This window comes from Molossus molossus, unplaced genomic scaffold, assembly GCF_014108415.1.
Source record: "Molossus molossus isolate mMolMol1 unplaced genomic scaffold, mMolMol1.p scaffold_m16_p_4, whole genome shotgun sequence".
In the NCBI taxonomy this organism is placed as follows: Eukaryota; Metazoa; Chordata; class Mammalia; order Chiroptera; family Molossidae; genus Molossus; species Molossus molossus.
The window spans coordinates 73,500,467-73,553,096 of record NW_023425377.1 but is presented as its reverse complement, the minus strand read 5'-3'; the positions used below and the strand labels follow the sequence as shown (position 1 = coordinate 73,553,096).

Here is a 52,630-nt window from a genome sequence, read left to right as displayed (position 1 = left end):
TGTGATCATATAAAACAAATCTCTGGAACTAAATCCTGAAGCTTGTTACACTTTATTGTATGTAAGTTATATCTCAATTAAAAAGTAATAAAAATAGGCACTTCTCACACCAATCACTCTTCTTCATGTTATGAATTTGGTTATCCAAAATCATCTTGCCGACTTGTTTCCTGTCTGTCTCCCCACTGGAGGAACCTCCTGGGGGAGTGGGATCTTTGTCTTGTTTCTTTTTTCTTTCATATATGTGTGTGTATGTGTATATGAGAGAGCGGAAAGGGGAGAGAGAGAGAAACATCAATGCGAGAGAGAAACATAGATTAGCTGCCTCTTGCACACCACCCACCGGGGACCAAATCCGAAGCCCAGGCATGTGCCCTGACTGGGAATCACACGGGGACTGCTCAGTCCATGGGACAACACTCAATCCACTGAGCCGCCCCAGGTGGGCTCTTTGTCTTGTTTCTGCCGTGTTCTCAGCACCTAGAATATTCCTGAAGCAGAATAGAAAGGTTCGTTGGATGAGGAATAAATAGGAGGAAAGGGAGACCCAGAAAGCAAAAGTAATTTGTACAAGGTCACAGAACTGCATTCATCGAGATAGAGTGCTGAGTCTTCCCACTTCCGGCCAGACTTCCCATTCCCCTGAAGCTTTCCAGGGTCTTCCAGATCATTCCAGATATTTCAAAACCATCCAGGAAACTCAGCACCTGGGAGCAGCCTGCAAGCCATGCATTTCACATGGGCATATTTCACAAACAATGACAAGGTGAGGACCCTTAGTGACTGCACTTTTCATTTCAGGGTTTATGTGGATTAATAACCAGCCCGAGAGTTAAATATAAAGTATAACTGAAGACATGTGAATTTTCCCCTTTCCTGCTTTTCCTGCCTCCCCTCAACTCCTGCCCAGGCCTCCTGTCACTTTCCCTTCCTGTTCCCATGACCTAATAATGAGTCATCTGCCCAATTTACTACTTTGATCCTGTCATTCCCAGTCTTGATGGCCTCAAAGGCTTCTCACTTCCCCTAAAATAGTTTCCTTCAGGCAAGGGGCATGCCAAGGCTGCTGGCGTCTATCCCAATTTTATTTCCACCTCCTACCATTCCACACACACACCCCAGCCTTCAGCTCTCCCCGCCTCCACCTCAGCATCTCTCCTGCCTGCTAAAATCCTGTCCATTGATGGCCTGATTTGAAAACTGCCTTCTCCTCATCCAGAACATTCTTTAGGAGACATTATGCAGCGAAGCAGACAGTGCAGAGCAGTGTGCACAGGCGCTACACTTTCCAGAGGGGAAAAAAGGAGGGGACTGTGACATGTTTACTTCTTTGTATATGCTTAAAATATTTCTAGAAGGATACGCTCAAAACTATAGAAGTCTCAATGGTCAGAGGAGAGGGGAACTGGGGGCCTGGAGTGGGAAGAGATATTTTATTATGTTCACCTTTGGGACTTTTTAACTTAATTTTTTTTTTTTTAATCCTCACCCGAGGACATTTTTTCCATTTTTTGTTCAGATAGAGTAGGAGGGAGGGAAAGAGAGAGAAACATCGACATGAAAGGGACACATCGAGTGGTCACCACCCGCACGACCCAACCAGGGCCAGGGACAAACTGCAACTGAGGAACATACCCTTAGCGGGAACCAAACCCTGGTCTCTCGGGACCACAGGCCGATGCTCTAACTGCTGAGCCAAACCAGCCAGGGCTAACTTAATTTTTTTTTTTTTTTTTTAATCCTCAACCGAGGACATTTTTCCATTTTTTGTTCAGATTGGGAGGGAGAGAGAGGAAGAGAGAGAGAGAGAAACATCGATGTGAAGGGACACATCGAGTGGCTGCCACCCGCACGACCAACCAGGGCCGGGGACAAACTGCAACCGAGGTACGTGCCCTTAGCGGGAACCGAACCCGGGTCTCTCTGGACCGCAGGCCGACGCTCCAACCGCTGAGCCAAACCGGCCAGGGCGCTAACTTAATTTTTAAAAATTTATTTGGGCCCTGGCCGGTTTGGCTCAGCGGTTAGAGCATCAGCCTGCGGTCCAGAGAGACCCGGGTTCGGTCCCTCTAAGGGCACGTACCTTGGTTGCAGTTTGTTTCCGGCCCTGGTTGGGTTGTGTGAGTGGCAGCCACTCAATGTGTCCCTTTCATGTCGATGTTTCTCTCTCTTCCTCTCCCTCCCTCCTACTCTATCTGAATAGAAATTGATGAGAGAGAGAGAGAGAGAGAGAGAGAGAGAGAGAGAGAGAGAGAAAGAAACATCAATTTGTTGTCCCACTTATTTATGCATCCTATGGTTGATTCTTATATGTACCCTAAGGTTCGAACCCACAACCTTGGCATATTGAGACAATGCTCTAACTGAGCCAGGGTTTCTTCCAGATCTTACACCTTCTGGCCTGATCTCCCCATGTCCCTCAGGTTGTTGTCCCTAGAGTGGCCAGAGGGAACCTATTAAGAATATGCCCCTCTGCCTAGCTGGCGTGGCTCAGTGGTTGGACATCGACCTATGCACCAAAAGGTCGCTGGTTCTATTCCCGGTCAGGGAACATGCCTAGGTTGTGGGCCCGATCCCAGAGGGGGGCATGCAGGAGGAGAACAATTGATGTTCTCTCTCATCAAGGTTTCTATCTCTCTCTCCTCCCTTTCTCTCTCTAAAATCAATAAAGAAAAAAAAAAAGCCCTGGCCGGTTTGGCTCAGCGGTTAGAGCATCGGCCTGCGGTACAGAGAGACCCGGGTTCGGTTCCCGCTAAGGGCATGTACCTCGGTTGCAGTTTGTCCCCGGCCCTGGTTGGTCGTGCGGGTGGCAGCCACTCGATGTGTCCCTTCACATCGATGTTTCTCTCTCTCTCTCTTCCTCTCTCTCCCTCCTGCTCTATCTGAACAAAAAATGGAAAAATGTCCTTGGGTGAGGATACAAAAAAAAAAAAAAAGAATATGCCCCTCCTCTGCTCAGAATATGCCATGGCTCCCAGCTCTGTCAGTGTGAAAACTTAAGTCCTCATTCCCATCCAGAAGGCCCTGTGTGATCTTCTTACCCACCTCTCACCCCATCACTTGCCTTCCCTTACCTCCTCCTACTCCTCCCTTACTTGTGAAAGTTTAAAGAGATAGTGGCCAAGAGGGGGAAAATAGGGACATCTATAATAGTGTCAACAACAACAACAACAACAACAAATCCCTGGTTTGTGTGGCTCGGTTGGTTGGAGCATCGTCCTGTGCACCAAAAGGTGGCAGGTTGGATTCCTGGTCAGGGCACATACCTAGGTTGTGGATTTGATCCCAGGTCAGGGCATGTGCAGAAGGCAATCAATGGATGTTATCTCTCACATCGATGCTTCTCTCTCTCTCTCTCTCTCTGCCTTTCTCTCTCTAAAAATCGTTTTAAAAAAATTAAACAATAAAATAAAATAAAGAAGCCCTGGCCTGTAGCTCAGTTAGAGCACCGTCCCAGTAGGCCAACATTGCTGGTTCAATCCCCAGTCAGGGCATATACAAGGGTCAACCAGCGAATGCATAAATAAATGGAACAACAAATTGATGTCTCTGTCTCTCTCTTTCTCTCTGTCTCTCTTTCTCTCTTTCTCTCTCTCTCTCCTCCCTCTCTCTCTAATATCAATAAGTTAAAAAAAATTACTTGACCATACATGCAAGACTTTATTTCTGAGCTCTCTATTCTATTCCACTGGTTTATGTTTTTTAAAGATGTTTTTAATTTTTTTACAGAGAGAGGAAGGAAGAGAGAGAGATAGTACATCAATGTGAGAGAGAAACATTGATCAGCTGCCTCCAGCATGCCCCCACATTGGGGATCAAGCCTGAAACCCAGGCATGTGCCCTGACTGGGAATCGAACCAGGACTTCTCAGTCCATGAGGCAATGCTCAAATCCACTGAGCCACACTGGTCAGGTGGTTTATGTCTGTCTTTATGCCAGAACCACACTGTTTCGGGTACCATAGCTCTGTTGTAAGTTTTGAAATAAGAAAGTATGAGACCTCCAAATTTGTTCTTTTCAGGATCATTTTGGCTTTTCAGGGTCTGGTCTGTTGAGATTCCAGATGAATTTTAGTGTGGATTTATTTATTTTTTCTGCAAAAGACATCATAGGGATTTTTTTTTTTTATCCTCACCTGAGGACATTTTTCCATTCTTTGTTCAGATAGAGCGGGAGGAAGAGAGAGAGAGAGAGAAACATCGATGTGAAGGGACACATCGAGTGGCTGCCACCCGCACGACCAACCAGGGCTGGGGACAAACTGCAACCGAGGTACGTGCCCTTAGCGGGAACCGAACCCGGGTCTCTCTGTACTGCAGGCCGACGCTCCAACTGCTGAGCCAAACCGGCTGGGGCGGGATTTTTGTTTTTAAATCCTCACTAGAGGATATTTTTCCATTGATTTTTAGAGAGAGTGAAAGGGGGTGGAGAGAGAGAGAGAAACATGGATGTGAGAAAGACACATCGATCGGTTGCCTCCCACACGTGCCCTGTCCAGGACTGGTGATCAGATCTGCAAACCAGATATGTGCCCTTGGTCGGGAATTGAACCCACAACCCTTTGGACTGTGGGCTGATGCTCTAACCACTGAACTACACTGGCTAGGGAAGGATTTTACTGGAGATTGCATGGAATCTTTAGATTGCTTTGGGTAATGCTGACATCTTAACAATATTAATTCTTTCAATCCATGAACTCACGATGTCTTTCCATTTATTTGTGTCGTCTTTAATTTCTTTCTGCAACATATTTTAGTTTTTAGTATACAAGTCTTTTACCTTCTTGGTTAAATTTATTCCTAAGATTTTTTTCCCTTTTGGTGCTATAGTAATTGAAATTGTTTTCTTAATTTCTTTTTTGGATTGTTTTTTGCTAATGTTTTTGTGTGTGTATTGTTTTACATTCTACAACTTTGCTGAATTTATGTTTTAGTTCTATTTATTTATTTATTTATTTATTTATTTATTTATTTATTTATTTTTATCCTCACCCGAGGACATTTTTTGCATTTATCTTCAGATAGAGCAGGAGGGAGAGAGAGAAAGAGAGAGAAGAGAGAGAGAGAAACATCGATGTGAGAGAGACACATCAACTGGTTGCCACCCACACGACCTCAACCGGGGCCGGGGACAAACTGCAACCGAGGTACGTGCCCTTAGCAGGAACCGAACTCGGGTCTCTCTGGTCCACAGACCAACGTTCTAACCACTGAGCAACCGGCCAGGGCTATGTTTTAGTTCTAACAGTTGTGTGTGTGTGTGTGTGTGTGTGTGTGTGTGTATTCTCAGGGTTTTCTACACATAAAACATCTGCTATTTTCTACCTCTCCCTTTTATTTATTGGATGCCTTGTATTTATTTTTCTTACCTAATTATGCTGTCTAGACCTTCCAATACTATGTTGGTGAATAGAAGTGATGAAAGTGGGCATCCTTGTCTTTTTCCTGATCTTAACAAAAATCTTTTTACTTTTGAACCATGGGAATGTTTTCAACTATTTGAACTAAATACAAATATACTTTTTTACCGTACTAGAAGTGGCCTTTGTGTTCTCAGGCACCGTACAGCCCCTTGTTTATAGACACGTCCTGCCTTGTTCTCTCCTGAAGTCCTTGAGGACAAGGTGGTATCTTGATCAGTTTTGAATCTCCCCCGACCACCAATTCAGGGCTCTCTTCATGTTCTCAATACAGGCTTGTTTTTGAGTCTGGTGTTCTATTTGAAAGGAATGACTGACAGCCCAGGACAAAATTTGAATTTGAATTGTCAAAATCCCAAGAAGAGTGGAATTCAGAAACAGCACATCTCTGATGTTGCAATCATGCCCATGATACTTTCTCTTATTTTCACTACTTAACCCTTACTACAGGCAGATGCTGGAGATACGAGCCATGGTTTCTGCCCTCATGTGGCTAATGGGTATTTTATTTTATTTTATTTTTATCCTCACCTGAGGACATTTTTTTTATATTTTGTTCAGATAGAGTGGGAGGGAGACAGAGAGAGAGAGAAACATCAACGTGAAAGGGACACATCGAGTTGTTGCCACCCACACGACCCAACCAGGGCCAAGGACAAACTGCAACCGAGGTACGTGCCCTCAGCGGGAACCAAACCTGGGTCTCTCCAGACCGCAGGCCAACGCTCTAACCGCTGAACAAAACCGGCCAGGGCTAATGGGTATTTTAATGAGAAAATTGATGGCAACCGAATCAAAGCAGATCCCTAATTGCACCTACTGAAAAGCACCAAGGCACCCCTGGTTGGTTGGTTACTCATCCTTTCTCTGCTGACTGCTGGGCCAAAGGCCAGACTGTATCTTTACCAGGGCTCACCTCTGCCAACAGGCCCGACTGACTTCCTCAGGTGGAGACTACTGTAGTCTGAGCTACCTGGTGAAGGCAGACTATCCATTAGAATGAGGAAACAGCCTAGCCTCCTGGGTTGTCTTAGATTACTTTAAAAACCCAGGAATTTTCTTTTATTTTTTTCTTTATTGATTTTTAGAGAGAGGAAGCTAGAAAGAGAGAGAGATAGAAACATCAATGAGAGAGAACATCGATTGGCCGCCTTGTGCATGCCCCCCACTGGGGTGGAGCCCACAACCTGGACATGTGCCCTGACCTGGAACCAAACTGGCGACCTCCTGGTGCCTGAGTCGACGCTCAACCACTGAGCCACACTAGCCTAGCAAGCCCATGATTTTTCAAATGAAGTGGATCCACGGAAACATTACTTTTAAGTGCCTAGGAGAAAGAAAGTCTTCCCTAAAGAGAAGAAAAAAGATACAGTTGCAGCCCTGGCCAGTTTGGCTTAGCAGTTAGAATGTCGGCCCATGGACCAATGAGTCTTGGGTTCGATTCTGGGCAAAGGTAGGCACCTTGATTGCAGTTTGTCCTGGACCTGTCTGGATGTTTCTCTCTGTCTCCCTTCCTCCCACTCTATCAGGTGAGGGGGGAAAATAAATGATACAGTTGCAACACAAGACAATAAAAAAAAAACAAAAAAACCCATATATGATGTTTATTATGCCAAGTATATATAAATTTACCTAATACAACCTTCTGAGCTAGTTGCAGAAGAGCAATAGAGGCTCCAAGAGGTAGAAGAAAGAGAAATCAATCAATGTGACTCTGTCCTCAAGGCAATATATGTCCATGTGTGGTGTTAGGAACAGATGGGGCCTTGTGATTTCTGCAGGCAGGTCAAAGGGAGATGCTTAGGCCTTGGCACCCCAGGAATGTTATTTTCAGAGCTTTTGTGGCCCTTTTCCAGGTCTTCCCTCACATCTACATAGGACTAGCTCTGGAAACATAGTAAGCTAAGTTTCTTTCTTGAAAAAAGCCTCTTCCTGGTCACTCTTTCCAGGCCTGTTGAGGAGAAAGGGTCTCCCACCTTCAGATGGTTAAGAGAAAGCTGGGCTCACCACAGAAACAGAGCATGTTATGTCTTGTAATTTTTCTGAAGGGAAATCAAACCTATGATCCTAATTGATTAAAAAAGAAATATAGAGTCCAACCGGTGTGGCTCAGTGGATTGAGTGTCCTCCCAGGGACTGAGTGGTCTTGGTTTGATTCCTGGCCAGGGCACATGCCCAGGTTGTAGGCTCGATCCCCAGTAGGGGGCGCACACAGGCAGCTGATTAATGGTTCGTTCTCACATCAATGTTTCTCTTTCTCTCCCTTCCTCTCTCTCTCAAAATTAATAAAAGTATATATATACACACACACATATATAAATTATATGGTATAAGGAATGGAATTTAACTGTGGCACATTCATAAATGTTTCAATAACTTGCAGAACTTGCCCATCCTTGTAAATTTGCTGAGATGATCCTGACACTGAACCTGCCAAGTAAGGGAAGACAGTATTATTTTTCTCCCCTTTCCAGGTTGTGAAAGCTAATTTACTCACCCAAGGTCTGTCTGATTCTGGAGTTGGGACTCTTAACTACCACTCTGCTTATAAATCTCTTCCTCTGTATTAATCACTGTTTTTCTTTCTGAGAGTTCAATTGTCCCCTTCTGCCTCTTTTTTTCTTTCTTTACTTTTTCTTTACTGATTTGAGAGAGAGAGAAGAAGGAAATACAGAGAGAGAGAGAGAGAGAAAGAGAGAGGGAGAGAGAGAGAGAGAAACATTAGTGAGAGAGAACATCTACTGGCCACCTCTTATATGCCCTCCACTGGGGATCTGGCCCACAACCTGGGCATGTACCCTGACCGGGAATCAAACTGGTGACCTCCTGGTGCATGGGTCGATGCTCAACCACTGACCCAAACCAGCAGGGCCATTGGTTGATTCTTGTATGTGCCCTGACCAAGATCGAATCTTCAACCTTGGCGTACCGGGAAGATGCTCTAACCAACTGAGCCACTCAGCCAGGGCTCTGGCTCTTTTCTGCCTTCTCTCATGGGTTTCCTCATCAGCATGCTGACAGCTTAGTGCGCCCTGCCAAGCTCAGTTTGTAAACCCCAGAGAACTCCACTCATTCTTGGGGGAACCCTCCAAGACTGCCAGATGCTTGTGTGAGCCTTTTGGCCAGGGGCCACTGGCAACTGTACAAATCCCAAAAGAGACTTATGATTCTTAAAAGCTGCTCTCCATCAGTCCTCTGTGGTTTGGGCAGTCAGGTTCAACTCTGAAAGCCTGGCATTGTTTTGATCTTTCTCTGGGGAGAGGAAGCGGCCTCCTGTTCATTCATCTCCTCCTTGAAGGATAAATCAATATTCATGTCCAGACTCCAGGTTTTGGGTCAGTTGATTTTAGAGATGTTTTTGCTCACAACTCATCCAAGTGCTGGATCCCACAAGACAAAATCAGTTTTTGGTTATACTTCAGTAAGGAGTTTATTTAAATGCCTCACCGATAACCGTTTCTACTGTGCTTTGGAAGAAACATCTAAAAACTATAAAGGACTAAACTCAGTTAAAATCTACCTACAAATCCTAGACAGGAAAAAGCAAGTAGAGAAAGGAGGGGGGAAATTTTCCTACATCTAGGTTTTCCTTTTGAGGCTGAGGGGAGATTGTCCCTAGCCAATTAGACGTTTTCGAAGGACAGACAGTTAATCTTTGGATACCAAACAGAAACGCAACAATGAGTAGTTGAGGGAAATTTAAAGGCGATCTTTCAGGAGATGCATTTCCAGTTTGGGGAGGCTCAGCTCTTCACCGGCTACCTCAATTCGACAAAGCAAGGATCCTGCCCTGGAACGGCACTGGAATCTCAGTCAGGTCGTCATGGGTTAAGGGGCCCATGTCACACCAGCCGTTCGAAACTCCTCCTCTCGCCGCGAGGTGAAGATATTTGAAAATCACCCCACTGCAAACTCCTCCCCCTATGAGAAACCTCACATTGAAATGCTGCAAATGACTGGGGCCCCGCGTGCAGTCGCTGCCCGGCTGCGCGAAGCCCGGGGTTCCAGCACGGACAGTGCGAACAGGAACAGCAGTTTGGGCCAGGACATTGCTGAAAGCATGAGGCTGTGTTGGTTCCTCGCCGCGCTCCTCGCCGTGGTGGGGGCTGCAGGTAAGGCTCGCTCCAGGCGCCCGCGCGGGGTCGGGGTGAGCCCCCCTAATTCCCGCAGCCGGTTGGTAATTGGGGGGGGGAGGGGTCAACGAAAAATCACTCTAACCTTGAGAGACGTGGGGAAATCGCACAAAGTCCTCTCAAACTGCTGGAGAGAACGCTAAGGGGCGCGAGGGTTTGGGGAGTCCGAGGAAACGGGATGCAGCTTTTCCCACAAGTTCGGTCGAATGGGGATTCCCCTTGTCTCCCTCAGACCCAGGAACGGAATGTCCAGCATTAAGGATGGGGACCCGCTCTCCCAGAGTTATTCTCGGGGCGAGGGTGACCCGGACCTCGGCTTCCCCGCGCCCGTTCGCGGGCAGGAGTTACTGAGGCTGCCAAGTCGGCTTTGTGCTGCCCGAGGTTCTCCGCTGGCTCTCAGAGCCGACGAAGAGCAAGCTACCAGCTACTGCTGGCGCGCTTCTGCGCAAGGCCAACACCCCCATCCCGCCCCCGGCTAGCCCTCGAGCTCTCATTGGGCGATATTCAAACAGGCGAGCCTCTAGTTTCTCCCCTTGACCAATGGAAGGAGCGCGCGGCGCGGGGCGGGGCTGGCGCGGGGCGGGGCTGGCGCAGGGTTCGCGCCGCACCTTGTTCTGGAAGAGGCAGCCGGCGGAGATCCGATCTCTCCTGTCAGCCCTGGGCTCCTATCACAAAGGAGACAACACTCCCCGGACCCCTGCAGCCACCTCCGCGCGAGCATGGACGAGGCGCCGACCGAGCCCCTGGTTTCCTTGGGCAAAGGCCGCGGTTTCCTCCGCGATCTGGGCCCAGGCCTTCATTCCCACTTTGTCTTCGAGGCCGCCCCTCGCTTCGCCCGCCCAGACCTATCACATACGTCTCCCCGGCCCGTTCAGGGCCTCGGTTCCTTCCGAGACTGAAACGTTGCTTCAGAACCGCCCGCCCCTCCTCGGCCAGACGGGAACGGCCATTTGGGGCTGGACAGGGACTGGGAGGGTGCGACACCCGGCGGACCTCTCTTGTTGCCTTGTTTGTTCAGAGGCTCCTAAGTGTGGTTCCGTTGAATTGCTTATCTAATGATTTTTCACTTTAGGAGATTTCAAATTTAAATTTGGACAAGAAGGTAGTTGGCGCAAAGTCCTGAGTGGCTTTAAATGAGCTGCCAGAGGCATTTGACTTTGCCCTGGATAATAAATATGGTCTATGTAGAACCAGCTCAACCCATGAAAGGATTGGGGTTGCCTGATTAACAGGATTGCAGAAAGCGTTTTGTTTTTTTTGTTTTTTTAAATAGGGGAGGGGGTTGGCTTTGATTGGAGAACTTTGAACTCTTGGCATCCCTACTTGTGACACATGGGTTTCTGCTGGGAGGGGAGGAAAGGAGGTGGGTAGCAGCCACATAGCAGAGAACTAGTGGAGTAATTCAGCTACCAGTTGTGAAGAGACACTTGACTAACCTGTACTTCATACACTGATTGACTCCTTCCCGGGGACGAAATAATGGCAGTGAAGTCTTGAGCAAGATGTGTAGCTTTGGTTTTCTCTCCAGCTGGGTGGCTGGGGATCTAATGTGTCCCGGTTCTGAAGGAATCTCTGAGTTCCCTAGACTCCTGACAGCTGACAGCTACTTCTCTCTCTGGTGCAAACATGATGCTGTAGCAGCCCTGTTTGCTCCAGCTTGCTCCTTGGCTGTCTTCAAAGCATTTCAGATGGGGTAGGGGGATTTCTTGTCCGTTTCCTTTGGAAATGAAAGTAGTTGGAGTCTGAACTGCAGGCTTTCACTTAGCCAGATCAATATCCATTAGTTGTCTGATGATGGAGCAAAGATGCAATGGCCACCATAAGGAGAAGGTATGTTAAGACCAACAAACAAAACAGGCAATTCCATAGAATATCACAGAATATATTTACTTGAGGGAAGATTGGATCAGAGTGGAAGAGACAACCCAGCAGTTTTGGGCAAATTATTCTCTGCTAAATATTAGCCTTTTAAATATTAATAATTCAGGTCCTGGATGGTTTGGCTCGGCAGTTAGAGTGTTTGCCTGAAGACCTAAGGATCATAGGTTCAATTCCCCATCAAAGGCATGTACCTGGGTTGCAGGTTTGATCCCTAGCCCCTGTCAGGGTCGTTCTGGAGGCAACTGATTGAAGTGTCTCTCTCACATCTCTCTCTCTCTCTCTCTCTCTCTCTCTCTCTCTCTCTCTCTTCCTCCCTCCCTTCCAGTCTCAATAAGTAAATAAATATTATAACTCAGGTACTAATGATTGACATGACTAAGGGACAAAGAATACAGTAGCACCAGGACCATACATCTTGGTGGTCTATACTATCACCAGTTTGCTATTCATCTCAGTTGTCATTCTGGTCATTACTAACAAAAGTATTTATGGTTAGATCTTAACGAACACAGATACTAGCTAAAAGGATTTGATATGCTTACTAGGAATGGTGAGTTTGGTCAAAGATCACAGCATGAGCCCTGGCTGGTTTGGCTCAGCGGTTAGAGCGTCGGCCTGCGGTCCTGAGAGACCCGGGTTCGGTTCCCGCTAAGGGCACGTACCTCGGTTGCAGTTTGTCCCCGGCCCTGGTCGGTTGTGCGGGTGGCAGCCACTTGATGTGTTCCTTTCGCATCGATGTTTCTCTCTCTCTCTCTGTTCCTCTCTCTCCCTCCCACTCTACCTGAACAAAAAATGGAAAAAAAAAAAGATCACAGCATGAAAGGACACAAAGATGGAGATGGTTTTTGTTCACATCTACATCTAACAGTTGTAGGTAGAGTATCATATATATTAAAGGCACACCCAAACTCAGAGAAAATAGAGCATCCTATTAAGAGTTATTTCTGCTTTAGCAACTTCTTCCAGGGAAACACTGGAAAAAGATAGGGAGAGCTTTTTTTCTTTTTTTAAAAAATGTTTTTATTCCAGGTTCGGTTCCCGCTAAGGGCACGTACCTCGGTTGCAGTTTGTCCCCGGCCCTGGTTGGTCGTGTGGGTGGCAGCCACTCGATGTGTCCCTTCACGTCCATGTTTCTCTCTCTCTCTCTTCCTCTCTCTCCCTCCCGCTCTATCTGAACAAAAAATGGAAAAATGTCCTCGGGTGAGGATAAAAAAAAAAAAAATGTTTTTATTGATTTTAGAGAGAGAAGAAGGGAGAGGGAAAGATAGAAACATTGATGAGAGAGGAACATCAACATCAATTGGCTGACTCCTGCACACTTCCTGCTGGAATTGAGCCCAAACCCAGACATGTGCCCTGACCAAAAATCAACTGGTGACCTCTTGGTACATGATAACGCTCAACCCCTGAGCCACACCAGCCAGGCAGGGAGAGCTTTTTTGAGGGTGCAAACCTTTAAGGTTCCTCCCCTGATAAGATTCAATCTTAGAAGCCTCTGTTGCTTGGTGCTTTGATGGTCCCTTCTCATTCCATGTTAAGCACATTAAAAACATTCACACTTTGCCCAGCTGTCAAGCAAGTGACTGTTTGTTGCTAAGACACTGTGGAAGTAACCAGCAGTGAACATCGACAGGGACAGGCTACTGTTCCCCAAAGTTGCTGGCAACAAAATCTACCTTTGAGATCACTCCTGGGGAAAATACGTTGGCATCTGAGTTTGGAAAAGAGCGCTGGTAAATTGATTTCTCATTCATTTTCAGTTGAGTCTATTAGTTCCAGCCATTTCTTTTTTCCAGGAAATGAGTCTATCTGTAGTTTTGATTTCCCTTCCCACAACTATCTTTAATGTATCGATGTAAGAAATATCCAAACCTGCAGAGAATTTTTTAGTGTATTTGGGCCAAAATGTCAACAGTTGCCGTGAAGCAAAATCTCAATGGACTGAGAAAATGCTGCAAAAAATGGCAGTTTTGCAGTTTGTTCTATACATTAGAATCAAAATAGGAAGCATAAGGAGGGTTACGTGAAATCCATTAGTGATAGTTTAAGGGGGCAGGAGAAAGCAAAGCAGGGACATCTCTGAGATTGGATAAAAGGTAAACTGGATAGACACATACTTCTTTTACATTGGTGGATACAGGATAGTTAACAATTAACATTTACAAAACACAGAGATAGTATTCCGGGAACAAGATAAAAATGAGGGGTTCCATGGTCTCATCCTGTAGCGCAGAGATTGTGCCCTGAGGGATCTGGAAAAGATTACTCTGACTTTTTTTCTTTTCCAAACAAAATATGGAACACTTATGAATTTACCTGTCATCTTTGCTCAGGGGCCATGCTAATCTTCTCTGTATTGTTCCAATTTTGGTATCTGTGCTGCCAAAGCAAGCACACTCTGACTTTTCAAAGATATGTTATCTTAGATGCCAGAAAACAGTAGACAGTCTCACTTAAGGTGAGATTGACCTTTGTCAAGGAAGCTGCAGACTTAGGGTGGACTACCCTCCATGACTCACTTTTAGTTAGGAATTTTTATGTTCAGACCATCCTATGTGGTTACTTTCAGTCTGAGTTTGTGGCCCCTTTTTCGTCCACAAGTAGCATGAGATAGCAAACATTGAAAGCATTTACTACCTCATTCGTGTGCTGGAGAAAAAGCATAAATGTGTATTCTTCTTTTCTGTTTTTTTTTAAATCCTCATCTGAGGACACTTTTTGCATTCATAGAGTTAGAGGGAGAGCGGGAGGAAGAGACAGAGCGAAGAAACATCGATGTGAGAGAGACACATCAACTGGCTGCCACCCACATAACCCCAACCGGGGCCGGGGACAAACTGCAACCGAGGTACGTGCCCTTAGCGGGAACTGAACCCGGGTCTCTCCAGACCACAGGCTGATGCTCTAACCGCTGAGCCAAACCGGCCAGGGCTTCTTTTCTGTTTTGATAACTTTGTTCCTGATTTGTCACTCAGAACAGCAGGGATTTAAAGGCTAGAAAATAGAGATTTCAGGGGTGGGGGTGGGGTGCAGTGCTTATGTAATTTTAGGCATAAGCAGAAGGAGATATGAAAGTGTGTGCTCCCTTTTGCTTTTGCTGAAATTTAAATGAAACTGACATGGGAAACCCAAACCTTGCTTTCACAGTAGGGAGGAAACAAGAAAGATGTACGGTTCCTTTGGGCTATGGTGTTTAAAACTGAACTAGTTCTGTCCCCTTGCTTTGGACAGCCCTGTCTGCTGTGGGGACACCCATCTGATGTGTTGATACTCCCTGTTTGTTTGTTTTTTAATTTTTTTTTTTTTATCCTCACCGAGGACATTTTTGCATCTATCTTCAGATAAAGCAGAAGGAAGAGAGAGAGAGAAACATCGATGTGAGGGAGACACATCAACTGGTTGCCACCCACATGACCCTAACCGGGGCTGGGGACAAATCGCAACTGAGGTACGTGCCCTTAGTGGGAACCGAACCTGGGTCTCTCTGGTCAGCGGGCCGACATTCTAACCACGGAGCAAAACTGGCCAGGGCTGTTTTTCATTAAAAAAATCTATTGATTTTCTTTTTAGAAAGATGAAAGGATAGAAAGAGAGCGATAGACCAATTTTGTTGTTCCATTTATTTATGCATTCGTTGGTTGATTCTTGTATGTGCCCTCATTGAGGATTGAACCCACAACCTTGGGGTATCTGGACGGAGCTCTAACCAACTGAGCTATCAGGCCAGGACAGTGCTCCCTGTTCATCCCCATCAGCAAGACCCTGTGACTTATTTCTCAGCCAACTGCTATCTGGCTGCACCTGTAACAATAAAATCCATCCACTTTTCAAACATTGTCTGGAACTGATGTCCAGCATTTGGATGACCTGCTCTGAAAGAAATAGGTAGTGATGCAGCCTTCCTGTTGGTGGGGTCTTCAGCCATCTGCGGCTAGCATATATTTGGAGAACTGTTACCAGGTAAAGGCTTGATGTCCAGGAAAGGGGCTTATTTATTTATTTTTTTATCTTTATCCCTCTTTAAAGGGCCTTAAAATGTTGTTACTGCCCTGGCCAGTTTGGTTCAACAGTTAGAGCATTGGCCTGCGGTCCAGAGAGACTTGGGTTCGGTTCCCATTAGGGGCACATACCTCGGTTGCAGTTTGTCCCCGGCCCCGGTTGGGGTTGTGTGGGTGGCAACCACTCGATGTGTCTCTCTCACATCGATGTCTCTCTCTCTCTCCCTCCCACTCTATCTGAACAAAAAATGAGAAAATGTCCTCGGGTGAGGATAACAAAAATAATAAAATAAAATAAAAAATAAATAAAACTTAAAAAAAATGTTGTTACTGTTATTTCCAGTGGCACTTTTTGTTTGTAAGATGAGTCCTGTGCAAAGGTTGGGCAGCAGGAGCATTAGTGGTGTGGACAAAAAAGTGTTTCTACAGAAAGTAACTTCACACAGGATGTCCTGATCATAAATTTCTAACTTGGCAGGTCATGGTGGGCATTCACATCTCAGGCATATAACTTCATAAAAGGCTTGTCTTTGCCTTAAGCAAAACCCTGTCCATTGTTTCTGTGCATCTAGGTTAAGACATCTTTGAAATAAGCATAATCAACCTCAAGAAAGTACATAATGTTGTTAACTGTCCTGTAATCCAGTCCCCACCTTGCTTTCTCCACCTTCATGTAGTTTTACTTAGGTTCTCTCCTTAATCTCCAATGCAATGCTGTCAATTCTGTCCAGCATTTGAGATCTTGCTTCCTGGCAACTCTTGTCAGTTTGACTCAAATAAACTCTTACAAAAGCTCATTACAGGGCCCTGGCCCGGTGGCTCAGTTGGTTGAAATGTAGTCCTGTGCACCAAAAGGTTGCGGGTTCAATTCCCAGTCAGGGCACATACCTAGGATGCAAGTTCGATCTCCAGTCCGGGTGCGTATGGGAGGCAACCGATCGATGTTTCTCTTTCACATTGATGTTTCTCTGTCTCTATCTCTCTCTCTCCCTCTTCCTCCTGCTCTAAAATCAATTTTAAAAAAACAACATATCCTTGGGTGAGGATTAAAAAAAAATTCTCTACAGGTTTGGATATTCCTATGTCTACAGTAGTAAGCAAAGCTTGGATTGCAATGGGAGGAGGGGAAGATGGCAGAAGCTCTCCTCCAAGATCCTCATTACGAGTGCCCCTTGCCTGAACTTCCTTTCCAGTTTTTTATGGAGATTCCTCAAATTCCAATTGCTTTTTGCTCACCACATGTGTGTGCCAACAGCAAGTAGAAATGTCATTTCCTGCTTTTGGAGTGGTTACCATTATGATTCAGCTGCCAGTCGTTGGGGTATATATATATATATATATATATATATATATATATATATATATTTTTTTTTATTATTAATTAATTTTTGTTACAGATGTTTCTCCTTTTTTCCCCACTGATTAACCCCTCCTCCTCACTCCCTGCCCTGTCCCCAGTTTGTTGTCCATGTCCACTGTTCATGCACACATGCATATAAGTTCTGTGGTTTATCTCTCCCCCACCACCCCACTCTTCTGGGGATTGTCAGTCTGTACCCCACTTCCACGTCTCTGGGACTACCCCATTCCTCAGACTGTTATGTTCATTATATTCGTTGGGGTATATTGTAGAGGCATCTCTAAAGGAGACATCCTGTTCAGATCAATGGTTGGCAGTTAGCAGTACTGAAGGTAGATCCTAAATTCAATTTACGTCCTTCCCCCTTCACCTTCTCTCTTCTCTTGTTTTTGCCACCTGGGTCTTGTAATTCACCTTACCAAGTGCTGTTGATTCTTGGAAACAGTCCTTGCTTTTCTCCCTCTTTATCACCTCTATCTTCCTCTGGGGGCCCCTCATATCTCTTCTAATCTCACCGGACTGGTTTCCTAATCTTTGGTAGGATCATTGGAATTGAAGACCCAGAGTGTTTGTTTTTTTAAAAATCGGGGTATAATCAAATACTATAAAACGAACAGATATGAAGTGAACAACAGTTCAGTGAAGGTTTTTGTTTTTTTTTAATTGATATTTTTAGAGAGAGAGGAAGCAAGAGGGAGAGAGAGAAAGATCAATCAGTTGCCTCCCGTACTCACCCTGACCAGGGATTGAACCTGCAACCTGGTATGTGCCCTGACCAGGAATCCAACCAGAGACCTTTCTGTGTATGGAACAACACCCAACCAAATGAGCCACGCCGGCCAGGGCCAGTAAGTTTTCATGAACGTCTGTTTCCACGTAATCACCTCCCATTTGGATATAGACTATTTCTAGCCTCCCAGAGAATTTTCTTGTGCCCCTTTCTCTAATTTAATTACCACCCACACATACCAGAAGCAACCCCTAATCTGAGTTCTACTTTAGATTAGTTTTGCCTGAACTAGAACTTCACAGAAATGCAAACAGAATACGTACCCTTGAACAGAATGTCAGACACAATGTTCAGCAAGTTGTGTGTTAATACATTTATTAGCTATTTGTCCCCCCACCCCACCCTTTTTTTAAAAATCCTCACCCGAGGATATTTTTCTGTTGATTTTCAGATATAGTGGGAGGGAGGGTGGGAGAGAAAGAGATACAGAGAGAGAAACACCAATGAGAGCGACACATTGATTTGTTGCCTCCTGCATGACCCTGACCAGGGCTGGGGATTGAACCACGTCTGAGGTACATACCCTTGACCGGAATCGAACACAAAGCTCTTTGGTCCATGGATCAACATTCTAACTGCTGAGCCAAACTGGCCAGTGCTATTTGTCCCCTGTTTAAAATATATATATATATATATATATATATATATATATATATATATTTTTTTTTTTTTGATTGATTTTTTTTTAGAGAAGAAGGGAGAAAGAAGGAGAGAGAAACATCTATCTACTGCCTCCTGCACACCCCGTAGCAGGGATTGAGCCCACAACCCAGATATGTGCCCTAACTGGGAATTGAACCAATGACATGGGACAATCATGCCTAACCAACTGAGCCACACCAGCCAGGGCTATTTGTCTCTTTTTTATTCCAAAGTCCTGTCCCATTGGATGAACACATCAACTGCCTGTTTTTGAGCTGAGTTTATTACGTCAGTTTCTGGGAAGAGCTCTATTTTTGTTCTGATCTTTAATCTTCACAACATTCTCTTGAAAATAAGGACTGATCTTCTCTCCCATTTTATAGGTGAGGAAACTAAGGCCCAGGAGGATTAAGTCAGTTGCCCAAATCAGTCTAGTTAAATGGCCTGAAAGCCATTCACACCAAGGCCTGTCTAACCAACTCACTACACTACCTCTCAGTGAATCTGCACCAAAGTTCTGGGGGAACCATTGAAGTAGACATGAAAAAATGAATCTCTTTGCCAGGAAAGTCAAATCAGATTTCTCTCTCTGTCCAGGCATATTTGAGAACTCAAATACATATGTACATACATAAGTAAACAAGTAAAAAGTAAGTGAAATAAGTTATCATTCAAAAATAACTTTTAGCCCTGGCTGGTTTGGCTCAGCTGTTAGAGCGTCAGACTGTGGTCCAGAGAGACCCGGGTTCGGTTTCCACTAAGGGCACGAACCTCGGTTGCAGTTTGGCCTCGGCCCTGGTTGGGTCATGTGGGTGGCAGCCACTCGATGTGTCCATTTCACATGGATGTTTCTCTCTCTCTCTCTCTCTCTCTCCCTCTCTCTCCTTCCCACTCTATCTGAACAAAAAATGGAAAAATGTCCTCGGGTGAGGAAAAAAATAAAAAATAAAAAAATAACTTTTAGCCCTGGCGGATTTGGCTCAGTGATTGCAGCATCAGCCCAAGAACCAAGGAGTTGCGGGTTTGAGTCCAGTCAAGGGCACGTACCTCAGTTGCAGTTTGGTCCCTGGCCCTGGCTGAGGTCGTGCAGGGGGCAACCAATTAATGTGTCTCTCTCACATCCATGTTTTTTTCTCTCTCTCGCTCTGTCTGAGGATAAATGGGAAAAAAGTATCCTCAGGTGAGGATTTAAAAAATAAGTAAATAGCCAGGCCAGTGTGGCGCAGTGGATTGAGCAATTTCTCAGGGACTGAGAGGTCCCAGTTCAATTCCTGATCAGGGCACATGCCCAGTTTACAGGCTCGATCCCCAGTGGTGGGCGTGCTGATCAATGTTTCTATCTCTCCCTAAAAAATCAATTAAAGCCCTGGCCGTTTTGGCTCAGTGGCTGGAGCGTTGGCCTATGGTCTGGAGAGACCCGGGTTCGGTTCCCGCTAAGGGCATGTACCTCGGTTGCAGTTTGTCCCCGGCCCTGGTTGGGTCGTGCCGGTGGCGACCACTCGATGTGTCCCTTTCACGTCGATGTTTCTCTCTCTCTCTCTCTCTCTCTCTCTCTCTCCCCCTCCCACTCTATCGGAACAAAAAAAGGAAAGATGTCCTCGGGTGAGGATAAAAAAAAAAAAATCAATTAAAAAAATCATTAAAATAAATAAATAACTTTTAGCCCTGGCCAGTTTGGCTCAGCAGTTAGAGCAACTGCCCACAGACCAGAGAGTCTCGGGTTTGATTCCCTGTCAAGGGCACATACCTCAGTTGTGGGTTCATTCCCTGGCCCCAGTCAGGATTGTGCAGGAGGCAGCTAATTGATGTGTCTCTCACATTGATCTCTTTCTCTCTCTCTCTCTCTTTCCCTCCTTCTCACTCTAAGAAAATCAATGAAAAAAAAAGTATCCTCGCACGAGGATTAACAATAACAACAAAAGAAAATAAAAATAACTTTTACAAAGAAAAGCAACTCAAATGTTTAATTGTATTCCACAGATTCCAGAGCAGTGAAAGGTGATCTTTTTGCAATATTCCCCAAAAGTCCTACAAATCTGGGCGGGGGGGAGTGAAGAGATAAACCACAGAACTTACATGCATGTATGCATAACCAATGGACGTAGACAACAATGCTGGGGACGGGGTGGGGTGGAGGGTGGGGATTGGGAGCAGGGTGTCAATGAGGGAAAAAGGAGAAACATCTGTAACAGAAAAAAACTTAATTAAAAAAAAAAAAAGAAGTCCTACAAATGCAGAACACTCCTTGACAGCTGGAATCAGGTTATGGACAATCATAACCCCTCTTACCTTTCCTAAAATCTTATGACTGTAGAAAAGCCTGTTTGCCTCTTGTATAAATATAATACACCCTGGATGGTGGAGTAGTTTCCCGAAGGAAGCCGGAGGAGAGTAATCAAGTATAGCAGTGTCCCATTCTCCAAGAAGGTGGTTTTCAAACCGGTGGGCGTTTAAAGAGAAGATCAAGGGAAAAAGAAACATCTAAAATATAAAAAGACTATATGACACAGCTTGTAAGATCTTTTTTTTTTTTCTGATTGATTTTAGACAGAGAAAGGGAGAGGGAGAACGAGAAACTGATTTTGTTTTTCCACTTATTTATGCATTCATTGGACCTGGATCGCACCCACAACCTTGGTGTATCAGGACAATGCTCTAACCAACTGAGCTACCCGGCCAGGGCCAAGATCTTGATCCTTCCTCTTCAAGGCCCAGAATGAAGAAGGAAGGGCTTCTCTCAGGGACAGGCAGAATCATTAGTATTCACTCTCTCTAGTTCTTTTTGTTTGGGGTTCTCCAAAAAATGGCATAAGTTTCTGGAAATGTGATTTCTGCTTCAAGTATGATGTATGTATAAATTACCTTTGTGCAAAATGAGCTAATGGCCCTGGCCGGTTTGGCTCAGCGGTTGGAGTGTCGGCCTGCGGTACAGAGAGACCCAGGTTCAGTTCCCGCTAAGGGCATGTACCTCGGTTGCAGTTTGTCCCCGGCCCTGGTTGGTTGTGCGGGTGGCAGCCCCTCGATGCGTCCCTTCACATCGATGTTTCTCTCTCTCTCTCTTCCTTTCTCTCCCTCCCGCTCTATCTGAACAAAAAATGGAAAAGTGTCCTCGGGTGAGGATTAAAAAAAAGAGCTAATGGCTATATTTTGTATAAATCATTAAACGATTTTTTTGGTTATAGGTAATGCTCAAAATCAATTGATAAAAGGAAAAGCCTTCTTAATCTTCTTACAAGAATAATAAAACATAAGTAATTTAGCCATCAATCAAAACTTATACTTTACATAGTTTGCCTATAAAACATCTGACTCATGAGGAAAATCCTGCTAGCGCTTTTATTGTTTTTGTCTTATTTCCTTATTTATTCAATATAAAGCATGTTGAGATAAGCCAGATCCGAAATTTTATTGGCCTCATTGTTTTAGTTTATGTAGGAAATCAAAGTTTATATTTTGAGCTTAAAAGATTATTATCAGGTAATTACCAACCAATAAAAGCTGGCTTTGATTCTAGTTTACACATAGCAATACATTCTTAATTAAAGTATAATTTCCAAAATGAAATCAGTCGATATAATTTTAATCTTTCCAAAGTGCAGAAATCATGTATTTTAGGAAATTTCCCAAACACTTTGTCTTTATTTTTATTTAAAACTCCGAGTACTTTTTATTGATTGATTGATTTTGAGAGAGAGAGAGAGAGATTGACTTGCTGTTCCACTTATTTATGTATTCATTGGTTGGTTCTTATATGTGCCCTGACCCAGGGTTGCACTCACAACCTTGGCGTATCAGGACGATGTTCTAACCAGATGAGCTACCCAGCCAGGGCCCAAGTCGTTTTTTTTTTCTAGGAAAAGTTTTCTCTTATTACACCTAAGGCTACTGTTTCTGTTCCATTTGTTTTTACTGCTGGATCTCTGCACTCTGGCCTCTGCATTAATCATTTATCATAATTTTTCTTTCTTTTTCTGCTCAAGTTTTAGTGGTTTTGCAGTGTCGATTTTTGTCATTACTGTTTCCAATACAGGTTTATAATATGCTAAATAATTTTCTTTATTAATATGCATGAAAGTTCTAATATTTTCTTCCCAGATCCCAGTGAATTTGTACATAGAACTAAAAACACCATTATGTCAAAGTCTTACACACTATCGACAAGTCTCACCTTTGGGTGTGTTTTTTGCATCCTCCGCTATACTTTTGGTTCATGAAACCTAATTTGTTGTGCATGTTTCATTTCCTGGGAACTAGACTGTTATGATAGGATTATATTTCTGGTTGTTCAGTTGGCAGGGGACAGACATCGGTAGTGTGGTCAGTTTCTGATCCTGGCATTGAACCTTTCTTCCCCTTTTCTTCTCTCTCAGTGGAAGAAAAATGCGAGAGAAGCGATTTCCAGTGCCATGATGGGCAATGCATCTCCTACAAGTGGGTTTGTGACGGGGTTGCCGAGTGCCAGGACGGCTCTGATGAGTCCCAGGAGACGTGCAGTGAGTCCCCTCTGGGTGTGACATGTATCCCAACCCTTTCTGATGATAGTGGGTGACAGATGAGGTGGATTTCTGCTATTAGACTGATATGTTCAACCATGAATTGAGAGATGGGGAACAAAGATGTTATTAGAAATTCCCTTGAACACGTCTTTTTTTTTTTTTTTTAATTTTTTTTTCTTTATTGATTTTTACAGAGAGAGGAAGGGAGGGGGAGAGAGATAGAAACATCAATGAGAGAGAACACCGATTGGCTGCCTCCTGCATGCCCCCCAGTGGGGATCGGGCCCACAACCTGGGCATGTGCCCTGACTGGGAATCAAACTGGTGACCTCTTGGTGCAGGGTCGACGCTCAACCACTGAGACACACCAGCTGGGCTTGAACAGATCTTTAAACAAACATTTTTGAGGTGAAATTGACAAAAACAAAATTAATCATTTTAAAAGGAACAATCCAGCAGCATTTAGTACATTTACAATGTTATGCAATCACCACCTGCCTCTCATTCCAAAACCTAGCATCTGATTTTTAACAAGCTCAATTACATTTTGCCCCAGAAAGGCAGAATTGGGCTCTTCCTGGCACAGCCAGGACTGGTGAAGCAGATTGGCTTTCCCTTGGAGTTAAGACTCAATCCTGTTTCTCCCACAGTGTCTGTCACCTGCAAGTCGGAGGACTTCAGCTGTGGGGGTCGTGTGAACCGCTGTATTCCTGGGTTCTGGAGATGTGACGGCCAGGTGGACTGTGAGAATGGCTCGGATGAGCAAGGCTGCTGTAAGTGTGGCTTCTCGCTGGCAGCCCACATGCCATGGTATCCATGCGGTCCGACTGGGTTCTGGTCTGCTGTTAGAATTTGCTCCCCAGGCAGTCCTGCCAGAAGTGTACATCAGCTGCTCTTCAATGGGGTCCACCTCCTGGGGGCTCATACCAAGCCCCCTCCCACCCATTGAAACCCACCTTGACTAGAAGGCATTGCAGCAGGTAGTTATGGTGCCCTCTTAGGGTTATCAGCACACTCAGTGAGGTTGTTGATGCTGAGTGTCCGCCACATGGCACGAGCTTCAGTCAGGCAGCCACTGTGACCACCGTCAGCCACCCCAGGAGGCTAAGCACACAGTAGGTACTCACCCACCAAGACTTGCTCATCCACCCTGGCTGGTTTGACTCAGCGAGTAGAGCATGGGTCCATGGACTGGAGGGTCTTGGGTTTGATTCCCAGTCAAGGGCATGTACCTGGGTTGCTTGTATTGTCTGTTTTGTCTCACATTTGTATTTGTTTTCTTGCAGAGCCCATTAGTGATCTAATTTCTAACTGGTATTCATAACCTTACTCCAAATATAATGTTCACCACTTACATATCCCCCGACTTTGCCTAAGAGAAGGTGTGCAGAAGGCAACCGATTGATGTGTCTCTCTCACATCTATACCCCCCACCCCTTTCCACTCTCTCTGAAAAAAAATCAATGGAAAAATATCCTCAGGTGAGAATTAACAACAATAATAAAGACTCACAATCGATGTTCTCTCTCATCGATGTTTCCATCTCTCTCTCTCTCCCTTCCTCTCTCTCTCAAATCTATAAAGGAAAAAAAAAAGACTCACTCATCCAACTAACCACTAAGAAGAGGAAAGCTTCACCAAGCTGAAGCTTCTGCAAAGAAATAGGCCAAAAGTCCTGGAGAGGATTTCACTCTGGAGCTGGGTGCCTGTCTTAGCTCTTTGATTTTTGTGTTATTGTTGTTGTTTTTTCACTTGTATATATATATATTTTTAATTTATTTTTCAAAAATAAAATAACTGCCCTGGCTGGTGTGGCTCAGTTGGTTGAGGGTCATTTCATGCACAAAGAGGTCACCTATTCAATTCCTGGTCAGAGCATGTGCCTGGGATGTGGGTTTGTTTCCCAGTAAGGGGCGTGCAGGAGACAGCTGATAGATGTTTCTCTTTCATCGATATTTCTCTCTCTCTCTCTCTCTCCCTCTCTCCCTCTCCCTCTCTCTAAAAAAAAAATCAGTAAAACATTTTTTAAAGTAAAAAACAAAATAACTGGGAAACAATTGAATAACTAAGATTACATTAAAATTTCAAATTCACAAAATATAAAAATTCTTAAGAGATTTTTTTCCTAAGATTTTTGTTTTATTATTATTTTTTAAAAAATTTTCTTTATTGATTTTTAGAAAGAGAGAGGGAGAGGGAGAGAGAGATAGAAACATCAATGATTGAGCCCTAGCCAGTTTGGCTCAGCGGTTAGAGCTTTGACCTGCGGTCTGGAGAGACCCAGGTTCGGTTCCCACTAAGAGCATGTACCTCGGTTGCAGTTTGTCCCCGGCCCTGGTTGGGTCGTGTGGGTGGCAACCACTCGATGTGTCCCTTTCACATCGATGTTTCTCTCTCTCTCTCTCTTCCCCACTCTATCTGAACAAAATATCGAAAAATGTCCTCGGGTGAGGATAAAAAAAAAAAAGAAAGAAAGAAACATCCATGATAGAGAACATCAATTGGCTGCCTCCTGCATGCCCCCCACTGGGGATCAGGCCCACAACCTGGGCATGTGCCCTGACCAGGAATCGAACCAGCAACCTCTTGGTGCATGGGTCGATGCTCAACCACTGAACCACACTGATTGGGTGATTTCCTAAGGTTTTTAAATTGATTTTTAGAGAGAGGAAGGGAGAGGAAGAGAGAGAGAAACTGATGTGAGAGAGAAGCATCCATCAGCTGCCTCCTGCACGCCCCCTACTGGGAATCAAACCAGCAACCTTTCAATGCACAGGACAATGCCCAACCAACTGGCCACACCAGCCAGGGCCTAAGAGATTAAAAAAAATTTTTTTTGTTTAATATGTTTTTATTGATTTTCAGAGAACGGAAGGAAAAGAGAGAGAGAAATATAGATCGCTTGCCTCCCGCACACACCCCAACCAGGGAACCAGGGACCAAACCTGCAACTTGGGCATGTTCCCTAACCAGTAATCAAACTGGCAACCCTTTGGTCACAAGATGACACTCAACCAACTGAGCCACATGGGCCAGGGCTTAAGAGCTTTTTTTAAAAATGTGTTAACTTACATTTACCTTACAAATACACAACTGCCCTGGCTGGTTTTGCTCAGTGGTTAGAGTGTTGGCCCACGGACCAAAAAGTCGAGGGTTCGATTCCAGTCAAGGGTACATACCTCGGTTGTGGTTCGACCCCCAACCCTGGTTGGGGTCGTGCGGGAGGCAACCAGTTGATGTGTCTCTCTCACATTGATGTTTCTCTCTCTCTCTCTCCCACCCTCCCTCCCTCCTACTCTATCTGAAAAAAATCAATGGAAAAATATCCTTGGGTGAGGACTAAAAAAATAAATACACAACTAACTTTCATTAGTGGTCATCTGATGAAATGACTTCTTGGGGAATATTTAAAAATAAAATGGATAGGTGCTCTTTTCCAGGCATTCTTTTTAATTTTCCTTCCAGTTTCACTGAGATATAATTAACATAAAAGATTGTGAAAGTGTAGGCTCTAGAAGTGCTGGTGGCCGCAGATGCAACTTTGGAGGTGGCCATGGCACTGGGATGATGAACACCCCTCTCGGCTTCGAGTCATTCTTGCTGTTAGAAATTGAGATCACCATTAACAGGGGAACCAAAATACCCAGTGCCTGTGTGTTCACCATCAACGAAGATCATACATAGGAAACATTATTAAATCAGAGCTGTTGAAGGACCCATAGGTACAGTTTGCTGGCTACAAAGTCCCCTACCTTGGGGCACAAAATCATCATCCAGATGCAGACCACACCAGATGGCAGCCCCAAGAGGCCTTCACCAGTGCCTTCACAGACCTCACCAGCAAGCTCTTCCTGCTGGAAGAGTGATTGCAGATAGCCATCAAAGACAAGCAAAAAGGAACTGAAAATACAAAAAAAAAGAAGGGTCCTAGCCAGTTTGGCTCAACGGTTAGAGCGTCGGCCTGTGGTCCAGAGAGACCCGGGTTTGGTTCCCGCTAAGGGCATGTACCTTGGTTGCAGTTTGTCCCCGGCCCTGGTTGGGTCGTGCAGGTGGCAACCACTCGATGTGTCCCTTTCACATCAATGTTTCTCTCTCTCTCTCTCTCTCTCTCCCTCCCTCTTCTCTCTCTCCCTCCCTCTCCCTCCCACTATCTGAACAAAAAAAAGAAAGAAAGAAAAAATATCCTCGGGTGAGGATTAAAAAAAAAAAAGAAGGAACTGAATAGTAGGCTGGAAAGGGTCTTGCTTGGCCAGTTCTCATCCTGCACCGGGCCCTTCTCTAGGCACAAGTGGAAGAGAGCAGCTTGTCCCAGTTGTGGACCTCCTTAGAGATATCCTGGAGAGTCCCTCACCCCCAACACTGATGTGTCTTGTGCACAGATTCTGTATCACTTCCTAATAAAATGTGGCAGGAAAAGACCCAGATGTGAGCTGAAGCAGAGGTGACATCACAGCAAATGTATTGTCAGATTCAGTGGAGGTGGATTACGTGTCTCAAGGACACTCAGGGGCCACATTTCAGAGTGGATTGGCCCAGAGACCCAGATTTCTATCTGCGTGTGGCAGGAACAAACTCATTCTGGACCAACAACGGGGAGCTGGGGGTCTGTGGGGCAGGCGGTCTTGAGTAGAAGGGAACTGCAAACCTGTGAACTTCATGAGTCTCTGCTGTAGAAGCTTTAGCCGCCAGGTCAGTCTGTCTTACTCAATGTAGCAATACCAGATGGGCTCACAAACAGCTTTCCCAGGTTATATAGTAGAGAGTTTAATAAAAATACCCACCGATTAAAACAAACAACAAGCCCTGGCCAGTTTGGCTCAGCGGTTGGAGCGTCGGCCTGCGGTCGGAGAGACCCGGGTTTGGTTCCCGAAAACGGCACGTACCTCGGTTGCGGTTTGTCCCCAGCCCTGGTTGGGTCGTGCGGGTGGCGACCACTCGATGTGTCCCTTTCACATTGATGTTTCTCTCTCTCCCACTCTATCTGAACAAAAAATGGAAAAAATGTCCTCGGGTGAGGATTAAAAACAAAAAACAAACAACAAAACAATGTGAAGGTTTAAAGAGTAAGACTTGAGATGTGATGATTTGATACATGTACATATCTGACTTCTGTAATAGCAGGTTTCTCCTCCATGGACTCAACCACTGCAGACTGAAAATATTGGGGGCGGGGGGATTCCAGAAAACTTGAATTTGCCACGTGCTGAGAACTATCCTGAATTTATGCAAATGAAGTGATGTGTAAGCATAACCTGTTGTGGCCTATATACAAATACAGGTTATAAGCAAATATAGGTTTTATGCAAATACAGTGATACCTCGGTTCTCGAACGCCTCGGTTTTCGACCAAATCGGTATTCGACCAGATTCGAGAAATTTTGTCTCGGAATCCGAACAAATATTTGGAACTCGAACTTCCGAGATGAGCCGAGTTGAGCAGAGTTGAGCCGAATGGCCTTCATTCGGCCCAGCGCGCCTTGCTTGCGTCATCAGTGTGAGTGCAGAGAGAGAGTCACGCTTTGTGGAGTCACGCTTTCCTATTGGGTTTCATTGCTTCGGTTCTCGACCGTCCTCCTGGAACGAATTATGTTCGAGAACCGAGGTATCACTGTACAAATATGTAAGGGACTTGATTGAGCATTCTTAGATTTTGGTACCTGCAGTTTCTGGAAACAATCCCCCTGCCCCCCATACCCAGAGATAATTATATTGTGAAATAATTACTACAGTAGGGTTTCTTACCATCTGGGAGCCTTTTAATAATAACAGCAGCAAACCCTTCATTAGCACTTCCTGTGTGCCAGCCCAACCTGAGCTTTCCTCGCCAGTCCTCATAATAAAGCCCGGAGGCACCGAGGGCACCCAGGATCCAGGTGGGGATTCTGAGGTTCCCAGCCTAAGACCCCTGCCCGCTATCCCTCACCTCTCCAGGGTCCACATTATGCGGTCTGGCGTCTCCCCTCTTAGTGTCCCCATCTGTGGAATGGGCTTGCGTTGGGAGGCAGGGGTTCCAGGCGACCGGTCTTCATCTCCCATCCATCCCCGCAGCCCCCAAGACCTGTTCCCCGGAGGAGTTCAGCTGCCATGACGGGAAGTGCATCGCCCCTGAGTTCGTCTGCGACGCGGACCGGGACTGCCTGGACGGCTCGGACGAGGCCGCCTGCCCGGCGCCCACCTGCGGCCCCGCCCACTTCCAGTGCAACAGCTCCGTCTGCGTCCCCGAGCTGTGGGCCTGCGACGGCGACCCCGACTGCGACGATGGCTCCGATGAGTGGCCGCAGCACTGCGGGGGCCGCAACACGTCCGCCAAGCACGGGGCCCACCCCTGCTCGGCCCTGGAGTTCCTCTGCCGCAGCGGGGAGTGCATCCACCCGAGCTGGCGCTGCGACGGCAGCCCTGACTGCAGGGACAAGTCTGACGAGGAGAACTGCGGTAAGGGCGCTGAGGGCGCCTGCCCGCACCTGTCCCCCTGCTCCCCACGTGGGGGACTAGTGGTGCCTTTAATGTGGTTAAATCATTTGCCTAGTTTTTGAGAGGGGAGTAAACCACAGCTGCAGTATTGTTTTGGTTCAAAAAGAATCCTGGGCTCCAGGTCTAGCTAGCGGCATGGGGCTGTGTGACCCTTGGCCCAGGACTCAACCTCACTGCTCGGTGGTGTCCTCCCCTGTACAATGGAGCAATAGCATTTGCCTTGGCAGGCTGGGATTAGAGTCCATTGCCACCCAAGAGAACTTTCTGTGATGTTGGAGGTGACCCATGTCTGCTGCCCAGGGCAGTAGCCACTAGCCAACGTGGATAGTACGACTGAACAGGATTTTTATTTCATTTTAATTAATTGAAAGGTAAATAGTTACACATGGTTAGTGGCTCCTGTGTTGGAGACAGTGCAGATACCGGCCCTGGCTCTGGCCCTGTGCCAGTGCTGCTTGAACCCACAGGCCGCTGTTTCGAGGCTGGCCTCAATATGGAGTCACTGGAAATCCAGAAGGTATTTTCCTCTTTTCGTGTCATTTTTCACAGAGTTGTAATCGTCCTGTAGATGTAACTAGATTTTTGAAACATCATGTTTCAAAAACAATGCATGACGTTATATATGGTCTGTTCTGAAACTGAACACAAACTCACTGTTCTGAAACTGAACACAAACTCACTTCATCGCCATCACTTGTGAGCAGGCTTCCCCCACTCTTCACAGAGGCACAGAAAGGTCGCACAGTCTTCTGAGAACACATACCTGAGAAAACTAAAAATCCCATTCTCTTATCATTTTAACTGTCATCCAAGTTTATGCTTCGCTAAAGTTCCCTTTGGTTATGTTTTTTTTTTTTTTTTTTCCTTGATGCAAAGATATACAGATGGGTTCCAAATAGGATCATTTCCCTTTTTACATATATCAGCACAGAGCAAATATCCACTTGAACATAACAGAGCTCCCAAAATTTGAATGTATATTTTTAAAGATGGAAAAGGGATCATTCTGCTCACAGATTTTATTATCTCTTCTTACTGACATCCTGAAATCAAATTGTTTTTTGTTTTTTTTATCCTCACCCGAGGACACGTTTTCATTCTTTGTTCAGATAGAGCAGGAGGGAGAGAGAGAGAGAAACATCGATGTGAAAGAGACACATCGAGTGGCTGCCACCCGCACAACCAACCAGGGCCGGGGACAAACTGCAACCGAGGTACATGCCCTTAGCGGGAACTGAACCCAGGTCTCTCTGGACCGCAGGCTGACGCTCTAACCGCTGAGCCAAACCGGCCAGGGTCTGAAATCAAATTTTTTATTTGTGTACATTTTTTATTGTAAAATATAGCCCACAGGAAAGTGCATAAAACATAAACATATAGCTTAATGACAGCATAAAGCAAATCCTGGGTGAGGTCAAGGTCTGGACCATGGCTGGGAGTACCCTAGTCCAGTCACCACGAGCATCCTCCAAGTTTTCATTATAATGTATTTTTTCACATGGCATCACACCATCAACATTTCTCATGTTTGAGTCTTAGTCGTTTGAACAGCTCCATTGTACTCAGTGGTATTGATCTGATTTATCACAATTTTCTTGGCCTACCTCTGTCCAAATGGGGACCTTATCATTGCTTTTCTGCTGAGACTGGCTCGCTGGGTCTGTAGTTTTTTTAATGAATAATGTGATCTAAAAAATGCATATAGCCCGGGCCGGTTTGGCTCAGCGGTTACAGCGTTGGCCTGCGGTCTGGAGAGACCCGGGTTCAGTTCCCACTAAGGGCACGTACCTCGGTTGCAGTTTGTCCCCGGCCCTGGTTGGGTCGTGTGGGTAGCGACCACTCGATGTGTCCCTTTCACATCGATGTTTCTCTCTCTCTCTCTCTCTCTCTCTCTCTCCCCCTCCCACTCTATCTGAACAAAATATCGAAAAATGTCCTCGGGTGAGGATAAAAAAAAATAAAATAAAAAAATAAAAAATAAAAAATGCATATAAAGCAAAACGGGAGAGAATTCTAGGAAAACCTTAATTGTGGTGGGATATTTGGGTTCAGGGTGCTTTTCTCTCCTTTCTAATTTTCCAAACTTTGCTTTGTTACTTTAGTGATAATTTTTCATGATTCTTCTAAATTAACGGAAAGAGTACTTATTTCCATAAAAGAAAGAAAATCTTCTAAAATCTACATTGGGCCCAGCCGGTGTGGCTCAGTAGTTGAGCATTGACCCATGCACCAAGAGCTCGCCGGTTCAATTCCCAATCAGGACACATGCCTAGGTTGTGGGCCCGATCCCCAATGGGGGGCATGCAGGAGGTGGCCAATTGATGTTCTCTCTCACCGATGTTTCTATCTCTCTCTCCTTCTCCCTTGCTCTCTCTCTAAAATCAATAAAGAAAAAAAATTTTTTAAAATAAATAAATAGCCCTGGCAGGTTTTGTTCAGCGGTTAGAGCGTCAGCCTGCGGTCCAGAGACACCCGGGTTCAGTTCCCGCTAAGGGCATGTACCTCGGTTGCAGTTTGTCCCCGGCCCTGGTTGGTCATGCGGGTGGCAGCCACTCGATGTGTCCCTTTCACATCAATGTTTCTCTCTCTCTCTCTCCCTCCCACTCTATCTGAACAAAATATGGAAAAATGTCCTCAGGTGAGGATAAAAAAAAAAAAAAAAATTAAAAAAAATAAAATAAAATCTAAAAGATCTCTTGTCCTTTGAGACTACATGGAGGGACCTGGAAAGTATCATCCTGAGTGAAACAAGCCAAGCAGAGAAAGACAAATTTCATATGATCTCACTGATTTCTGGAATATAATGAACATAACAGTTTGAGGACAATCCCCTAAGGAGTGGGGAGCTGAGAGAGGGATGAACAACAGAATTTATATGCATATAGGCATGAACAGTGGACATGGACAACAATCGGGGGAAGGGGCGGGGAGGGAAGGGGGAGGGGGGAACCACTGGGGGAAAAAAGGAGAATCATTTGTAACAAAAATTATTCAATAAAAAAAAAAAATAAAAATAAAATAAAATAAAATAAAATCTATATTGGTTACATTTGAGAATACAAAAACAGATGTACCTGGGGAGTTTTCACCCATAGTGGGAAAGAAGACCACCTCTTTCCTCTTTCTCCTCCTCTAAGAAGCAGATAAAATGGATGAGCCACTGTCTTCTACTGGTAGAGGAGGCTGGGTGTGTTTTTTCATGTCTAAAGCTCCTCCATCTACACGCTGTCCCCAAGGCCCAGGGCAGCCGACTCCTGTTAGGCTGTCAGAAAATTGCTTCTTCAAAGGTGGAGGTTCTTCCATCTTTGCCTCTCCTTGAGAAAAAATCAACACGTGCTCTGTCTTTCCCAGCTGTGGCCACATGCCGGCCTGACGAGTTCCAGTGCTTGGATGGGACCTGCATCCACGGCAGCCAGCAGTGTGACAAGCGGCATGACTGCAAGGACATGAGTGATGAGCTTGGCTGTATCAATGGTGAGCTCTGTGCCTTGAGAACCCTAGGCCGTTGGCGGGGGTGGGGGTGGGAGGTGGTACGGGGGTAAAAGCAGAGTGGATCCCAGATGAGGGCAGAGGTTCCCAGGCCAGCTCTACATCAGCTGTGTGTTTTTGGACAAATTACTTGACCCCTCTGATCTGAAAAAAATGTGCATAATGAAAGCACCTACTTTAGGACTGTGAGATTTAATGAGGTCCAAGTATACAAAGACCATATCTTTGAGCTCAGAGTTACATGTGAAATATAATTCCATGTAAAAGACTTTCCTGAATTAACAACACAGCAATTCCACTCCTGGGAATGACCCCAGGGGGAACTTACATCCATGTACTAGGAGCTGGACTCTGGAATGTGCAGAACAGCACCATGGTAATAGCAAAACTCTGGAAGCAGACCCAGTTTAAACCCTGGCCAATTTGGCTCAGCAGTTAGAGCATCAGCCTGTGGACTGAAGGGTCTGGGGTTTGATTCCCGGGGGTTTGATTCTTGGCCCCAGTTGGGGTTGTGCGGTATCAATGTTTCTCTCTCTCCACCTCCCTCCCTTCCACTCTGTCTAAAAATCAATGGAAAAATATCTTCAGGTCAGGATTAACAACAACAAAAAAATAATTTAAATTTTATTATTTTGATTTTTTTTTGTTAATCCTCACTTGAGGATATTTTTTCCATTGATCTTTAGAGAGAGTGGAAGGGAGGGAGGGAGAGGGGGAGAGGGAGATATGAAAGAAACACATTAATCGGTTGCTTCCTGCACACGCACTGATGGGCTGGGGATTGAACCTGCAACCCAGGTATGTGCCTTTGACCAAGAATCAAACCTGTGACCCTTCAGTGCATAGGCCAATGTTCTAACCACTGTGCAACACCACAGCCAGAGCAATTAAAACCTTTTAATTATAGTAAAATACACATAAGGATACTGCTTTTTTTTTCAAATAAAATTTTTATTTTTAATTTTATTTATTTGTTTTTTTTAATCCTCACCTGAGGATATTTCCCCATTTATCTTTAGATAGAGTGGGGGGGGGGGCATTGATGTGAGAGAAACACATCGATTGGTTGCCTCCAGCACGATCCCAACCAGGGCAAGGGACCCAACCGCAACCAAGATATGTGCCCTTGATTGGAACTGAACCCGAGACTCTTTGGTCCATGGGCCAATACTCTAACCGCTGAGCCAAACCAGCCAGGACTGATTGCTTTTTAGAGGGAGAGAGAAAGAGAGACAGCTAAACATCAGTTTTTTGTTTCACTTATTTATGCATTCATTGGTTAGTTCTCTTTTCTTTATTGATTTTAGAGAGAGAATAAGGGGAGAAGGAGAGAGAGATAAAACATCGATGAGAGAGAACATCAGTTGGCCGCCTCCTGCATGCCCCCCTTTGGGGATTGGGCCCACAACCTGGGCATGTGTCCTGACCAGGAATCAAACTGGTGACCTCTTAGTTCATGGGTCGATGCTCAACCACTGAGCCACACTGGCCGGACCATTTGTTAATTCTTGTATGTGCCCTGACCAGGGACTGACTGATGCTCTAACCAACTGAGCTATCCTGCCAAAGCAAGGATACTGCTTTTTAAAACTTTATTGCAGTATTTAGAGTCTGGAACAATTTAATGAACAAAAAGTTAAATTCTGATAATGCACTATCTTTTTTTTTATTGAGGTAAATACATACAACATAAAATTTATTGTCTTAACCATTTTTAAGTGTCTAGTTCTGTGGCATTCAGCACATTCACACTGTTGAGCAGTCATCACCACCATCCATATCCAGAACTTAGTCATCTTCCCAAACTGAAACTCTGCCCCTAGTCAACACTAACTCCCCATTTCCTTTCCCCCAGTCCCTGGCACCCACCATTCTACTTTCTGTTTGTATGAATTTGACTCCTCTAGAATGTAAGTGAAATCACATAGTGTTCGTCCTTTTGTGTCTGGCTTATTTCATGAGCATAATGCCCTCCAGATTCATCCACATTGTAGTATGTGTCAGAATTGCCCTTCTTTTTAAGACTGAGTAATATTTCATTGAAAGGACCATAGTATGTTTATCCAGTCATCAGCTGATGGAAACTTGGGTTACTTCCATCTTTGGCTGTTGTGAATAATCGCCATTATGATCACAGGTGTATGAAAATAATATTAAAACGGTGATGATATTCACACAGTGGAATATCAATCATACAGCTCAGAAAATGAGGCGTCAGCCCTCAGGCTGCTGGTGAAACTCATAATTTTACTTGATCTTAGCCTAAAGGCCGAGAAGCGATTGAACCTGATAACTTCAGGGCTGAGAGCAAGAAGCACGTTGCAGGAGATGATAGGATACAGTTATTTTACGAGACTCAAAAAGAAGCAAAATTCCATAATATATTGTTCATTCTTACATGTTTGATAGAACTGTTAATGAAAAAAATAAGAAAATGGGCCTGGCTGGTGTGGCTCAGTGGTTCAGCATCGACCCATGCACCAAGAGGTTGCCGGTTCGATTCCTGGTCAGGGCACATGCCCAGGTTGTGGGCCCAATTTCCAGTGGGGGGCATGCAGGAGGCAGCCAATTGATGTTCACTCTCACATAGATGTTTCTATCTCTCTCTCTAAAAAAGAAAAATCAATAAAAAAACATATTTAAAAAGTACTAAATAGGGTTTTGCAGCTCAGAAGCACCTGACCCTCTTCTTTGCTCTCACAGTGACTCTGTGTGAGGGCCCCAACAAGTTCAAGTGCCACAGTGGTGAATGCATCACCTTGGACAAAGTGTGCAACTCGGTTCGGGACTGCAGGGACTGGTCGGATGAGCCCCTCAAGGAGTGTGGTGAGCCCTGGGGTTGGGGCAGCTCTTGGAGCTCGTGGGGAGCTGGAAGAGGGACCTAGCCATGGGCACTGTGGGGCTGCAAGGCTCCAGCTCACCCATTCCCCCAGGTGCTTTGGCTCTGGGACAAGACAGATGCAGGGGATGTGGGGATAAGTGGCTTTGCTTCCAAGTCTCAGTTTTCACATCTGTAGGATGAGACCGTAGTTGCTCACATAGCCTCGGGCTGCTGGAGATTGGCCAATGAGATGCTTATAAAATTTCGGTAATGTTCTGTGACTCATAACTGCGTAAATATTTGGACTTTTCCGTTCATACGGTCTCTTTTGCAGCCATTCAACTAGGCCATCGTAGCAGGAAAGCAGCCATATGAATGCATTCGTCTGCACATGAATGTATGTGGCTAAGCTCCAGGAAAACTTTATTATGGACTCTGAAATGTGAATTTCATAGAACTTTTATGTGGTGTGAAATATTTTTCTTTTGATTCTTTTTCTTATTTATTATTATTTTTTTAAATTTTGAGAGTGCATTTATTCAAGCTGGGGACAGTGAAACAAGTAAGAATTTGGGATAGAAGAAGCAACAGGAGAGGGCCTAGGTGGGTTGCTTTGGCTCACTGGGAAGTCAGAGAAAAGGGTCCTAGAGGACAGGTTCGGAAGGTTTGCCTGGGACAAGCTGCCACAGACCATTGCATTCCTGTGGGGGGAGAAGGAGAAGGAGAAGGCGTGGATGTGCTTCGGGTAGGGAGAACTTGCTGATCCTTATTTTTCTTTTTAATTATTTAAATACTAAAAACCTTTCTTAGCCCTGCTGGTGTGGCTCAGTTGATTGAGCATCGCCCATGCACTGGTTCAATTCCTGGTCAGGGCACGTGCCTGGGTTTCAGGCTTGATCTCCAGTAGGGGACATGCAGGAGGCAGCCGATCAATGTTTCTCTCTCACTGATTTTTCTGTCTCTCTCTTTCTCTCACTTCCTCTGTCTCTAAAAAAATCAATGAAAAAAAAAAACACATTCTTAGCTCTTGGGCTGTTTACGAACAAGTAGTAGGTTGGCTTTGGCCTATGCCTGGTATAGAGAGCTGGAGTATGGATTCTGGAACCAAACACCCTGGGTTTGAGCCCAGCAGTGTGGTATTGGGCAAGTCATTTAACTTGGACATGCCTCATTTTCTCCAGCTATCTGTAGGATTGTTGGGAGGATTAAATGAGTTAATATACAGGGGTGGACAAAAGTAGGTTTACAGTTGTGAGTACGTGAAACACAAGAGTTTATTCTCATATTATTTATTAATTATTGTATTATTTTCCATACAAATAACTATGAGATTATTTTTGCCCACTCATGTATGTAACTGTAGTATGTAGTTTTCCGTCTTCATCATTAAAATTTTTTTTAAATTGTGGTTGAAGAAAGTAACAAGATTTATTATAACCATTTTTAAGTGTCCAGCTCAGTGGCACTGAGCACATTCACACTGTTGTACAACCATTACCACCACCCAGCTCCGGACTTTCTCATCCTCCCGGTCTGAAACTCTGTTCCCATTAAACACGGACTCCCCTTTCCCCCACCATGGCACCCATCATTCTACTCTTTGTCTCTGTGAATTTGACTCCTCTAAGGACTTCATATAGGTGGGTCATATAGTATTTGTCCTTTTGTGACTGGCTTATTTCACTCAGCAGAATGTCCTCCAGGTTCAGCTATGATGTTGCATGTGACAATGGTTCCTTTACGTCCTCTTAGGGGTCATGGTACTTCACTGGCCTCACATTCATTGTGTCCATTGCAATAAAGATAGTGAAACAGAGAGGATGGCTGGGAAGGGTGGCTGGAGGCCTGAGCATGGCCGTCTGCGCCCCGCCCGTTGCAGGGACCAACGAATGCCTGGACAACAAGGGTGGCTGCTCCCATGTCTGCAAGGATCTCAAGATTGGCTACGAGTGCTTGTGTCCCGAGGGCTTCCGGCTGGCGGACCAGCTAAGATGTGAAGGTGATTCCTAAGCTGGGTGGGCTCCAGGCCTCCTTGGCCCTCTCCTCTGATATGGTGGCCAAACCCTCTGTGCCTTGGTTTCCCCATCTGTCCCCACTCACAAGTGGGCAGTCCCCACTCACAAAGCTGTTAAGAGGATTTAACAAGATGCCACAGACACGTGGAGCCTAGCAAAGGCTTGGTTCTTGCCTTTTGGGATTAATAATGTAAAAAGAGTCCTGGCTGGGTAGCTGTTTGTTAGAGCATCATCCCCACACAGCATATGCCCAGTTTGTGGGTTCAGTCTCCAGTCAGGCCATATACGAGAATCAACCAGTGAATGCATGAATAACTGGAACAACAAATTGATGTCTCTGTCTGTCTCAAATCAATAAATTAAAAACATTTAAAATAATAATAATAAAAGAAATCTAGGCTGACTCAATTTTGTCCTGTTGGCTTTAACCCAGAGGCGAGTGGTGAGGTCAGGGTCATTGTTGGAGATGATTCTTAGCTGTTTTTATGATTTTATTTCTGAACTTCATCGTTCCTGAGATGCCAGCCCTAGAGATCTTTCCCAGAGGAGATGGCTGTCCCCCATTTGCCATTGTGGGGCACAGCTGTGGGTTGGAGCCTATCGCTCTACTGCGGCCTGTGTAGAAGATGCCCCAAACCTCTTTCTCTGTCCTGACTCGTAGATATTGACGAGTGTCAGGACCCCGATGCCTGCAGCCAGCTCTGTGTGAACCTCGAGGGCAGCTACAAGTGTGAATGTGAGGAGGGCTTCCAGCTGGACCCCTTCACCAAGGCCTGCAAGGCCGTGGGTGAGTGTGTGGAGGCAGCGGGAGGGCCCCAACCTGGTGCTTTGAAAGCAAACTAGTGGGGAATTTCATCATCTGAACTTTGCATCATCTGAACTTCTGTGGACAGGGTGTTGGCACCCAAGACCTCTGGCAGATAAAGGGGCACATGCAGTTAGTAATCGGGCTTGTTACAAGCCTACCCTCATGTGTCTGGCTTCTCAGCAGACACAGGTCAACCCTGGTTTGCAGCCCCCAGGCCCTGCCGGGGATTTCAGGGGGGCAAGAGGTAGAAAGCCACAGCCCCAAACATCCTGCACATCCTCCAGCTCTTCCTACTAGCTAAAGGTACTTGCACCCATAAAAACGCAAATGCATGAAAGAGACCAAAATACAATAGCTCACAATGAAACAGAACAGTAGAAATAGTTGAGTTTTTCTCCTACCTGAACTTTGGGTTAGAACTGCAAGCGTGCACTGATTCTTAGAATCACCTAAATCATGGGGTCCCCTGTTTTTGGAGGCATAATTGTTCTGGCAGATTCATCACCAGGGAGGTTGCCCAGACATTCTATTTTGCATCATGTTCTGCTAATACAGTGTGATTCCAGCAAAGGTCAATTTTGCAGAAATATTTCAGAGCTTCTTGTTTCCCCAAGAGTTTCTTAGGCTGTAATTCCTTCTCCTCTTTAAACAGCCTCCTCTCCTCCCTCTGTCATAGTCCAGTGCATGTCTGGTTCTGGAGAAAATTGGGACCTGAATTCATGAAATCCTCCAGGATTTGAGATTTTACTTTCATTTCAGTCTATAGGGGTCAGTATCTGTACAGATGCCACCCCAGGGCAGGGTTTGGCATAAGGGGAAGAGATATTCTGCGTGAGGTCAGTTGTAGAAGTGATCAGTTTGTTGGTGCACATTGGTGCCATGGTTACAGCAGCCCCCAGAGTCAGAGAGACCCAGGTTCAAATCCTGGCTGTGTCACTCACTAGCTGTGTGACCTTGGGCAGGTCACTTTTCTTCTCTGGGCCTCAATCCCTTTATCTATTAAAAAAAGGTTGACGATAGCACCTGACCTGTAGGAGTATGAGGATCAACGAGGGAAAACTTAGTAGGAAAAGCACTAAGAAGAATTCCCTTGCTTGGACAGTGTGGTTCAGTGGATTGAGCATAAGGGGTTATGCACCACGAGGTCACCAGTTCGATTCCTGGTCAGGGAACATGACCAGGTTGTGGGCCAAATCCCCAGTGTGGGGCATACAGGAGGCGGCCAATCGATGTTCTCTCTCATCGATGTTTCTATCTCTCTCTCTCCCTTTCTCTCTCTCTAAAATCAATAAAGAAAAAAAAATTTTTTTAATATATTAAAAAAAAAGAACTCTAAGGAATCATTCTGTACACATGAACTGTTATCATTTCTTCATCTTTCTATTCTAAAATGTAAAATGCTGGGGCCTAGGTGTTTTAACATGTAGCTTTTATTATTATATACCTGTAGTGAGGCCAACAGATGAGGAGACAGCTGCCATTGATAAGATAGTTTGTTGCCAGGCTGGTGTGGCTCAGTGGTTGAGCCTCATCCCACGCACAAAGAGGTCACCAGTTCGATTCCCCGTCAGGGCTCGATACCCAGTGCGGGGTGTGCAGGAGGCAGCCAATCGCTGTTTCTATCTCTCTCTCCCTTTCCCTTCCTCTCTCTGAAATCAATAAAAACATATTTTTAAAAACATAGTTTATTACTCACAGATCCTAGAGGAGGGGACACAGCACACCACGAAGGGCTCCCAGGATAGCACCCAGGTTGGTCAGGAAGCAGAGGGAGCGGCCAAAAGGTGGGCAAGAGCCTTTGTTGTGGTTTCCTCGAGAAGGAACAGGTGAGGCAGGGTAAACAGGCCTAGGATTGGCGAGTTTGAATAATTTCAGTGGGCTCTGGGGTGTAGGGACTGTCCTGGTTGTCTGGTTCCTGGTCCTGGTGTGACCAGGGCAAGGGTATAGTGGCCTGGAGTGTGAGGAGGTGAAGGAGGTGGTGAGCGCCGGCTGGTTAGTTTGCATTTGAGGCGAGTGGATAACTATGCCTAGGGACCCGCTGGACCTGGGAGAGGCCCCCTCTGAGGTATGCAGACCCCAGAGTCAGAGCCTCGGAACCGTACAGTTCATGCACCAGGGAGGCGCTGTTCTCCCCATGTTCTGACGTCTCCTCTGGTTCAGCCAGACCACACAGGGTGACAAATGGCTCAAGGGTCCCTTCTGCTCTCCTGAGCGCCCTCCGTGGCTCCACAGGCACCAGCGCCTACCTCTTTTTCACCAACCGCCACGAGGTAAGGAAGATGACGCTGGACCGAAGAGAATATACCAGCCTCATCCCAAACCTGAAGAACGTGGTTGCCCTGGACATGGAAGTGGCCAGCAACAGAGTCTACTGGTCCGATTTGTCCCTCAGGAAGATCTACAGGTGAGCCTCAGCCCGCGCCCAGCCCAACCCCGGCTGAGATCATGGCCTCTGGCATTGGCTCCTCGTCTTTCTTCCTCCTCAGCACCCAGATCAACAGAGTGCCCAGCTTCTCCTACGACACCATCATCGGCGAGGACCTCCAGGCCCCTGACGGGCTGGCGGTGGACTGGATCCACAGCAACCTTTACTGGACTGACTCCATCCTGGGCACCGTCTCTGTGGCTGACACCAAGGGCGTGAAGAGAAAGACCCTCTTTAAGGAGAAAGGCTCCAAGCCGAGGGCCATTGTGGTGGATCCTGTTCATGGGTGGGTATTCCCAAAGCTGAGGGGACCAGAGAGAATGAAGACCCAGCTAGGACTCGTGCGGGGGTGGGGTTGTGCTTGAAGTAGACTGGTCTAGGTGGAGGCTGGTGTTGGGGGCCTTCCCCACACGCACTGGGGCCCTCTGGTGGCTGCCGTGTCGCCTGAGATGGGAGCAGACTGAACAGTCCTGCCCTGTGGAGTAGAATCCCAAACCAGAAATTAAAATACTGATTTAAATTGGTATTAGAAATTTGTACTTACAGAAATTAAAAAATAAAATTTGGAATTAGTCTTTTGTGCCAGAATAGGATTGGAGAAAGTAAAAATACACAAGTCCAATGTTAATCAATGGACAGGTCTTTCGAGGACGAGGACGTGACAGGGAGTGAAGGTCACCGCCCTGTGGTGGCCCCAGGCAGATGTCCTCAGGGGCTTGTGGCTGACACAGCAACTCTAGGGCTCACAGCACGTCACCTCACTGTGGGATTTCACAATTCCAGAGGGGCCTCGACAACCCCAGGCTGTGTGAAATGAGAGGACAAGGGAGCTTTGGCTGTGAATAGACCCTGTGGTGCAGACGGGTCGGGCAGGCCTGGGTCCCCCAGATAGACCACGATTTATTTAACTGCTATTCAGCACGTGAAAATTTAGAATTTTATCCCTCTTTTTTATCTTACCACTCATGAAGTAGCAGTTTTATTGCAGTGGTCTGGAACTAAACCTTTAATACCTCTGATAAATACACACACACACACACACACACACACACATACACACATACACTCACACATATACACACACACATATATTTGAAAAGACAAAAAATAAAAATGAAAAAAAATTTAGATATGTTTTTATCGGTCATAGAAGAAGGTAGAGGGATGGGGGTGGGGGGGAGAGAGAGAGAGAGAGGGAGGGAGAGAAGGAGAGAGAGAGAGGGAGAGGGAGGGAGGGAGGGAGAGAGAGGGAGAGAGAGAGAGAGAGGGAGAGACATTGATGAACCCTGGCTGGTTTGGCTCAGCGGTTAGAGTGTCGGCCTGAGGTTTAGAGAGACCGGGTTCGGTTCCCACTAAGGGCACGTACCTCGGCTGCAGTTTTCCCCCGGCCCTGGTTGGGTCGTGTGGGAGGCAGCCACTTGATGCATACCTTTCACAGTGATGTTTCTCTCTCTCTCTCTTCCTCCCACTCTATCTGAACAAAAAATGGAAAAATGTCCTCAGGTGAGGATAAAAAGAAACATTGATGAAAGAGAAACACTGATTGGCTGCCTCCTGCATGCCCCCCACTGGGGATCAAGCCCACAACCTGGGCATGTGACCTGACTGGGAATTGAACTGGTGACCTCTTGGTCCATGAGACAACGCTCAACCACTGAGCCACATTGGCCAGGCAAAAAATAGAAAACACTGTAAAACCCCAGAAAGTGGTGTTTAGGGTGCAGATTCCTGGGCCCCCGTCCTGACACTGGAATCAAAACCTCCCTTTGTTCTTGAAAGTTCCCAAATCCTGCCAGGTCTTGCCAAGAGGCAGGCCCTGGGGCAGGGTGGGCAAGGCTGGGAGCAGAAGGGGCCAATCTGGGGTCCCCAAGCCTGTTTAAAGCGCTGCCCTGGCTGCCTCAGGGGGCTGGAGCCGCCCCCACCGACGTCTGAATATCCGTTCTCACTGCTCTCCCTCCAGCTTCATGTACTGGACGGACTGGGGGACTCCTGCCAGGATCAAGAAAGGGGGCCTGAACGGTGTGGACATTCACTCACTGGTGACAGAGGACATCCAGTGGCCCAATGGCATCACCTTGGGTATGTTCCAGGGATTATGGTCCCCAATAGTTAAGCACAGTTGATAGAAGTGTCCAGGCCACCCCTGAACACTATCATGCAGCTTTCCCAGGTTTTTATAACCTGCACCCAGACCCACCACCCAACCCCACACCGCACCCCCGCCCCAGCTTTTGGTTCAGGCCCACACATGGCAGGAGTATGATCGGAGCTGCTTTTCTGGGCACATCTCTGCTGTGTCCTTCCTGCAGCAGAGTGGCCAGGCCCAAAGACCCCTCTGGCATCAGCATGTGACCTCTCCTTGTCCACCTGTGGGTTCTAGATCTTTCCAGTGGACGCCTCTACTGGGTCGACTCCAAGCTCCACTCCATCTCCAGCATCGATGTCAACGGGGGGAACCGGAAGACGATTTTGGAGGACAAGAAAAAGCTGGCACACCCTTTCTCCTTGGCTATCTTTGAGGTAGGGGCTGGAGCGCACGGCTGCTCCTTTAGGGCTTGAGGAAATTCGTGGCCAAGTGCTGTTTACTGAGCACCACTCATGTATGAGGCATGAGGGCTCATACAAACATGTCAACAAACATTGTCTGGTTCATTCGAGCCAAGACTAACTCAGAAAACTGCCTATGACTATGAAGAGATCTTAGACCTCTTAAACAGTCATTTCTGTTTTATTCTCAATAAAGGAATCTTGAGCCCTGTTGGTGTGGCTCAGTGGATTGAGCATCGTCCCATGGACTGAGAGGTCCTGGTTCGATTCCTGGTCAGGGCACATGCCTGGGTTGCGGGCTTGATCCCCAGTAGGGGGCGTGCAGGAGGCAGCCGATCGGTTTTTCACATCGATGTTTCTATCCCTCTCTCTATATAAAATCAATAAAAACATATTTTTTAAAAAAGAATCTTGAAAGGTCTAAAGCAGCGGTTCTCAAGCCATCTTGCCATCCAGGGGACATTTGGAACTGTCTGAAGATTTTTTTAGTTATCGCAACTAGTGGGTGAAGGCCAGGGATGCTGCTAAACAGCCTACAGGAGGGAGCCACCACAAAGGATTATCCAGACCCAAATAGCACCCCAGTGAGGGAATTCTGCTTTATTTTTATTTTATTTTTTTAAAGGTCTTTTTTATTTTTATTTTATTTTTTTATCCTCACCCGAGGACACCTTTCCATTTTTTGTTCAGATAGAGTGGGAGGTAGAGAGAGGAAGAGAGAGAGAGAGAAACATCGACGTGAAAGGAACACATCGAGTGGCTGCCACCCGCATGGCCAACCAGGGCCGGGGACAAACTGCAACTGAGGTACGTGCCCTTAGTGGGAAGCAAACCCGGGACTCTCTGGCCCACGGGCCAACGCTCTAACCGCTGAGCCAAACTGGCCAGGGCAGGAATTCTGCTTTAAAGAAAGGTTGTTATGTTGGTTCACCCATGTTCAAGCAGCCTGATTCATAATAGCCAAGAGGTGCAAGAACCCAGCTGTCGGTCAGGGACGACTGGATACATGGCCCTGGCTGGTTTGGCTGAACAGTTAGGCTGTCGGCCTGCGGTCCAGAGAAACTAGGTTTGGTTCCCGCTAAGGGCACGTACCTTGGTTGCAGTTTGTTCCTGCCCTGGTTGGGGTCGTGTGGGTGGCGGCCATTCAATGTGTCTCTCTCACATCAATGTTTCTCTCTCTCTCTCTCCCTCCCTCTCTCCCTCCCGCTCTGTCTGAACATAAGTGCAAAAATGTCCTCGGGTGAGGATTCAAAAAAAAAGAAAGGAATGATGCTACCACCTGAAACTGCTTCTTCCCAGAGAACGCCAGAGATTGGGGGAGGGGACGGCGGCGGTCTGTCCCATCCCAGTGGTTAATGGGATCTGTCATCTTTCTTCATGCCCATGTAGGATAAAGTATTCTGGACGGACATCATCAACGAAGCCATTTTCAGTGCCAACCGCCTCACAGGGTCCGACATTAATTTGATGGCAGAAAACCTGTTGTCCCCGGAGGACATTGTCCTTTTCCACAACCTCACACAGCCAAGAGGTAAAGATAGGGTGGTCCCCCCCTTCCAAGATGGAGCTCTGGAATTTTCTGACCCTGATTCCCCGCCTTTTCCACCTCAGGGGTGAACTGGTGTGAGAAGACTATCCTCCCTAATGGTGGCTGCCAGTACCTGTGTCTCCCGGCCCCGCAGATCAATCTCCACTCACCCAAGTTCACCTGCGCCTGCCCCGATGGCATGCTGCTGGCCAAGGACGGCAGGAGCTGCCTCGCAGGTAGGGGACTCAGCCCTGAGCCTCGCTTTGCCCATCTATCAAATGAGAGAGTGAGGTCCCAGGAGGCTGTTGTAAGGCCTCAGCTGGGATAACCAGTCTGCCTTCTTGAATGTTGGGGATATCAACACCTTGCGGGGCACTTAGGTAGCCTCAGTTTACCTTTGAAGTTCAGTCCACTCTTCCTGGCTCCCTTGGGAGGTGACTGATTTTAGACACTACTATCAAGTGAGGAACAGCCCATTTCTTTCTTCAAAATTTTTTTATTGATTTTAGAGAGAGGAAGGGAGAGAGAAAGAAAAACATCATTCAGCTGCCTCCTGACCTGGAGTCAAACCAGGCAGCTTGCGCTAAACTGCCCTTTTCAATTCCTTTTTATTTTTATTTTTTTATGTTGCTAAAACAATTGATGATTTTACTTCAAATATTAGTGTTTTTCTGACGTCTTTTGGTACGTCCACCTTGCATCCTTTAATAGTCCAGTATTAGGAAGTTTACTCATCAGCTTAATATACTTCAATTTTCCCCAAAGTTCTTATGTTGGGGTGTTTTGAGGATGGGGTTGGGGGGAGTCTTTTTTATATTTAGGAATTTAGAAAAACACTGGACTTGCCCTGGCCGGTTTGGCTCAGCGGTTGGAGTGTCGGCCTGTGGTCCTGAGAGACCTGGGTTCGGTTCCCGCTAAGGGCAGGTACCTCATTTGCAGTTTGTCCCTGGTTGGTCGTGTGGGTGGTCGTGTGGGTTGGTCGTGTGGGTGGCAGCCACTCGATGTGTCCCTTTCACGTGGATGTTTTTCTCTCTCTCTCTCTTCCTCTCTCTCCTCCTACTCTATCTAAACAAAAAAAAAAAACAAATAAAAAAATGTCCCCGGGTGATCATTAAAAAAAGGAAAAAGAAAAACACTGGACTTTACTATGTGATTCTGAGCCTTCATTTCAAAAACAAAACAAATCACCTGTTGTTTCTTTTTGCCTCTGCCATAACTGTTGTTCCTTCATCTCAGTCCGGAGTCCTGTTTCTTACTCCATTTAAGCGCATCCTTTTGACTCCCGTGAAACGATTTTGCTGTTGTGCAGTTGGTTGGTTGTTTCATTTTATTTATCTTCTTCTGCATATCTTGGTTATTTTTTATTGTCTTACATTTTAAAATGATAAAACTTTCACAGAAAAATTGGAGTACATTGCCCCGGGTTGTTGTTTCTAGTCCTTGAGCAGATCTGTGTTCCCGGTGTGTAGGAGGAAGCGGTCGGCGCGCCCCTGGCGGCACCACAAGCTCTTCCCCAGGTGAGAGCTTGTGCTCAGTGCTGGCAGCTTCTACCCGGAGCCCCTACGACGCAGGTGCCCCTGAGGACGGCGCTGGCCTCTGTTCTTAAGGAACTACTTGCTTGAAATGGAAGACGTAGTGGCCTTAAATCCCAGGAGAGTAAGGTTTTGTTATTCCATGTGAGCTCTTCCGGCGTTGAGCAGGCCGCTGCGAGCGCTCACAGCTGTTCCTTCTTGTCCATGCCAAGCGGTGTGGACGGGACCACCACCTTCCTCTCCGTCTTCCTTTTCCTTCTTTCTGCAGAGTTGAGGTCATTCATCTTGTTTTCATACTATTGTCCTTCTTCATTATATTCATTGTTTTCCCATATATCCAGAAAGCTTAAAAGAAAAAGATCTTCAGATTAGATTTAAGGGTTGTGCAGGGTACACACCTCAAGGTCTCTCTCGAGGCTGCAGTCACTCGAAGGTTTGACTGGGGCTGGAATATCTGCTTCCAAGACTGCTCACCCAGACAACTGTTGGTAGCAGAACTCAGTTTCCTGCTGGTTGTTGGCAGAAGTTCTCACTTTTCCACTGTGTGGGCCTATCAACAGGGCTGCTTGAGTGATTCATACAGCTATTCCTAACGACATGGTGCTATGTATCAAATGTTGTGATTCCCTCCTCCTCCCCAAAGTTAATATGTTGAGGCCTGGCCGGGTGGCTCAACTGGTTAGAGCATCATCCTGATACGCCAAGGTTTCGGGTTTGATCCTCAGGGCACATACAAGAATCAACCAATGGCCCAGCCAGTGTGGCTCAATGAATTGAGCATCATCCTATGGACTGAGAGGTCCCGGTTCGATTCCCAGTCAGAGCACATGCCCAGGTTTTGGGTTCGATCCCCAGTGGGGGATGACAGGAGGCAGCTGATCAATGTATCTCTCTCACATCGATGTTTCTCTTTCTCCCTTCCTCTCTAAAAAGTCAATGAAGATATATATTTAAAAAAGAGAGAGAGAGTCCTGGCCATTTATGCTCAGTGGTTAGGGTGTTGGCCCATAGACCAAAGAGTCTTGGGTTCGATTCCAGTCAAGGATACGTACCTTGGTTGCGGTTGGTCCCCAACCCTGGTCGGGGTTGTGTGGAAGCAACTGATCGATGTTTCTGTCTCTACCTCTCTCTCTTCCTCCCACTCAATCTGAAGATAGATGGAAAAATACCCTCGGGTGAGGATTAAAAACAAAAAGTTATAGAAAGTATATTGATGAAATAGAATTTTCCTTTTTCAATTCTTCGCACTCTCAGAGAAAGTCTCAATTTGGAGCTAGTGTGTTCATAACACTGGAAATCTCCCTTTCTGAAAGTAGATATTAGTGGATTTGTATTTTCATTGCTTTTGTTTTTAGTTATTTCTTTATATTTCTTTGGCACACGCTGCCACGTGTTGCTGGAAGCAGCACAGAGCTATCGGAGCACTCCTCAAGCCACAGGGCACTCAGGACATGTTTATTCTTTCAGACACTGAACCTGTAGTGACCACCTGGGGACCCACCATGGTTTACTCAACTGTGGCCATTCCTGAGCTCACCACCACCAGCATAGTGACTAAGCCCCACGAAGGTAAAGGCTGGGACCACCCTGGCTCCCGCTCATCCCAGTGAGCATCTGAATGGGCTCCTCCAGAGGCCAGAGCTCCTTGATGAACAGCTGGAGAGTGGAGTTAGTTTTGGCTCCTTTGCTGACTCTCTCTGACATGACCTATGTATCTCTGAAGCCTCAGTTTCCCTATAAAATGAGGGTAGGAACAGTGCCCACCCACTCCTGGAGACAGTGGCGATCGCATGGGCTAACTCGTGTGGAGAGCCTGAGCTATGGTGGCTGCTGTTCCCGGAGTCGGCCAGGCTCAGGGGCCCAGGAGCGTGAAGTGTTATCCAGGCCCATTCACTGCCCTGTTTGTAGGTGTGTCCAGCAGGGCAGGACTAGGGTGAGGCAGGTGAGGTACTCCTCAGGGCAGCATCTGAGGGGGCACCAAGAAACTCAGAACTCAAATAATATTAAAATCTGGTATTTTTAAAAAATCAAATCACTGCCCTGGCCAGTTTGGCTCAGCGGTTAGAGCGTCAGCCTGTGGACCAAAGAGTCGCGGGTTCAGTTTTTGCTAAGGGCACGCACCTCAGTTGCAGTTTGTCCCCGGCCCTGGTTGGGGTCATGTGGGTGGCAACCACTCGATCTTTCTCTTTCCTCCCCTCTCTCCCTCCCGCTCTGAAGATAAATGCAAAAAAAAATAAAATAAAATAACACATTAAAATACTACTGAATTACTGAGTTTTGGAGGTACCCTTTAAGTTTTGTTCTTGAGGCCAGTGACTCATTCTCCTCACCTTAGCCTGATCTTAAGGTCGTGTGACCTCCTTGTAGTAGGTCAAAACTGGACCCACCATTCATGTCTTTGTCCACCAGAGGGCGCCCGACCTAGTTTTTGAGCAGCCGGAAATGCAGCTTAAGGACTTTTCTGGCCAGAAAAAAAAAAGTCACATCAGCATGTTTCAGACATTTTTCCCCCCCCTCAGAGTAGCTGAAGCTTTTGTTCAACCATAAACCAGATAAAACAGGAACTGCTGTGCTTATGGGGGGCACTGCTGAAAAAACCATTTCACCGACAGGCCTGGAATTTTGTAAAGGAGCCCTTTTAAGGGAAAAATTCCTCAAAAACCCTGCTGCTGCCCTAGATTATTGTTTACAAGGTTTCTTAAATGTGCAAAAATGTAATATTGGGTACAAATTTTGTATACACATGTCCAACAGCCGGTAGAATGAAATCCCAGGTGGATTTGAATATGACTCATGATGGTAATCACAGCTCACCGGCATACGTGTGGCCCAGATGTGTCCTATTCAGTCTTCCCAGCCCATTTTTCTCTTTAGAATTTTTTTTTGCATGGAGCTTCTTTATTGACTGGCCCAGGTATCTTTGTGTGACGAGTGGTTATGTGAGGTGTCTTCCCCCACCCCAGTATTTTTTTATTAGCTGGGGACAGTTGATACAGGACTGTGGGGTTTGGTGCAATCCAGCCCAGGCTCTGGAATTGATTAACCTCATGCAGAAAAGGCTCGTTGCCTTCAAATGCACAACCAGGTTGAAAATTTTCACCAGTGACCCTTGGGAATGTAACTGCACGCTTTGACCTCGGAGACCGACAGTCCCTTCCCCAATGCCTCTCGATGCTGAGCTAAAGACCCCTTTTAATACCACACTGAGTCCCATAATTCCAATTGCTAACAAAGAGGGCCCTGGCACAAGCCAGCAAGGTGCCCCTCAAACCTGAGAAGTGCTCCAAGTTCCTTTGAACGTTTAAGGACAATGACAAGTGTCAGGTGTTTTCCTTTAGATGTCAGTCATCATACACCTGCTGTGTTTCCATGGCCCTGATTAAGGATCTGAGCCCCATTGTCTCTCTTCTCCCATGCAGACCTGAACAACATTACTAACAAAGAGGTCAAGAGGCCCAGGAGCTTGGGCGCGCTGTACATTGTCCTCTTCATCGGTAAGCCCGCTGGCCAGCCCTCCCTCAGTTCCCTACCTCCAGGCTCAGCCTCCTTTTCTCTCAGGAATGGGATGTCCCCGCCATGTGTCCTGTTCATCACTGCACTCCCCTTTCTAGCTTCATTCCTTTAACAAATCTAGTTGCGTACCCACTGTGTACCAAGCCTACTTCTGGGCATTGGGGACACAGCTGTGAAAAAAAATCAACTCTCGTCCCCTGGGAGCTGACAGTAAGCAAGTGAGACAGCTGATGTGTCAGATGGGGAGAGGAGGCTGGGATCCCTGGTGTGCAGTGACGGGTGCTGCAGGGAGGGCCCGGGGAGGCGAGGTGAATGGTTCTCTTGCAGCGGCAGATTTGGAGGGCTCCACGTTCCCTTCCTCAGCTGTCAGTCATAGCTTGGTTAGCATCCCACCCATTGTCCTTTTCTGAGGAAATCCTCTTGAGGTGTCCCTTCAACATCCAGTCTGCCTGCAGATGCTTTTATTTTGGTGCCTAACAGTGGTCTGACTGTGGGTTGACAGATGTGGCAAATGGGACCCTCACCTTCCTGATGGCCTCCAAGTGTGTACCTGCCCTGCGTCTTCCTAGCAGAGACTACGTCTTTCCCACCCTTTGGGCACTGGCCAGACTGTTTTACAAACCCGGGCTGGGTGTCTGTGCCCTGGGTCATCTAAAGAAGTAGTAGCCGTGTGGATAATCCCAGAAGCCTGGAAGAATCCACATGGCCAAGATGTGCGGGGTGAGGCAGTCACAGTGGTCTTCAAGTGAGAGACTGGTTGTGCTTAAAGATAGAATTTTTACAATGGACAAGTATTTATATAAATCAGAACAAAATGATTAACAAATAAAAAGGTTGGGGGTTTGAAGGCAGTGTCACAGGACACCAGGTGGGCACAGGGCAGGGAGTGACGCTGGCCCCTGTCCCACCCACAGTGCTGCTCACAATTCTGTGCTTTGGGACCTTCCTCCTCTGGAGGAACTGGCGACTGAAGAGCATCAACAGCATCAACTTCGACAACCCTGTATACCAGAAGACCACGGAGGACGAGGTCCACATCTGCCACGGCCAGGGTGGCTACACCTACCCCTCGGTGAGTGCCCCACCCTCTGGGAGCCATGGCTTCCCTGTAAGGGCGTGAGATCCTCCAAGGCCATCCTCATAGTTGGGACCAAAGAGGGTGAATAAGGAGAGACTGTAAGTCATGGTGACGGAACAGAAGATAGCCGCAGAGGACTGAGGGAGAGGGAAGGCAATTTTAGCAAAGGTGGTTTGGGCAGGCTTCCTTAAGCAGGAAGTGTGTGGTGTGCAGGAGGCACAGCCTGTGCAAAGGCTCAGAGGCTGGACTGTGCCTGGTGTATTTGAGCCCTGTGGCCACCGTGGCCCGTGTGAGAGGGGGAAACAGGGAGGAGACAAGGGCAGTGAGGGGGCCTGGCAAATGAAGCAGGACCTTGTGGGCCATGGGGAGGACTTGGGCTTTGCTCAGAGTGAGGGGGGAGCTAAGGAAGGCTCTGGGGAGAGGAGGGAAGTGGCCTGACTCACAGGCACCGGCTGGTGGCTGCTGTGGGAGAACAGAATAGGGAAGAGCAAGGGCAAAATTTGACTCGGGTGCTCACTGGTGCCCTCTGGCTGCTGTGGGGGAAACCGACTAGGGTAGAGGTCAGGAGCCAGGAGACCAGGGCGGAAGTGATTGTGCTGGTCTAGGCCGGTGATGAGAAGCAGGTGGCCTTTGGCCATGTTTACTTCATGTTGAACTGATTACTTCCGGCGTTTATCGTTTCATTGACAGAGACAGATGGTCAGGATGGAGGATGACATGGCATAACTCACTGCCTTGAGTCCTGTCCCACCCCGGAACCTGCTGCTGGTCAAGGGCAGGAAGAACACTTTCTCCCCAAACCCTTGACCTTCCCCAAACCCTTGACCTGCCTCAAACCCTTCTTCAGACCTCTGACACCCTCCTGTTCAGAGAAATAAGTGGCCAGAAGCACTGCTGGTGGCTGCACCTCGATGCTGGCAGCACGGGCCTGTCTCCGGAGCTGTGTTTGATATATTTATTCATCTGGGAGGCAGGCGATAGAGCCCACGGAATGGGTTTTGGTTGAAATTTTTTTCTTGACCTCTCCCTGATTTACTCCTCACCTGAGGAATTAATGGACGGAGGGACACCAAGCAAGAGAAAGCAAGTGGCTTTGAACACCAGAAAACAAGTGCTACCCACAGGGTCCCAGGCAACTGCTGAGCCCCTAACCTCAGGAGTAAATGTGTTTACCTCTGCCTTACAAGCCTTGGTGGATGCCAGAGTAAGCTTTTGCTCTGCCACCCCCAGATCAGGATGAAATTAGTGTTTTCTAAGCCAGGAAAGGGACTCTAGGGTGTTGACATGGCTGAATCCAGCACACTGGGGGTGGCCAACGGAGCCCTTTATTCACCAAAACCTCAACAGTTCCCCAGGGAAAGCCTGAGCCACCCATTGCCCTTAATATTTATTGAGTGCTTGAGATACCCAGGTACCTTATGTGTGAAGATAAGTGGCCTCTGACCTCTAGCTGTGTCCTGCAGTCCCTGTCTGGACCCCAGCCTGTGCCCAAACCCCAGCCCCTTCCAGGTGCCCCTGCACTTTTCCAGTTCAGGCTCGAATGTTCTGTAAAGACTACATTTGTTATTATTTTGCACTGTTTTCTAGTCTGGCTGGGATGGGCTCCCAGGTTGGAGAGAACCTGGGAGTGGGGAGGGGAAGAGGTGCTATCTTGGGGCCTTTCTCCCAGAGCTTCAAAGCCAAG

The 52,630-nt window shown here is 46.5% G+C and overlaps 1 protein-coding gene, 1 non-coding gene and 1 pseudogene across 2 annotated transcripts; 2 read left to right on the top strand and 1 right to left on the bottom strand.

Moving 5' to 3' along the window:
* The first annotated feature begins 9,362 nt into the window (after positions 1–9,362).
* LDLR (low density lipoprotein receptor) lies at positions 9,363–51,672 on the top strand. Its single transcript, XM_036240767.1, has 18 exons — positions 9,363–9,531; positions 22,594–22,716; positions 23,370–23,492; positions 28,768–29,151; positions 32,542–32,664; positions 35,383–35,505; positions 37,380–37,499; positions 38,177–38,302; positions 40,556–40,727; positions 40,810–41,034; positions 42,709–42,827; positions 43,129–43,268; positions 44,685–44,826; positions 44,907–45,059; positions 47,823–47,924; positions 49,775–49,849; positions 50,783–50,940; positions 51,637–51,672. Exons 1-18 carry the CDS (start codon positions 9,363–9,365, stop codon positions 51,670–51,672), a joined length of 2,613 nt encoding a protein of 870 aa, XP_036096660.1.
* On the bottom strand, positions 13,723–13,828 carry LOC118616594. The gene has a single exon (XR_004956590.1). It is a non-coding gene; the product is annotated as a U6 spliceosomal RNA (small nuclear RNA).
* Positions 26,287–26,618, top strand: LOC118615656 (annotated as a pseudogene).
* Positions 51,673–52,630: the final 958 nt, after the last annotated feature.

Excerpts from the sequence above, each read along its gene's own strand:
- LDLR (XM_036240767.1), top strand. The coding sequence starts at position 9,363 with ATGCTGCAAATGACTGGGGCCCCGCGTGCAGTCGCTGCCCGGCTGCGC. Across the intron at positions 32,665-35,382 it reads TGAGCTTGGCTGTATCAATG|TGACTCTGTGTGAGGGCCCC; the intron begins GTGAGCTCTGTG and ends TTGCTCTCACAG. Across the intron at positions 35,506-37,379 it reads TGAGCCCCTCAAGGAGTGTG|GGACCAACGAATGCCTGGAC; the intron begins GTGAGCCCTGGG and ends CGCCCGTTGCAG.